At 40.1% G+C, this 65537-nt stretch overlaps 2 protein-coding genes across 4 annotated transcripts; both read right to left on the bottom strand.

Moving 5' to 3' along the window:
• Positions 1 to 4977: 4977 nt before the first annotated feature.
• On the bottom strand, positions 4978 to 34869 carry WDR36 (WD repeat domain 36). The gene is made up of 23 exons (XM_061378087.1): positions 34684 to 34869; positions 33682 to 33709; positions 32341 to 32441; positions 31745 to 31862; positions 30754 to 30886; positions 29049 to 29103; positions 28086 to 28218; positions 27082 to 27257; positions 26382 to 26502; positions 23885 to 23950; positions 22796 to 22879; positions 21640 to 21794; positions 20869 to 20983; positions 19511 to 19676; positions 19118 to 19226; positions 18269 to 18348; positions 14323 to 14430; positions 13050 to 13147; positions 11728 to 11870; positions 10967 to 11083; positions 10659 to 10740; positions 7707 to 7894; positions 4978 to 5892 (listed from the first exon to the last, which is right to left on the bottom strand). The coding sequence occupies exons 1-23, from the start codon at positions 34828 to 34830 to the stop codon at positions 5743 to 5745; spliced, it is 2673 nt and encodes an 890-aa protein (XP_061234071.1). The 5' UTR covers positions 34831 to 34869; the 3' UTR covers positions 4978 to 5742.
• A 178-nt stretch (positions 34870 to 35047) lies between these two features.
• On the bottom strand, positions 35048 to 36497 carry LOC133225566 (uncharacterized). 3 transcript variants are annotated; one of them, XM_061378071.1, is made up of 4 exons: positions 36275 to 36497; positions 35951 to 36029; positions 35525 to 35665; positions 35048 to 35414 (listed from the first exon to the last, which is right to left on the bottom strand). In XM_061378071.1, the coding sequence occupies exons 1-4, from the start codon at positions 36436 to 36438 to the stop codon at positions 35319 to 35321; spliced, it is 480 nt and encodes a 159-aa protein (XP_061234055.1). In that variant the 5' UTR covers positions 36439 to 36497; the 3' UTR covers positions 35048 to 35318. The 3 variants fall into 3 exon arrangements, with proteins under 3 accessions (XP_061234055.1, XP_061234054.1, XP_061234056.1); XM_061378070.1 differs by having other exon boundaries at positions 35961 to 36497; XM_061378072.1 differs by lacking the exon at positions 35048 to 35414 and having other exon boundaries at positions 35421 to 35665.
• Between the last annotated feature and the right edge of the window lie 29040 nt (positions 36498 to 65537).

The raw sequence follows: 65537 nt of genomic DNA, 5'->3' as shown, positions 1-65537 counted from the left end.
TCATGACCTTTGCAAAAGTCTCTCTTATTTAAAGCTTTGACTCCAATCCCTTTGCAAAATAACATACTATTAAGGACAACAGAAAATTCATTTATGACTTATGATAAAAAATATTTTTTCCCATTATTACAGAAGACTGTCTGGTAGCATATAAACCTGTTTCTTGTCAGTGGCTAGAGATTCATTGTAGATATCTCTAATCAACAAGAATCTGTCATTTTAATTGACAGTTCACTTATGGCTGTCAGTTATTAAAAGCAGAGAGCTAACACATGTTAGTAGCTATCCAGAGCACAGCATCTTTTTTTAGGACTGTAACCAGTATTCAAAACAGTATTTAAATTGCAAGAAAAACAAACATAGACTAGCATACAAAGCTGTACCTCAGAGTGCTGCTGTAACCAGCCTCTTGCTGATGAAGCACGCTAAAATGGTAAGAATATTCTAACCACCAGGTTTTGAGTTTGGCTCCTTCTCCAGCAGCAGCATTCAGCTTAACATTAACAGTCCACTCTTAGCTGCCAGCCCATAGCTCTTGCCAGATTAATTCAAATGAGGTTAGATTCATCTTATCTGAACCATTTCACCTGATGTCATAGTCACTTCATTATGTTTCTGTTCAGGCTGACCAGGCACATCAAAGAAGTCACTAGTCCATATTTAAATTGCGTATCAACCTCTAGGGCCAACTTCTGCCATTCCCAGAGTTTCATCTGTTTCGCCATCCAGAGACTTAAATGGAGTTGGGGTGGTAACGGTTCAAAATTAAGGTTATTGGTAATACCTGTAATGATCTGGGTCTCCAGGATTTCCTACTCCAACATGTCAAGATGATAAATAAGCTAAGGAATGAGTATCTGAGCTGTGCTGTGGTTCTGCTTGAAATAAGCTAGTAAATTTGTCAAAGCCTCTCCTTTCAGCATGAAAGGAAACAGCATGGGCCAGTACAGCACCTCTTCAGTCGTGTCAAAATAGTCTGTTTCATACATACATACACACATACATACTTATACATGCTATAATCAGCATCTTCACAAACCTTAGGAACATTCAGTCAATCTCACTAATGGGCTTCTGTTAAGGAAAGATCAGTACATTTTCTACATAATTTTATCAAGGAAATGCTTTGAAGATTATCTTTGTATTTGCCCACTACATCCTTTGTTTCTGCTGCCCTTTAAGATCTTGATGCCAGCAATCATAATACAGAGACATGAATCCCAGCTTACACAGAAAACAAGCTATTGCTTTCTGAGAGGCTGAATTCCAGCTTCGGCTCCTGCGTTTAGGAGGAAATCATTCCATAAGGCAGGCCAGGAGACATCTTGCAACTTGAATATTATCGTGCATACAAGTTCAACATTAGCCACCTGGGGTCACCTCTGGACTCAGTTGCCCTGTCTAAGCAGAACTTCCCACAGGAACTGTCAAGCACAAAGGCAAGATCTTGCAGTCATCTTGCTGTAAAGAGGGCTTCTACAGTTTGTCCACAATGCTTCCACTGCTAGGCAGGGAAAAAGAGGAACATGTGGATGCTGGTTTCGACCTACTATCAGCTTTCAATCAGATCCTTACCTGCACGATCACTGTACACAACTGTGTCTGTACAGAACTGTACACAACACTGTCTCCTGTTCCTTTTGTGTAAAAAGAGGCTGTGTTCCTCTCTTCCAAGCGTTTTTTCAGTCATAACTCCTGCTCTGGTATTGAGATATCTGCTCTGATGTTTTCATTAATTATTGTGAGAGGTATTGCAAAGGGAACAGCATCACTAGAGAGGATATCCTCTTCTGGGTCAAGTACCACTGTAGTGGGGTTCATCCTCTTCCTGAGGACTGACAATCTTTCTCACTTGTGACTGCACAGATCCTTTGTAACACCTCAGGCATTGTCCTTGCTAAGGAGTAAGACTTAATTGCAGCAAGTCCCCAGCTCTACATCCCCGTCTGTTTCTTTTACAATTTTGAGATTTCTACTGGCTCCAATCCTAAGCAGCAGAGTCTTGCTCCAAGAATAGACACTACCTTTTCCCTTAGACAACTGCACTTCGTGTCTCTTTCTCAACTGGTTATATGCTTTTACAGTCACTCTTAACAGCATTTCTTGGACCTCTCACCATTCCCAGACTACATGTACCCTAGGAAAAGGGTCTTTGCTCAAGCAAAAATAGTGTTACCAAATAGTTATAAAATAGTAAGGCTGTAGAAGCTGATATAAAAAGAAGAATGATCTATGGCTGCAGCAGAGGACATAATATATAATTCTCATGATAACTGAGAATAAAACCTTCTGGGATAAAAGGCAAGAACTTTTGTAACTGTCAAATATGTTGTGGCACTCACCAATTTTGAAATATTCTTTCTTATCAGATATTCACCTGAAATATTTTCAACTCATTTGGCAGTCTAATTCTTCTACATCGCATTGCAAATCTCTCAAATGCCAGTAGTATTCAACATTGCTGCATCTAATCTATTGAGATCTATTGAGATTTGCTGCATCTAATCTATTGAGATTGCTGCATCTAATCTATTGAGCTATGAGATATTTCTCCAGGTCTGGAATGCATAACACAGTCAAATAAAACAGTGGAAATACTGAGACCAGGGAGGGAGGAAGGAAGGAAGGAAGGGACCCCCCTCTACAAATATTACAAGGTTTGCAAACAAATGTTGTGCATAGAGATTAAAACATCTGTGCCTAGAGCAGGTTCTTGTATGTCAGTGAAAAAAACTTAAGTGTGACTCAGTAAAATGAAGTATCTTCTCTGCAAGTAGAAACCATTTCACAACTGCTCTGTGGCAGCAAAGCATGAAGAACTAGAGCACAATTATTTTTTCTCACATTGAAGAAGTAGGAGGGGTATGCAGCATTAGAAGATAGCACATCTGGAGTATACAAACAGAAAATAAATTATTTCCCTTAGTATTTAATTAAATTGTAGGTTGCATTACTACAGGATGCTGTGAAGGGATAAATGAGTTCTAAAGGAGATTAGATAAAACTCACAGAGAGCAAACAGGTCTGTCAGAGAATATTAAACGCAACTGTTAGAATACAGCTGGGTCACGAAGTATCTATACAGCCATCTCCTTGAAAGCTGGCCTGATGTGCTCAAAAGGATCCTTTCATACCTGACCTGTTAGACAGACCCTTTGCACGAGACAGGACACTAGTCTTGAGAGAACTTTGCTTTGATCCAAGAGGAAAGTTCTCTATCTACTCTTCCTTCTACTAAGGCAGGTCTGCAACTACTGACTTGCTCATATTTTTATTTCTAATGCCTTGGTTCAAAAAATGACTCTTAAAGATCTTCTAAATTAGTTACACTGAGACCTGTAAGCTCAGGGCTTTATTGTATATTACATTGCAATTTGAGGGATTTGGCACTGCTTCAGATCCATTTAAGAAACTGGGAGTAATGGGTTCTTGAGAATTGTATCACCAGAAGCTAATAATTCTATGGTACAAAGGATTTTCTTAAATCTCAGTGGTAAACTTCACAAAGAACTCTCAGGTTTACATCAGTCTGTGAACTTCTATAATACTTATTTGATCTCTTCAAGCTTTAGTATGAGTCATGGTCTTTATCCGTAACAGCCAGAACAACACAGAGAAGCTGTAAAAGCTGACTTCCCATCATCTCTGCCCTCTTCTGATAACCCTGACAACATCTCTTGGAAATTCAAGCAGCCAAAAAGATGATGACCTCATGATACATGTGGAATTGTTACTTGTTTCAGGAAGTATCCTGTACTGGACACTGCCTATACATGACTGAGAAATATGGCCTGCTGGGGGCTGAATGTACAAGGCAGACAGACAGAAATGAAAAAAGAATGAAAGAAAAAAAAAGAAATTTACATTCCCTTATAAAAGTCCCTCTCCAGATTTCTTGTACCCCCTCCCTTTATGTACTGGAAGCTGCTCTAAGGTCTCCCAGGAACCTTCTCCAGGCTCACTCCAGGGGGTGTTTGCTGAAAAGAAGCTCAACATGAGCCAGCAGTGTGCACCCGCAGCCCAGAAAGCCAAACTTCAAAAGGAGCATGACTAGCAGGTTGAGGGAAGAAATTTTCCCTCTCTACTCTTCTCTCGTGAGATTCCACTTGGAGTACTGTGTGTAGTTTTGGTGTCCCCATCACAAGAGGATCGTGGACCTGCTTGAGTGAGTCCAGTGCAGGTTGTGAAGATGATTTGAGGGTTGGAGCACCTCTGCTATAAAGACAGACTGAGGGAGCTGGGCTTGTTCAGTCTGGAGAACAGAAGGCTGTGGGAGATCTCAGAACTCCTTATAATACATAACGGGGGCTACAAGAAATATGGAAAGGGACATTTTACAAGGGCCTGCAGTGACAGGAAAAGGGGGAATGGCTTTAAACTGAAAGAGGGGAGATTCAAGATTAGACATTAGGAAAGTTCTTTATTGTGAGAGTGGTGCGACACTGGCACAGGTTGCCCAAAGAAGCTGTTGCTGCCCCATCCCTGGCTGTATTCAAGGCCAGGTTGGACAGGGCTTGGAGCAATCTGGTCCAGTGGAAGGTGTTCCTGACAAGTTGGAACTGGACAAGCTTTAAGGTTCCTTCCAACCCAAACCATTCTATAAATCTCTGTTTGCAGATAATTAGTTCCAGGATACATGACTAATGTTATGTAATGTGATGACATTATAATAACAATCACCTATGTAGAACAACAAAACCGCATTGTAGTTTCAGTCTGCCATATGCAGTGAATACATCTTTCAGCTTTTCTCATCAAAACTGCATACATTTGTACTGGTTACCCTGTTAGTCTGTGTCTGGAGCATGTAAAATACTGAAGCCTTGCTCAGGAGATTCTTCTGCCATGAGGCAGAATTCTCAAACAGCAAAGTTTCAGACAGTCACATTCCTGAGTTCCCAAACTCTGCCCAAACTTTATTATTTAAAACCTAAATATCAATTCATAAAAAGAACATGTGATTTATGTAAAAATTCACCCAGCTCAAAGCTTTTATTCTGATCACCTTGAGAAAAGGATCCAAATTTTCCTAAGAAACTTAGCCTCCAAAATTAGAGCAAGAAACTTGGTTATAAAAAAATGGGGGTTTGTTTGTTTGTTTAGCTTAGGATTTGGTGTTTTTTCAAGTTACATCATTTGTAATACGGCTAAAAATCTTTGCTTTCAGAAATAGGTGCCTGAGGTAAAACAGTGAATACAACTTGCCAAAGCAAGAAGAAAACTAGTTTTTACAAGTGTTATAGGGAAAACACTCTGATTGCACAGAAATGCATTTTTTACGTTAATTTGCTTTAATCTGATGTTAATAAAATGTTAATAACCCAGACTCTTTATTTTTGTCTTGACAGTAATAATTTACCAAGCACAATACAGGTTTTGGTTTCTTGCACAGAAATTACATTCCTACTTTTATTTTTTTTGCAAGCCACTTCTCCAGTGCGATTTACGTTTTGGTCATGGAAGTACACAGTAACTAGCTACATTACCTATAGCTCTCCAGCTCTTTTGTTCATTGACAGTACAGACCGATACAACATGAATATTTAATCTGCACATACTAATTTTTGCTCTGAGTAAAAAAATAATATTCAGTTATGCACATTCTAAAATATTCTGCCATACACAGATGTATAAAATACAGCATCAGAAGTCATAGTATAATTCCTGAAATCCAGTATTTTTTGTAATAAATTGTACTATTATTCCAAGGGGAATTTTATGCAGACAAAACCCTTACGCATTTTATAACAAAACACTTTTCATATATGTTAACACACACAGACTCTGATTGAAGAGAGTCCGCAAATGAATCCAAGTTTCCTCAAGTTGCATTGACAACCTGGATACTTCTTCCAAAAGGTTTGGCTCTGATGAGAGAATCTTAAGATGCAACTGAAAACAAAGACAAACAATTAGTGAAAAATATACAGGTAACAAAAAATTTGGAAGATCAGTTTCCTCATTCAGTTTCAATACTTTGTTTTCATCAATGTCCCAAGTAAGGGAAGGACTCTTTACCTTCAATTAATTCCTTCTATTTAATGCTGACCGTCTTTTGCTAATCCTTTACAAGCCACTTTACTCCAATACTCTATGTATTAGATGGGATAAGCAGCAAAATGTCTTTAATAAGTTACTGCTTTAATAGATCTGCTGCTGCATCTATCCCAATCAATAACATATTCTCTTTCCAACCCACATCATAAATTCCTGTTTAGGCTAGAAAGTCTAAATAGGTGCCCTGAGGTTGATCTGGTTTTTATGTCATATAATTTTATCTATTATTGTAATCATATAAATTTAATTATTTTAATTATTTTTATTAAATGTTACTTAATATTTAATTCTTATGTGTTGTGTAAAGCAAGAAGAATGATGCCACCATGCTCTATACTGCTCCAGGGAGATGATATCTCCCTAGGAAATAAACAGGAACCCTGGTGTAGCACAAAGAAAAGAAACCTCTCAGTCTTGTAGGGAGGCAGTGTTATTACCACTTAATGGACAGAACACTTACTTTCCTGGCTACAATTTAAATCTAGAAGTCTTGCTAAGCTCAGAGCTGTTTCACTTGGAACCCGCAGCAAAAGACAATGGTGTTCATGTGTCACAGCATGAGTTTATATTATTTGACTGTATTTCAGATCCCAAGTACGTTTCTGAGGCAAATTACCTAGCTGTCCACCAATCTACCCTGCAAGACATAAACAGATTTTGTACTAAACTAAAGAAAAAAATGGATTCTAGCATCCAATATTGCAACTATTATAGCTAGTCCAAGGGACAAGACTCACAAAAACCAAACTAATAATAAACAGGATAAAAAGCCATTGTGAATGAGTATCAACACTTCAACGTGAAATGTACTCCTATTCAGCTGCAGTACTTGTTCTTGTGGAAGCTGCCACACATGTTCTATTTAACCCCTCAAAAAGGAAAAGAGCGAGTTGTATTTGTCCAGCATTACATTATCTTTAAAACCAATCCCTGCTTAATAGTGCTATTAAGAAATACTCAGTTTAATAACAGTATTACATGTACCTGAATGTTTATAACAATGTTTTCCTAGTAAACTGTAATTAATTGCTTTCCCCCAGTTTCCTAAACCAGGGTATCCTGATAAGGTAAGCATTTATGCATCAGAAGAGCTTCAATCTTTTGCAGAACCGCTTTCCCTCTAAGAGTAACTGCTACTGCATTTTACTGCAATAACTTTCTAACTTCCATGCTCTTTGGAATAATTTCACTACTTCTGTGGTGCTTAAGCAATAACAGAGGACAGCTCACTGACATGGAAAGTAAGCCAGGTATGTGGTATCTAGTGATAAGTCCAACAAAATGCCTATTTACTACCCTTAATGTTACAACATTAACGTCTTCTTACTTAAGGCATGGCCTACAGTTACTTATCAATTAACACCTATTAAGAAGTTAGGTATGCTTCAAACAATAAAAACAATTCTAAGTAACAAATACTAGAGCAAAATCTGTCTGGTTCATTTCACATCTGTGGGTTTTTTTCAGGTTTTTCTGGACTGTGACCAGATAAGTTGTCAAATTATCCAATACAGTCATTTAGCAGTTTTAAAACTACCCCCAAAAAAAACCATGTAAGATAATGCTTTGAAGCAGGCAATTTATATTCTTTACTGGACAGCCATCACTTTAAACAGGACTAACATAAAATTTTGTAAGAAAATTGTTACCTTTAAAAATAGTGCAAGGTATGCTTGAGAAAGTTCAAAGTTGTACTTCTTGTTTAGCATCATCCCAATCATTCTCAAAAAGCTTAGCATCACCTCCATTGAGCCACCACCTTCCGGGGCCAAACACCTTAGTTCTATCTCTATATTAGATGGTCCCAAGCTTTTCAGTAAGTTAAGTGGAGCTGTATCTGTGTTAAAACATTGAGGAACACATCACCAGTAACATCTACAGGAAAGAATCTTACGAATGCTACAAATCCTTCATCTGGACAGGTTTATTGCAAAATTCTTAAGCAGTGACTGAAAGTTTCAAGTTTCTACTGTTGCCTTTTTTGTTTTCCACAAAATGCCATCCAGCCTTCAATTTAATGTCCAAACACATACTACAGAGAAGCACATCTCTAACAAAACAGTTTAATTGTATTTGTAAGTTTACCTTGAAAAATATAAGTAACACCTTTGTATTTATATAACTTCCCTTCCTCCCCCATTTCCATCTTCTAAGCTGTAAAAAAATTCTCATTAACCACATAACTTGCCATTTTACCTCTCTTGTCAAAAAAGAGATGGGACTTCAGGTTGTTGCTGAAAATATATCCTAAAAGAGACAGGGTGGGGTGGGGTCAATCTTTTCCCTCATAGAAATGTATGCAATTTAGAAATTCTTTCCTCTTCAAAATGTTCTTCCTCAGGATTTCTACAATCCTACCAGATCTTTGAGAATTCCATTCATTTTCTTTTAAAATGCAGAGATAAAAATATAAATGCTTGTAAACACAGCTGTTGGTAAATACATTTTTTTAAAATGTCTTCTAATTAATATTTCTTCTCCTAAGAAGTTGTTAGTAAGAGCAACTTTTTATACTCTTACATCATGGTAACTAATAATATTAGGCATTGGCTAATATTCCTTAGGTGGTATAAATATGTTTGTCCTTGATTCCTATGCAAATCATTATCTATTTTTAAATGTAATTGTGGTATTAACAATATTAAACAGATCTATTAATTCATAGTTGTGCTGTGACACTGAAAAACTAAACATAGAACATTCTGTCAAGTTGGGACACATACAATACAGAAAAGGTGCCCAGCTTAATCTGTGTTCCACAGTCCTGATCTGAGGTATAAAACCCTGTCTCCATCCCCCTGGTAAACCAGGATAGCTTCTAGTATATCACTGCTTACTTCCACAGCCTAGTCACCATTAGAAGAGATGCTTGTAAACTAGCAAGCACAGAGCCATGTTACACACCATGTTACACACCAGCAGCTTCTTCAGCCAGGATCAACAAAGCCCAGATCTGGATTACAGCATGGAACTTGGAGCACACTCTCCTTACAGCAGAGATGGCCTGAGGCAGGTGCACTGCACCACTACTGCAACGCACTTGCTCCCTGGAACAGCCAGCCTCTAGGTGCTTGGTTAGGTTTTTAATTATTCACCTGATGTTTCACTTTTCTCTGTGCAGCTCTGAAGCACCTTAAAAGAATACTACCAGTTGAGGTACTAAAACCACACTGTAACACCACACCTTATTTGTGATAATGACATCCTGCATATAGAAATGCTTTAAGTACAGCTGAGTAATCTGGTTATCTCGGAAGAGTTTAAGGGGTCTAAAAATTCCCAGCAGAACTGCCTCGTGCACAAGCTGCCTGTCCTGGATTCAGCAGTAACAGTTATTTTCCTCCTTCTTAGTAGCTGGTACAGTGCTGTGTTTCCAATTTATTGTGAGAACGATGCTGATAACACACCAGTGGTTTAGTTCTTGCTGAAGAGCATTTACGCTGATCAAGAACTTTTCAGTCTCTCATGCTCTACCAGTGATGGGAGGCACAATAAGCCAAGAGACAGCAGAGACAGGACACCTGACCCAAACTAGTCAAAGAAATATTCCATACCACAGCATGTCATGCCCAATATAGGAACTAGGGGGAGTCACCCAGAAGGGGAGATTGCTGGTTGGGTCAGGCTGTGTATTGGTCAGTTTGTGGTGAACAATTGTATAGTGCATCACTGGTGTTTATTGGTGTTTTTCCTTTCCCTTTTTAGTTTTGCATTCTCTCCCCCTGTTACTCCCCTTATTACTATTATTGGTGGTAGTATGAGTGGTTTTGTATTATACCTTATTTACTGGACCCTTCTTATCTCAACCTGTGGGATTTACATGCTTTGGATTCTCCTCCCCATCCCTCTGGGAGCTGGGGGAAAAAGAGGGGAGTGAGTGAGCGTGTGGCTACACGGCTCTGAGTTACTGCCTGGGCTTAAACCATGATACTACTGGTGATTGCCCATTTAAGTTTCCAAGCCAGCTATATCAGCAATCATTTCCAAAAAAACTGAATTTCACCAATTCTGCAGCAGCACTAATTGAAACAGGGAAAACAGCATGTAAATTCCATAGTCAATTTACATGACAATTTCAAAGTTAACTGAATGTTAAAAAGAAATCCAAGAGCTATTTTAGTATTAATTATTTCTTAAGATTTGAATTATAAAGTAATCAACTAAAGCTCTAAGTTTTCACAATGCTTAGTGAAGTAGCTGATGGAAACAGAACTTGGTAGGCAAACTATGTTTTTCATGTCCCAGTTACTGTCTCTCATCAGATCACTCCCTTCCTTTCTTACTCTACAAATAATACATAGCACTTTTTCTGGGCAAGATCATCACAAAGCAAATCTAACAATCTTAGAAACACTATCTTCTTTCTCTATATGGGTTTCAGCCAGAACTGGGCTCCATTCTGCAGCAAGCTAGACTACCAATGAATCTTTGAGACACATTGGCTATCTACGTATTAACCTTATACACAACAGGTCACACTCTTTGTCTTTGCTACTATACTATATTTTTCCTCACACGTTACAATTCTGGCATTAGAAAGCAAATGTGTATCAAAATATTATTAGCATCTACATTTTTAGTGAAGTATCTTGTTAACTTACATTCATTAGTTCTCAGGGCTTCTTCAAGATGAATGAAAAAATCAGATTTCTGTGCCAGTACTCCAAGGCTTACTACCTTTGACTAGAACATGAAAGTACAAAAGTGTATGTGAACATGCAAAACATACGTTTACGATTATTTTCCCCCAACAGAACAAAACACCTTAAGAAAGAAAGCATTATGTAAATGTGTTAAAACTGATACTTTAAAGTCTTCAGCAAGATCTCACTTAGCATCATAAGCGTTGTTTTTTTTTTTTTAAATACACTAGATAAGCACTATTATATTAATAGATTTTTGGTTTTACCTGTGTATCATTTTCTTCCCTTGGAGTAACGTAATGGGGTATAAGACCAGAAACCGTTGGGATGAAGAAAGGAGCTGACTTGGGAACTTTTGGTGGCTCTCTTGGTTTATTTTTTTTCTGTTAAGCAGATACTTGAATTAAAATCATCATCACATTAAGAACATGTAGAATATTTTTTTAATGAAGAGTTTTATTTTTAAAATACCATGAAAAATGTAAGGACTAACTGAAAAATAAGTATATAGGTAAAATACTTTACCACTAAATAAGAAGCTACCATTTAGGAAAAAAAAAAAAAAAGCCCCTCTCCCAAATCCCAGAAATTGTGAAAAGCACTATATAGTCTTCTACTGCAAAATCTTGAAAAACACCTGAAAAGTAGTATCAAATTTTGTGACTAGGTAAATGCAGCTCATAGAACACAGGCAAATATATCTGGCTATATACTACTATTTTTTGCATATTCCCTCTTTTCCCGGTTATGTGAACGCCCAACAGTTATTTAGAGGCATAACCTAGCACAGCTGTACAGGCGCTTCTATTGACATGGAAATACCTGCTTTCACACAGCTATCTGGAATGTTGCAGAAACAGTAATGGCAAAAATTACGAATTCTGCCTTCTCAAGTTTTCTTGAGCATCCAAGAGAATGGTTAACTGTCTGTTTTGTATTACAGGAGAAACAGCCCTTTATTTACCTCTGTCCTCAAAAATACAACCCAAATACTACAGATCTGCACTGGCATGCCTAATATAATTACCTTGATAATATCAAGACTAAGGAGATTTTTCCACCTTGATTCTGGTAATGAGGAAAGGGTCACCAGCTGCAATCCCAGTTGCTCAGGTGAGGCATATTCGATCATTTCATCACATGTTTCTTCATCTCCTGCCACATCCACATCTGTCAAGAACAGATATCTTTTATGAACATACATACTTCATATTTACTTTTAAAAATCAAAACGTGACTATTTGTTCTGCAGTTTTTTAAAAACACATGCATAACGGCTGTATGTATGGGTGCTAGCATAACAAACAGCTGAGAAGGTATAGAAACAATATTAACCCTATGAAATATTAAATTTAAATTGGAAACAAGTATAGCTAAAATGCAGAATTGAATAAATACTTTGAAGACTAACAAGATTTGTTTGCTTTGGCTGAAATCATGTAAAAACAATTTACAGAAGTGGATTATTTTTAAAATTTTGTATAGTTTTTTAAAATACATACAAAACAATTTAAGTTCTAAGTCAAAAATCTGTAAAATCTTTGCATTTAAATACACACAATATTCACAACCTGTACATAGATATGACTGAAGCAGCACATAAAAATGAAGATCTCAACACTGAAGTACAACAAACACTAAAAGATGTGCAGTGTGTCATTAGGTTTTCTCTAGACTTCCTACGTGCTCTTGACCAAACACTTCTTCTTTCCCTTCCTTTTTGCAAAATATTACATGGGTGAAACCACGAATGTGGCAGAAAAGCCTAACACAGCAAAGAAATGCAAACCGTTAAAAGCTCCTGAGCACATCAACAGGAACTTTACATTTGCTGAAGGCAGAAAATGAATTAAACCATTAAACCAGAATCAGTTTATAGGATTAAAACATTCTAAATTTTGGAATGAAACAACAAAGGCAATATGGAGCAGTTAAGCTACCACAGCTTACAGGCAGACAAAAAAGCTGGAATTAAGTGAACAAACAACAATCCCCTTTACACTCCCAAACAGTAATGTTAATTTCAAACTGGCCTTTATGATGTCAAAATGAAAGGTATTTACACAAGTCAGATTCAAAAAAGCCACAAACAGCACAGACGTTTTTAACATCTATAAAATCTCCTTGAAGAGACGGAGATCATCACAATGTAATCTTTTTTATGTCTGAACACAGAAATATTACTAGATTTTAGTAAACAATTTAGCATATGAGTTAAATATGCCAAAAATGGCAGAAGGACCAACAGGCACACTTCAAAGAAACAGTCTTCACTGGGGAAGCAAACCATCTTCTATCTGAAATATAGTACCAAATTGAAAATTAAATACTCTTTCATGTGAAGGTTACCTTCAATGGGGCAGGTAGTCGGGCGTGCCACCATAGAAGGTACATAATCTGCCGAAAGGGGCCGTAAAGAGACAAGTGAATACAGAGAACGGTTTGACCTGAAAAGTAAGACAGGCATTTTAAAAACAATCTTCAAGTGAATGGGAACAAATATTTTAGACATAATTTTTACTGCATTATGGCAATTCACGAGGTCCTATTCAAGATTAGTTTTCCTCATCTACCAGATAAACAATAAATGAAACACAGTAATATATATCATCTGAAAGTCTGAAACACGTAAGTTATGCTGAAGCACTATTGTGAAGAACATTTAATAAATGTGGAATTACGGACTATTACTACTTCAATTATTGCCAGATGCTGCATTTACTTGAAGCTGCAAAACTAACAATCTAAAAAGCTTTGTAGTTAATGTGTACAATACAATATACAAATGCTGCTTTCACAGAATTTCAAAATAGTACTCTTAGCAAATTTTCTTGAGGTTTGGAACACACACACAGTCATTCTGGCAAATTATTTTTTCAGTCAATACGAACAAGGGCTAGATAAAAAGAACAAAGCACTTAAGCACTGTAAGGTCTAACAATTGAACACCCCTGAGACAAAACCACAGGCAACAAATGTAACTTGAAATACCTATCTATCAAAAGCAAAAAATAAGAAAAAAATATCACCTAAAAGATATGTTATACTTCAGTTCTGGGCCTAATGAGTCATTTGCTTTGAAGACAGGTCAGGAGAAAACTGAACTGGAACACAATTTACATCTGAGGTGATTTATCATTAAATATAAATAATTTCAACTTACAAGTCCTACTCAGAAGTCTCAGAGAACACTGTATACCAGGACAAGAAGAAAAGCCCCTCAGAAAGTAACACTATATGAGCACCAATAGAATGAAAAAATAAAACCAAACCAGTAGAGTCAAAGAAAAACTTTAGGAATGGCATAACAAGAATTCTTTAGAATAATAAAGAAACATTTAGGAAAAGACAATTTAATTATCAGAGTATCTTTATGAATAATATATGTTATTCATTAATAATAATAATAATAAATAAAATAAATAAATATCTTTATAACTGCAAGAGACTTCAAGAGTTACGAATCACAACACCACAGAATACCAGTCTTAATTAGAAAGAGAAAAGACAAAAGCCTGGAGATGGTACTTTGTAGAACAATTCCCTATTTGTGATACAGGTGATCAAAAGAATTCTTCCGCATCTGAAATTCTATGTAGAAATAGATATATTACATACTCACCACAAATAAATTCCAAGGTCATCCACATGTGCTGAAGCTAGAAAATCTCCCGTAGGAGACATAGTAAGGCTCACAGCTGCGGAGTCTACCAAAAAACAATCTATGAGGCTGAAGAGAAAACACAACAAAGAAATTCTCAGCAAGATGCGCTGGTTTATCTATGCATATCTGAATTACAGCACAAATTTTGAGTGAATGCAAGCAGGATATTGGAAGTATGTATACAAATTAGCACATTATAAGTACTGGAATACAACAGCACTGAAATACTAAGCTTAGCAAACGAATGGCACTGTGCAACAAAACCACTCACCTCGTAAGATCCTCTAAATTGGCTAAAGCTGGTACACTTATGCTACGTCCTTAGACACCCACATTCTGTGGAGAATATGATGAACCATGTGTCCACATTCAACTCCCTATGCCTAATCTTAACATTTATAGGCCATAAATGCCACACTTCAAATCAGCCTAATGATGCTCTGACTTCACCTTTCAATACTTTGCCTTGAATTGTCAATTCCTTCTCTCAAGATCCTTGATACACACTTTGTTAACACTAGGACTTAATCCTTCTAAAGTAAAGAACGCTCTGAGATTATTGTCTCTTTGGCCTAATATACCATTCCTTTCATTATTGCAGAAAGCTGAAAAAAAAACAACCCACCAAATAAAACCCCCAAACCAAAACAAAAAAAACCCATAAAAAACAAACAAAAAAACCCCTCAACACCCCCCCAACCAACAAAAAAACCCCACCAAACCACAAAAAAAACCACCCCACACACAAAAATAAAGTTAAAATATCGAGTACTATGTGACTATTTTAACAATAAACTATTTCAGAGTTCTTGCTGATGCCGTAAGTCTTGAATGATGCACACCCTAGTAGATTTCCACTCAAGCCTGGGTTTATGGCACTGTTTTTCCTTTGTTGAGGCATACATAAATTTCAGTTACTTCAAATTGTAAGAAGCAACTGAGTTTGACAACTAGTTAATTGAGAAACAAAAACAACAAATGGAGAGCTTCAATACTTTGTTTTACTTTACAGACCAAAATCAAAAGCAAAGTGGGAAGTAACGAAAGCAGCTAGTTCTACCACCCAGGTCTGTTCACTAACCACAGAAAAAATATATGTAACAAAGCAGTTTAAAATGTAAAAATCTTGTGGGCATGTGTTTTCTTAGGTATTTGAGCGCTCCTGTGATGATCTGACAAACCATATTAAAAATAAAAGCCTTTTCTTTTTTCCCCTGAAAGGGATATTTTATTCTGAGTGCATGCTATTAAGACACACATTACACATAAAAACTAACCAGGTAAAAGTCACATTACTTATCACTTTCAATATAAAATATACAAACATTAAAACTGTAAATGCCAGAATATGCATCAGTTACACTGATAGCTTTCGCATGCAGCATACAACGGCTAAAAAAATTTACTATACATACTTAACTGTAGTTTCAAATCCATCCTCTTACCACAATCTTTACCAGTAACTGAGAAATACCATTCAATAAAACAACTGTAAGGAACAACTGCAAAACTAAGTTACACTAAATTTTTCTGCCTACTGAATTTAAATGATGATTAAAATTACAGATGGGGGGAGAGGAAAAGTCAATCCACTACAGGAAAAAGACATGCTTATAAATTTTTTACACAGAGTACAGTAATTGCTACATAAATGCCTAATGGCTGAAAGTATTTACCTTTACACTTCCTGTTTAACTGCAAAAGTGAGACAATGGGAAGCATAAAGTTGCTGAGCTCATTATATCAACATGTTTCTTATACTATTCTGTCTCTCAAGTACTCCATCCAAACTATAGTCAGCTTGTAGCCTTGATTTCTTAATTTGTCTATTCAAGCTGCAGTGCAGAAAGAAAAATCTGTATAATGTCAGTTCCTCCTTGTAACTTTCTCTGCACAAATTATTTGTTTCCTAATTCTCAAAAACCCCTACATAAAAAACATGCACAAGGAATACTTAAAATAAGGACAGTTAAACACCACTCCCAAATAAAAACAGATGATCAATAAGTAAATGGTATGGTGTCCATCAGAGTCAGTTGGTATTTTTCACAATGTAGGACTTAAGTCATGTAAAAACATGTTTTCCAGCCTTTTGTAAGGTCAATATCATAGCTGAGCCTTTAGAATGCACAGTTTATAATCTGGTTCTTGTATTTATAAGCAAATATACCAAAGTAGAAGTAAATCAAGCATCTGGCTTTTTATTAAAAGTGGCTCTTCCTTTTCAATATACTGTGCTGGAAAAAACCTTTCCTTTACATTTGGGAAGAACAATTTAACATAATTCCTTTCAAAAGTAAAGTTTGTCATGTATCTGCCTAGATCTTGGCTTGACCATAATTTCTTGCAGTTCTGAGGGAGAAATTATTTACTTATGTGTTACGTCATTTACTTATGTGTTACATGCAAATAAGAACTACTGTTAAAGAAACATATGAATGGATTCTTACTGCAAAATGTTGTGTTATCAAAGAAATGAGAGAAAAAGTAACATCTCTGAAGTTTGATAATTAATGTTTCAATTTTTGTAGTTAATTTTGGAAAGGAAAGATGGTCAGAAAGAGGAAGTCGTAACAGAGTGATCATTTCCTTCCTATTTGTAGTAGAAAGAAGACAGCTACTGTCCATCTTGCCCCATTTTAGACTAGTATCATTCATCATGTGAGAATAAGTCACTTCTGTAGATTCAACACATTTTTAATAGTAAAATGAGAACTTAAAGTATACAAAATTATTTACTAAAATTAATCAACAACTGTAATCGATCCAAATGAAACCATTCAGTTCCAGATATGACCAGAACTGCACACTGCGTAGCACTACTTTAAATTAAAGATCTATTTGTTGTGCTGCTAAAGGAATGCACTGGCAGAACTCAGTTACTCTTTGACCTGTTTTTTTCTAGGCTTCTGAACTTCTTGTATCTACTTGAGTACTTGGCCAAATTTCTTTGTGGGAGAATACTGCTCACAGTGATCATAAAAGTATTTTTGGCAGTTGCAAACATGCACAAATGAAAAAAACATAACTGAAGTAAAGCCTTACCGTGTGGCTAAAATTAATGTAATTGAGAACAGGCTTTAACTGCAGTACTGCATCCAAATTTGGGGCCTGCAGCAGAAGACAGACATGAAGTTCTAACAGGTCCAGGAAAATGGTAAGATAATTGGAACATGTTTCCTACGAGGAAAGGCTGAGAAAGTTGGCATTGTCTACCCTGGAGAGCAAAAGGCTCCAGGAAGACCTTCTTGTGGCCTTTCAATACTTAATGGGGGCTTATAGGAAAGTCTGAGGGAGACTTTTTAATAGGCCTTTCCTGAGAGGACAAGAGGCAATGGTTTTGAACTGAGAGGTAGGTTTAGATTGAATATAAGGAAGAAAAGTAACAATGATGGTGGTGAGACACAATAGAACAGCTCACCCGGAGAAGTTGTGAATGGCCCATCACTGTAGTATTCAAGTTCAGGCTGCATGTGGTTTTGAGCAACCTGATATAATGAACCTGTCTACAGAAGAGTGGGGCAGGACTAGATCTTTGAAGGCTGCTTCTAACTGAAACCATTCTATGATTCTACAAATAGTTCAGTATATCACGAAGCAATCCACCTTAAACAATGTGTTGCCATTTAAATTACAGCACTACTTACAAGGGAAAAATTCACACTACAAGGGAACTCCAGGTTTAGATCTTCAGGACACTTTTATTCTGTACACTGAGAAAAAGGCACATATCGCTAGCATCAGACAGAACTAATATACTGGGTACTGAGTTGTTACACCATGTACAGCTTTGAGTATCACATAGTTTAGCTTGGTGACCATCAAGTCAGAAGGCTTTTTGCCTCTTAGCAAACTGAAAGGTGATAATAATACATTTCTATTATATGTTTTCAAACTGACTCACCATCCAGAGGGAAGATCCCAAGTTTTAATGGAACAGTCCATTGATGAAGTTATTAGCCAACGACCATCAGGACTGAAAGTCTAAAATAAAACAGACAGTTAAGTGGCAAAAGTGGCAAGTCAGACCCTACAAGAGGTACTGTTTTGCACAGTTCAAGATTAGACTGCTCCCTAACACCAGGACGACACCATCTGGCCATAAAAGAAAACTGACACCACCTTCCTGAAAGCAAGAAAAAGACACAAATGGAATCTATTTTGGAACAGTTTTTAAATATATGACACAGAATACACCTGGCTGTTAATAAAAGCACTTTGGTCCATGCTTTTATGTTAATGACAAAATCCACTAAGCATAAAACCAAAGAAATCAAGTAAGTAGGTTACTTACTAGCACTCAGAATTAAATCAGAAGCTAAAAGTATTTCAGTGAACACTTATTTTACAAGATGCAAAATGAGGAATTATCAGTGTGTTGCGTAATCTTAGATCTGTTTACACCTTTTACTTACCTGGCTCATTGCTTCTATACTTTTAGTTAAGAGCCTTGCACAATTTCGCTACGCAGTGTGGTTTTCATTATTCCTAATGCTTTTTTTTGTTAAAACCAAAATCAGCCTGTTGCAAAGTTACAGTAAAATCTGAAAACACACTAAAAATACATGGCCATTTGAACCATATACATTTTGACTGGAAAACTAACGTGGCCAAAACTGCTGTAGAGCTAAATACAAGTTTATTATTCACAGCTGAACATAATACTCAGTGACTTAACATATGCAGAGAAACCCGCCATCTGTACAATTAATTAGGTATCTGTATATGTTGCAGAAAATGAGTTAACAATTACCATGTCATTAATCCTTCCATGGTGTCCTGAGAACGTCCTGACAATCCTCCTGGTTTCTATATCCAAAACACTAATACTGAAGTCATCAAAGGCCATTCCCAGAATACCACTGCCAAGAATCATTAGCACATATGATAGTGAATACTCACAGACAAAAATTAAAAGCAACATCTTAACATCACTCAAAAAATCTTTTACCCTAGGATAGTATCAGATAAATAGAATTACATTCCTTCTATTTAATAAAATGTTTTGTACTTGTTTTGTCAACAGGTAGTCAGTTGTATTTCGAAGCATAAGAATTTTAAACTTCATTAGAGTATTTGGTTGCAATCCTAGACTTACATATTTACAGCAAAACAATATACACATGAAACAGCTTCAGTTTCTTACCTATCCCTGTGAAGCAGAATTCCACTTGGAACACATGGAAGATCAGCGGAGTAAACTAGATCTTTAGTTTTGAATTTCCAAAATTTGATTAATCCTTCACTACCAGCTGTGATTGTCAGCTGGTTTAATCCATCCACTGCTACACCCCTAATGGCTCCCTCATGTGCTGCAATCAAGTGAAAAGAAAGTCAGAGTTAAGAATTTTAAACACAGCATAGAAATCACCAGAATGCCAAACACAGTTATATCTGTCTTGGCCTAACTACACTAAATGAGCAGTAAGCAGGTGATAAGCAATTCTAAGGCCACCTGACAAGACCGAGTATTAGAACTTTATCAGTAGAGAACACAAATCGCTTTAAAGTAAGCACATAGAATTCAATACACAAGTTGTAAGTAACTGAAATTAAGTATTAGCTTTTATTTCTGCCTTGAGTTTGGGGGACTTTTTGTGAATGTGAGATTTGAGGGACTTTTGGAATCAGTTACCAAATCCCTCCAAAGGGGCCTGACCACTCCAGATAACATTTATAGCTTTAGTTCTGGCACAAAGTATTTTCAAACTGCAGTATAATGACAAGGTATAGCTCCTCTGGTTTTGGATCAATTTTATTTCTTCATCTATGCCTAGTGCTACTGGCCAGTAACTAAACTTCAAAAATCCATCCTGCTATCAAGCAACAATCACCACTTTGTGTTTGCTATGCTAGAGGTCTTTTAGAAACTCAGTAAACCTTAAGGGTTCATCAAGACTTTTTCCTTGTTTCTATAATAGAACAATTCAGATCATGATGGCCCTAATATAAACTGCAAACCTACAAAACAACAGCATACATAAGGATACATGATACGAAATATGCATATATGCAACCATTAAAATTAAAGTCTGAACACTGTTACTTACATTAAGTCCCAAGTCTGCAGCCAGGTAATTGAAAATAATAGCTTATGTAAAGAACTGGACTTGCTTAGAATTTCAGTTTCACATGCATGTATTCTTTCACTTTCAAGAAGGGAGCACAAAACAGATAGGAAAATCTCAAGAGATAAAACCTTCTAACAAGAAGCCAAGTACTGGAAATGTGATTATTTCAAAAAGAGCTGAGGCCAGAGGATCTCATTAGATTGCTAACAATTTCGGTAACTGACAACTTTGTGTTAATTAGCTAATATTAGAGCTGCTAAAACTAGCACAGATCCTGTCCTTCAGAGTAGGTTTCATATTACTTCTGATTACAGTGCAAGATAGGACAGTGTACGGTAATTAGAGACACTGAAAATATTCTCACATTCACCTCAAAAGCTCAGATCTTAGACAACAGAACACCAGGCTGTTGCTGTAGTGTGGCAATTCTTACCTCTTTTTTCACCGTAATGCCCTCTGTGAATGCCAGACTGCATGTTATACACATCAACCTGTCCAGTTGACAGCCCAATTACAGCAAAGTTTCCACATGAGGTAATGTCAACTGCCTTTTGAGGGGAAAAAAGAAAAGAACACCCATGAAAGCAATTCTTTAAATGTGTATCTAATTAGTAAAGTTGTAAGAAGATAGGTAACATATCAGGAATACAAGAGTAGTTAAGTTTTTAGCAGACTTTAAGGAAAACTGCACAGAACAAAACAGATTACCTCTCAAAACAATTGAGAGAGGGGCTCTTAAAATCAACAGGTTGTCAACAAGTAACATACATGGCACTGTATGCTTATGCAGGATAATGAAATACTGCCTTAGTGACATCCATCAGAGGTCGTATCTAATAATATCAAACAGTATCTTCAACAATCTGCATCACAGAGCACATTTATCGTAACTGGCAGATACTCAACTCTATATGACTATGACAGATTAAAGGCAGACACCAACCACCTATATTAATTTGAAAATAAAATTGCAATTAATCTGCATGTTTAAAGAGAAAAATGCATATGCAGCATTTTTATTAAGACCATATGCATTACAAAACAGGTAGTAGGACACAATGAAGTGGCAGAAAGCACTTCGCATATCATCAACTAAAACATATCTAGGTTATGCTTTTTCATTCTAAATATTACTTTTGTACAAATAGCTAACAAAATAGCATATATTGTAATGCTGAAGAAACATTATCCTAAATAAACTTACTGTTGCATATATATCAATAGGTTTATGTTTGCTAAATTCTTCTGGCTTCAGTTTATGAGCTCCCATGGAAGTTTTCTGATAGTTCCAAGTTGTACACGTTATATACCCTTGATGGCAGGCAACAATACCATCCCAGTCACTCTGATGTGCCACTTCTGCAACATAACATATATTCCTTTTAGAAACACTCATTATAAAGTCAAATAAGCTCTTTTGATGTTTTTCATTGCCTTTAGGCAAAATAGTTCATATTCACTGTTCCTCTTGGACAGTCAAAAGACTACCATTCAGAAAAACCACTAGGCAAGCCATTGTGCATTTGCTAGTGAAATGCTAAAAAAACCACAAACATTTTTACCTTGAAGCAGTAGAAGTAGAATTTAAGGTAGTTCAACTACCTTAATGAGGTAGATTGGATACTAATTTTAGAAGTGCATATTTACAAATATACACACACCCACTATTTGCAAAGTACATACAAACAGTCTATATCACTAAAGTCTCCAAATACAAATACTGCATGTAGTCAAACAGCTATGCAAAATTGTAAATCAAACCTTTTAACGTATGAAAAAATCAACCATCCTCCAAGACAAAATAATAGCTACACTTAGGACAAAACAGACTTCAAACCTGAAAAGGAGGTCATTAATTTAAAGAATTCTGATGAAGCAAAAATAATTGCAATTCTAATTCAGAAAGCTAGGCTCATAATTGCATACTTAATTACAAATGATCAGAGTAATTTGTCTTTAAAAAGCCAGAAATTTGACTTTGAAAAAAGACTCACATAAAGAAGCTCAAGAATCAAAATCAACCACTCTAAGATACCTTCAATTGACAAAAATCTTCAACCCCCATAACTGCTGCTTCTCCAGCTTGGCATAATATGTACACCAAAAGGTTCTGGCTCACATGCTGGAGATTTGCAAGCCAAGAGCCAGTCAGACATCTGGAATAAAATGCCCTTTTCTAAAATAACAGAAAAATTTACCAAGTAAAATGTCATTTTAAACTGTCACTCAACAGCTCATGAGATCCCACAGAATCTCAATCTCATCTTGATAAAGCACAGGCTTTCAAAACAGTTTCTTGAGGGTTAAAAGACAAAATGAAGCCATGTTCAGCTCTGTAATGTATTTCACAGAGTACTTACCTGAAGCAAAGACTGTAATTGGTGGAAGTGCCATCGTATCAAGCTTAAGACCTTTCTTTTTTGATTTCTTTTTGTTAATTGAACCTTAAAAAAATAGTAATAAAAGTTATGTGTTTCAATCTCATGGCTAGATCTGAGAATAATGGTTTAAAAAGGACTTTTTAACAAATATGAAGTTCCTATCAAACTTAGATAAATTTGGCTTACATTAATTCAGTATTGCTGTTACCTAGGGTTTGAAGAGTTAAGAATATTAGTAAGATTTCCTGTCAAAATTTATGTGAATCTGAGCAAATGTCTAGCCAATTATATTAATGTATGTATTACTCAATCAATTTGTTCCAGAATCTTGTGCTGACATCTTCAGGCAGATGTTCCCCCTCACAGCTAAAACTGCAGTCATGAAGATGTGACTACATAAAGCAATATGTAACACCCACCCCTTTCAATAACTAAATATCATGGTTTAAGGAAAGTCAGAAATTTCAGATTTATGGTCAAAGGATATATATATACACACACAATCTATTAATATACATCTGTCTACTCAAATCTAAACATAAATACAGAGATATCAATATATAGATATTTGAAAATAAAAATCTTAAGTCTTTGAGTCTTATTTTCGGAACTGCACAAGAAATTATGTCCCTTAAACATAGCATTGTGTGGAAGATGTGTTTTTTAAATTAAACTCTACATTAAGTCAAAGAAACTAAAGTCAAGAAATACAAATGAACTAATAATTTAGTCAATTGAGTAGGAGGGAAATGGGGTAAAAAGTTGTAACCGCACATGCTGAAATGTCAGCTACTGCTTTACATATTTTTATTACAAAATTCATGCCCAATGTTTCCCACAGTGAAAGAATATACACTGTCAAGCTACAGAAATTACTTTTAACTATAAACAAATCTGAGAGTACACTTTATATACATCAGGAAGGACTTAGTTTGCAGAACAACTGAGGTGAACAGTCTTCATACAATAGCAAGTGAAAATAAGGCCTACCTAATGTTTTACCTCCTGTTTACGTAAGTATTTTTCAGGGCTTCTTTCACCTATATGCACTTTCACTGAAATACTTACCACGTCCTAAGCTTTTATTGAACTTTTCATGCACAGTTGAAAAAGACTGCAATGTTCCATCTTGACCTGTCAAGATATAAGTAGATAGCAGTGATGGGCAAAAATCAACCTTCTGTTTACTTATAAGGCAACTGAGCAAGTGAAGTAGAATATCTGCACTCAGGAACCTCAAACACCACAATAAAGTATTTACTAAAACTCCTGCTCCGAGTTAAAATATAAACATATTATAAATAGTGGAAGTAATGCGGTATATTTTTTTATGGTCTATATCCCATTCATACTATTTTGTCCTACACACAATCAAAATGACACCTCTTTCATGGACATCATCTCCATGTACAATTTCTCTGACCCCTCTTTCTCCACCACAGTATCTAGCTGTTTGCAGTTATGATCAAAACCTTTAAATATCTCCACAGTACTTCTGAAGCTTTCCCATGACCCCATACACTTCTTCACCGACTACAATATCCCATCCTTTATGTTTTGTCAAACAAACATATGCTGTGGCTGGTTAAGAACTCCAACTAGGTTAGCGAGTAAGCTAACCATAGCAAAAATGGTCAAAGCTGTGCTGCCCATCCTTCCTGTAAACCAGGACACTAATGGGACTTCTCTCCTCTACCCAGAGAACAATGCTCACAGAACTAATAGGATTTTAGTTTAATTTAATGAAGGGACAGAAAGCTCAAATTCGAAACTGGAAAACAGATGTACTTTGTGGAGGAGATGTGGACAAGGCAGAACCAGAAACTAAAAGAAAATAAAACTGCACAACGCATGTAAAATTAAAGCGGAGATGATTTTTTTTTATCAGAAAAATCACAAACCATTTTTTACCACACCAAACAAATAAGGAAACAAAAAATTAATAAAAGTGAACTTAATATAACTTGGAATCATAGAATTCTAGAATAGTTAGGGTTGGAAAGGACCTTAAGATCATCAAGTTCCAACCCCCCTGCCATGGGCAGGGACACCTCACTCTAAACCATATCACCCAAGGCCTCGTCCAGCGTTGCCTTGAACACTGCCAGGGATGAAGCATTCACAACCTCCCTGGGCAACCTATTCCAGTGCCTCACCACCCTAACAGGAAAGAATTTCCTCTTTATATCCAATCTAAACTTCCCCTGTTTAAGTTTTAACCCATTACCCCTTGTCTTATTACTACAGTCCCTAATGAAGAGTCCATCCCCAGCATCCCTACAGGCCCCCTAAACTTGAAAGACAATTTAACAATTATACTATTCAATCATCCTTTCCTGTGATACAGAAGTAAGGCAGAACGTATATATTGGGAACTGGAAGAAATGTTAAGCTCAATGAAGGCCAGTGACATTAGTGAATCTCACAAAGTTAATTTGTGGAGATGCCTGTTTTAAGGAAACAAGGGGCACTTGGAAGGCAACTCACAATATTGCTAGCTCATTTCGTTGTAAAATTTCACCACTAGTTCAGAAAAGAATGTAGACAGATAGTCTCCTTGCACTGCAAACACATCACATCTCAAAACTCAAGACCCTGTTCACTTTAGTGGCTGCCTCTGCTCTCTCCATTTTTCAGTAAATGAAGCACTGAGGGGCTAAAACAAATATAAGGATTTGCTAAGCAATTCTTTACTGTTTCTATGGTTTATTTGGTGTGAGCTGAATTACTGTCAAGTAAGCAGTTAACTGAATCCAAATTAATAGCTGGAGGACCAGGGAGTAATTTTAGCACAAGTAGCTTTAGTACTGTGTATTGTTGTGTTGTATTATGTGTAACATTCATCAAAATGTTATGTTTTCAAAGTTACCCATGCACACGATTTCATTACTTTAGAGTAATTAGAGATTAGATGAACAATCTCCATTAGTCCATTACAGAAGTGGTTCTGGGCCACAAAACCATCTGATCTAGTACTTAATTTCCAAAGTCATCTATTTATAGATTTTTAAATATGCTAGTTTCTAAGGAAGGGTAGTCACACATTTTTACACTTTCAGGTTAAAGTCTTGGTAACAAGCAACATTCAGAGTATGTAGACACAACTGAGCTGCAAGAGATTACAAAGACACTGCAACCCAAAAAGCTTGCTTAAATTAGTGGGAAAGGTGGAGTGTCTCCTCTAAGTTACTAACTGCTATGCTGCTTGTTTTTTTTACCTGTCACAACAGAATTTCCCTTGCTCTTACAGGTTTTAATTTTGACCAGCTGATAGCTCCTTAGGAGATGATGAAACAACTTTGATTCATCAAGCATATACAAATGGACCACAAGAGCAGCTTGTAACCTTTTCTGCTTTTAACTAGTCTTCAACCTACCCACTGATAATCCTCTAGGGAAACTGTGAAACAGTCTGATACAGTAATAACTGATACCATCTACACTGACCACTTACTAAGTTTCATAAATACACATATGTAGCACAACATATAGGCTATTGTATTAGTAAAACAAAGACAATTAGCTTTGCATGCAGGAGATCAGACTGAAGATTGAGAATTCATACCTGCACTAAGAATTTGCTCTCCGTTTTGCCCATGGTATCTGATTTTTGTTGGTGGTGCACTATGCCCCATCCGGCTTCTCAAGACACGTCCTGTACCACCAGGGCCATCAAAAATCCACACCTGTCTCCCAGAAAAAGAGCAGAAAAACAAAGCTGATAAAAATTGTCCTGTCGGTAATTACTACTCGTGGCTGTGGAATAGGCTTAGCTGTGAGCTGGTGCAGCAAACTTCGCACACCGGCTTTCATCCTTGATCCTAAGACACTCTGGAGGTTTCCTACCACAGCAGCTGAATGTTTCCCACTGTTCATTCTGTCCCTCCACCAAAGGCTAATGGCACCAGTGGACATGCAGCACAAGGGACTTATCAACAGCAACTGCTCATGACCCAGAACATTTTAAAAAGAAACAACAAACAGATCAGGACTTAAGATAGTGTGCCAGGATGCAAAGCATGGTTCTGGAAAAGGATCCAGAGCTTTGTTCTTCAAGGCTATCACAAAGCAGTAAATGAAGTAATGACATCATGGTAGCAAATATTTAAACTGCCCTATTACAGATCAACTGACAGCCAGCACCTTCAGGATCTTGAGTTTTGCTGTAAGTTTTTGACAACTGCTTGAATCCAAACTGAACATTTACACTTTGGAGGACTGCCGGAAAAACATAACAGCAGATAGGAGCAGCTGTTGTAACTTACCTGTATAGCATTATCAGCACCATTAGTAATAAGCAGTGGCTCTCCAGGGACAAACGACATACCAGCTATTGCTGAGGAATGGGCATCTTGCATCTGACACATTAGCTTCTTCTCTTCTAGATCCCACAAAGCAATGTGTCCAACTGGGCTACCAGCTGCCATTACTGGGTGTCCATCTGCTCAACAATAACAAAGTTCAAAAGGTTTGCTTACTGACATTCAGCTCATCTTTGCAGACTTCTCACATCTTAAAACTGATGCAAGGAAAAACTACAGTCACAAGGAAAAAAAATAAATCTCAAGCCGATTCTAAAAGTATGTTTTAAGTGAACTATTCCAGTATTTCAAGCAGAAAAGAAACAAAAGTTCACAGATAATAAAAACAGGATTATTTTTTCTTTTAACCATTTAACAACAAATACATCTAAATCTAGCAGATGATGCTAGAGGTTTTGCTTGGAAGCACAAGAGGTATTGTACCTGTACCATTTTCAAAAGTTACTGTATACCCAAGATGCTTCCCGAAGCTTATTAGCCTACATGCATCAGGATGTGAGTGCTACTGTGTCATGACTTTGGAAATTATCAGTCCCTGTTTTAAATCCTCTTGAGCTTTTCAATTAACAGCAAAAATAAATTTCAGAAACGTACTTAAAGACTAAAATGAGTACAAAAGTTCAAAACAATCCAGTAACACTTACACTACATTTCCTAAATATAAAGACAGGAAGAGAGAGATTAGAAAAGATCTAATTAAAGTACTGTACGCCATACTTCCTGTGCACTGAGTCAGTACACAAGAAAATACTATAAAAACAGCCAGTATGATGAACATGCATTATCTCCCTTACTTACAGGCAACTTCTCTAGATTATCTGCAGCCTTTGAAAGCTAAAACTCTCAGCCCAAATTTTCCCTCTGAAACACTTGAGAACATAATTTCATACCTTACACTTAGTTTTAGTGATTTTATACAAATTTTCACTAAAAATTCCATAACTTACCTGTACGAAAAGATATTGCTGTGATGGGACCCCAGTCTTGTTGAAATTTCATTAGAGTTTCATCAAACTTAATATTATGTATAATAATATGACCAGATACAAGACCAACTGCAACAACATCCACTGCTGGAGCCTGCAAGGAAAACAGCAAAGCAACTGAAATGAAAAAGAAAAAACTTGTTGCAGTACTACCAATACCAATACATACGAAACAATGTATCCTAAGTCCAGGACAAATAGTAAAAAAACAAATAAATCATCTTGCACAAGAACTTCTATGTATATCACCTTAATACATGACTGAACACGTGACAGACCTAAAAATAAAAACCAGGAGATGCAAGATTTTGTGCTCAAGTCTCCACTGGATGAAACAATTCTGTCTCCAGAAGCTGGAATTCCTTTGAAAAATACCCCACTTTACATTTTCAGTTCTTGTAGACTATTAGCCACCCTGCAAGAACCCCTGGTATTTAGAAGTTTTATATAAGATAACTGCAAACCACTTCCAAAGCTGTGATCAATGCTACCAATCAATTTTAATTCATTTTTATATATACAAATATACATTAAATACAATTATAGCACCTTTCATTGAATCAGCAAAATCTACATTTTATTAACCTCCAAAGCAAACCAAATTTAGCAAAAAACTACTAGTGCAACAGAAGTTATATGATACACATGCATCTCGCAAACGAACCGTTTCTGTGAATTCATTATATCGAGTGAATAGACTACAGATGTTATGAACACAAAACAGCTAAGATACTAAATACAACAAAACTAGAGCTAGAGGAAGGGCAGATAATAAGCCTTCAAGTCTACCCCTCTTCAATGAGTAAAATGCTCATCAAAATTACCTGAGAGAATGTAAGCCATATTTATTGCTATAATTTTAAGCAATGATATTTTGCCTTCTACTCTTGACCAGTTATGTAAGAAAATACCAAAATTACTAACTTGTTCAAGGGCAGTGACTGCAAAGTGCCATCCTGGAAAGGAGTATAAGAGTTTGCTGGAAAACAAACACATAAGAAACATACATCAACTTTTTTTTCCCTACAACAAAATGGCTGCTTTATATGCACTTATACAGGAAAAGTATGTAAGCTTTCTGTCCTTATACATAAGTTACAGAAATGTGATACTAATAAATAAGGTGAAGAATAAAACTTATGGTTAATTTTTATTGGAAAAAGTTAGCGCCATGCATTAATACCACAAAGATGACATAATGACATAACATAAATAGGGAGGAAGACCCTTCTATGCCAGTTGCTTCCCATGCATTTCTGCTCTGAACACACCTCTTCAGAATTATTAACATTATGATATAAAGTCAGGTCCGACTTCTATTAAAAACAAATCCTTCATTTGCAGACTAACTTCCCTAAATGAAGACACTAACTCATATTACAAGCACCTTGTTTCTTTTAGAAATGGTGACAGCCAAAGAATGAAGCAGGACTGTTCACTGACAAGGCAGTCATGCAGTACTTACTAAGGGTGAAATTATGGACACTGTTTAAGAACACACATGATTAAAAAAGTATTCCATTACCACAGTTACAAGTTGTCACTCTTAAAAGACTGCCCGCAGCCACATGTTACCACCTCTTGTTTTCCTTTCTTGCCAGAGACCATAAAATTTCAACCTTGATACTCCTATTTATTTTTTTGCCTAATTTTGCCCACACCTACCTATAACATACTCTGCATAGGAAACAAATAGTCAAATACAGATACTGCTTAACACAGCCACATTGCCAAAAGAGTAGTAAAAGTCCCATAAGTTTTTACACAATTAAAAGAGAAACTAATCCATCTAATGAGGACTTTTCATCACCTAAGATGTACTGCATCTCAGCTGCTGTGACAGGCATTGAAAAGATGTAAGAGCACTACGAATACAAACAAATATTTTACTTTTCTGTATTTTTAATTATTCCTATATAGCATATACAGCATCTCCAAACATTAGAATATGAAACAAACAAACAAAATAGCAGCTGTATCAGTGAGCGATTATAGCTATGAAACTGAAACGCTGAACTATGCAAGCTGAGTTAACACCTATTTGCAGTACATAAATTAGCATGCAGGAAAGTTCTCTGTAGCTGTAACTTTTACAAGTCAGAAAAACATCTGACCATGAAAGGCATGAAATACTGCCATTATGGACGGTGTTCTACTGGGACACGCTCAGAGACAGCTACATGCCTACACATCTCTTATTTGAATACAAGGATCAACTACCTCCACACTACCTGGCAGCATTTCCTTGGACCCACAACAACCAAACAACTAAGCTTGGAAGAAGGGAGGCAGAAGGCCTGAACATGCATTTATTATTATTCTAATTATTTTCAAGGGAAAGCTATGTGATTCCAAAAAATAATAATAATTTAAAAGCAATTTTAAAAAAAAACAACAAACAAAACCAATCCTGAACAATCCCTAGAGTTTTGAAGGAAGAGTAAACACCACACAACTTGAAAGGCATCAGAATTCAGGAAGATGCAGCAGTTGCTGTTCCTGGAGATAGACCAACTGAAAACCTGTGCCAAAGGACTCAGTAAAAGATTCCATGTACTTAAAAAGTATTATTTTTTGCATATGAAAATACTTGGAGCATTAACCGTATCCAGGTTATTAAGAATCTTACTTGGATCTTATATTCCACAGCTGCAAGCTCCCTTGTTCACTCCCAAGGAGAATTTTATTCAAATAGGTGCTGGGATGCAGAACCGCAGAAACTGCAAAAGTGGCCTTATCAAAACCCATTTCAAGATACTGCTCTGCAAAAACGTAAGGAACAATGTTAATGCTGCTACTCCCTACAAAACCGCAAGTTTGTCACCCCTTCACAATTGTCAAGGCAGAACTGATGTTTACTCTGTACAAATGCCACTGGTGCTTCCTGCATTAAAGGATTAGGTTATGCATAACAGGGCAGGATAAACTTCTTTACACTGTAACATCTGTTGGCTTGAAGGTATATTTTTTCCCTATAAGCCTACCTAACATAACAATTTGGCAAAACTGCAATGATCTGTATCTTTCCGAAGGATGACTGCTCCTGCCTGAGCAAAACACCTCAAATGATTAGCATGCCTTTTGTTTGTCATAGCAACTTCAAATCTCTAAAGCCTGTCTGCAGCCACTTTCAAGACCCAGCATCCAGGAAATGACACTGGTCACACCAATGAGAATGATTTCTAAAGAAAAAATTTCAGGGCACTGAGGCACGATTTCCTAAGGCACTTTACAATGGCATTAGAAGATGATGACACAGTTGTAAGATTATTCGTAAGAACTTAGTCTTACCCAGACTGGTAAATATCAAGGATTCCAGAGATGGTGCCAAAGCTACTGTACCACACTCTTTACCAGAAATTGGAACACTGAAATGAAACTTCTGTATAAGCATATCTTTTTACATATATATGGAACCTTACTGGGTCTCTGTAAGTGATAATTAATAATTATTGAAGAGGTAGGACTTCAGACTACCGCTCAAATAGCACTATCGTTTAAGAATATTTTTTCTTTTTGAAGAATAAAATACTTCTGACTACACACATTTAAAAAAAATAAAATTTAACATTACTGTTAACAATCCTACAAAGTACTGACAAAAATAAAGTGTCTCTCACCTTCTGACTGTGTATCCCAGACAATAAGAACATTGTCAACATCCACAGAGATGACATGATCACCAAAGGGCTGCAGAAGGTGTATCCTTGCCTTGTGACCTTTGTATGTATGAACCACCTACAATTTCAAATTAGAAACGTTTCCAATATAAGCTGTTCAGATAGCATGCCATGCTAACCTAACACTTGAGGACAACTTACACAGGTCAGCAACAAGTTTAAATAAAATACATGTATAAACGACACAACTGTAAGTGGAAGACACATAATTTCTCTGATATTTGAAACTGTTAACAAAAATATTTTAAAGTATTTTGATTATTTAGTTTTATTGTAATTAATTCATATGAATTTAGAATTGTTTTCCAGTAACTACGTATTTTTTATGTTTAAGTAGCTACTTTATTATTATTATAATGAATACATAAAGCAAAGGTCAGCCACTGCATTCTATTTTAAGCTTTTTATTCTTCCTTCTACAGTTTTTGTTTGTCTAAAAGATACTAAACATCTATGGAAATAAGTCTTTGTAGAAAACTAACGGTCTTGAACATAACTGTTTTATACTACTATGCAATAAGTAAATGAATAAAAACCTCTTTGTTTCTGGCAAAAGCATGGAGAACATTGTCATAGGAAGCAAATATCAACATGCGGTCTGCTGCCAAACATGTAATGTCTTGTGGCAAAGCATTACCTGTTAATCAAAGAAAAGAAGATTTTAACAAGTTTCAGGTTAATAACAAAAGAGAAGGCCTAATTTTATTTGTTTAGCACGGTGACCCACAAAGAAAGCTCTCCTGTTCTAACATTCAGTTGCATTTCTTAGAGAAAGGCTCATTTCAGATTAATGCACTTTTACCATAAATGACATCACACCAACAAGAACAACATCAGATCAACAGATCAGGTGGTTATTCTGAAAAACATGGCATAAATTACTGAATTATCACTGCAAGAAAAGGCACATACCAGCTCTGTGAAGGCTTATAAAGAAGTTATGCCAACACAGCATTTCTGTGGACTGTCAAGAGTCCTACAGCCTACTTGGACTCTAAGTGTGGCCTCGCCAGCACAAAATGCAGGAGAATAACAACTTTCCCTGATTTGCTGGCCACACACCTAACATAGCCCAGTACATGGCTTGCCTTATTCAGTTACTGCATTGCTGGTCCACATTCAACCCCCTGCCCCTTTTCAGCATAATGCCATGCTGCCAGTCAGTTCCTGGCTTGTCCTGTCCAGGTGCAGGATTCTGCACTTGCTCTTGCTGAATTTGGCTGGTTTGTTGGCTCAGGCCTAGAGTTTTGCAACACCTTCGCAGATGAAGCTGAGCCATTCTGGGTGCCAGCTACTCTCCCTAATTTAGTATTGTCTGCAGATTTTTACTAAGAGTGGACATAATCCTCATATCTCAGGCTATTGATGAAGGTGCTGAACAATATGGGACCTGCTGTTGACACCTAGGGTCCTATGCTCTGTTGCCAACTGGATGTCAATTCATATCCTTTGTATCCAGCAGTCCAACCAATTTTTAACACCCCCCTGAAGATTTCTAGTCCCATTCACACCTGTTCTGTTCCTGTAATTATTTTCCTTCAGTAACACGTCCTTCTAATAACCACAAAAACAACAAAAAAGGGATCTGAAATTCAGCTTTACTCACTGCTCACTCCTTAAGACCTAGGGGTGTTCTTGGAAGAAGATGATAAAGATAGGAGGTTCACAAGGTATATCCCTAAGAGAACTTTAGGTTGCAACTGCAGTCTTATTTCCAAGTGGATATCTGGTATTTCTCAAAGTCCTTTGAACATATTTCTGTGCAAATATTAGTATATAACTACAATTAATTTTCCATTTCTGAGTTGAGAATCAAGTGCTAATTCCAGATGTGTTAAAAAAATAAATACCGGAATGAACAATTAGTGCATACTTACTCACAGCAACAATACCAAGTTTCTTCACCTGCAATGGAAATATTTAAGAGGCAATTTTTAGTGATTGATTGCAATTAATTTGCTATAAACAGGAATTCAGAACTCCAGGAACCAACCTAGAGAAGAAATCCGCATGCCTCACAAGACAGAAAAATCATCCATCTATCAGCATCTACAGGAAAACCCACAGAAAACAAGTCAAAAGGAGTGGGACGATACATTTGCCAAAAGACCATTCAGCAACGCCAAGCTGTGCTTCTTGATATACTATATCCTAATGCACAATAAACTAAGCACATATTTAAACACCTTGCAAAGCTTAGGAAAAACTGTTTTCACACCATCGCTGATTCTAGTTCATTTTTTTTACCACCACATTATGTTATCATCTCTGTTCACGTAAATTTGCTTTAGTTACAGCCATCACTGTTTTAGCTCACAGTCTGTGGACAAGACTGTCGCGAGTGAGTGAATCCTAAGTGCGTACCAGAAAGGCACATGAAAGAAGATAGGCTGCCGGCACCATCCTGTTCACTATAATCACTAAATTCTGTTTTGTCCTGTTTGTAGCTGAAAATGTTTTTACTGTACAGCAAGAAATGAGTTAACACCAGGAGCGTTTATCTTTGAAAGATGCTTATCTGTTACGAGTTTTCATACGACCTAATGGAATCGATTTAGCAGATTGCCCAAAGAACCCCACCCCCTAATTCATAACTATCCAAACTCCAGGCGAGCTTCGGTTTTACCCAGCGACAAGGGAAAAGCCCCAGCATGCGGCGGCCCTCAGCCACGCGAAGGCCGGGCACACCCACCCTAGCCCCTGTAGCCTGCCGCCTCCCTCCCTTCCCACGGGCAGCCCCCCTCGCCGCCGAGAACTGCCACGGGCGGCCTCCTCACGCCGTAAAGGCGAATACACGGAGGAGCAGCCTAGCGCCGGCCACTGTCTTGGCGAGCAGGATGCCGATGAAAGGAACGGGGCAGCGTTGGCCGTATACTCACGTTGTAAGTGTGGACGCTACGCCCAACGGCCGTGGCCAGATAGAACTCTCGGTGCCGGCCGTGGTAGCGCAGGACGTGTGGGACGTGGCCGCTGAACTGGCCGAGCACGCGGAACCCGGCGAACACCCCACACCCCACACTCGCCATGACCACGCCGTCCGCCCACCGGAAGCGTGTAGCCCGGCTTCCTCCCGGCTTCCTCCCCGCTTCCGCCCCGCCCCGCCCCGCTTCCTCCGCACGCACACACGCACCCACGTGCGCACACAACCCGGACTCAGCCCCGCCACCCCCCCTTCTCTTGCACCCCTGCCGCGACGGGGGTTTGTATTGTGGGGTGGGCGCTGCGGCAAGCAGAGGGCTGTTAGCCGCTTTCGCCTCTGCAAACGCTCTCTGCAGCCACGTCTCGGTTTTATTCTCCTTTCTTCCCTTCTTTCTTTTGCCCCGGGCAGCCCCAGTGTACGGGCCCCCGGAGCGCGAACAGCCTCTGTGCTATCCAGGGTGTTTGGTTTATTTCATTCTTTTAGTAAATTATATAACCCGCAGGATAACTTCGTTGCTTGACTGAACGGCGGACAATAAATATTCAGCAAAATTCGGTGAAGGGAAAAAAAAAAAGCCACCCAATACAAAGCCACCTATCCCAAATTCATGTAGCTTCTCCACACAGCCATCAGCTCCCGGGCCTTGCTCTCGTCGCACGAGCCTCGGCTCGCCCTCCGGATTGCGCCGCCCTGCCACCGCACATGCGTTAACGGACCGCCGCCGCGGAGCTGCCTTTGTCATCCCCGGCGCTCCCCGCGGCACGGCGGCCCTGCCGCCCCGGACGCGATCCCGCACCCACCTGTGGCGGCTGGTAGCCGGGGCAGTGCCGCTGCACGACGTAGAGGGTGCTGGGCCACAGTGGCGGCCGGTCGCCGCAGCCCCGCGCCCTCACCAGGGCGCACTCCAGCAGCCGGCCCGCCCGCTCCAAACGCCAGGAGCCCTGCGGGCAAACGGCCGGTCACGTCCCGGACCGCGGAACCGACCCTGCCAGCCCTCACACCCGTCTCCCGCCAGCACTTTCCCGCGACCCCCCCTCGCTGCTCATACCGGCCTCCTTCCCCCCCGCTTTCTCCCACTTTTCTCCCTTTTCCCCCTTTATTTCGCCCCCCTTTTTCGCCTCTTTCGCCCTTCCCCCCTTTTTTTCCCACCGTTTTTCTTCCTCCCTCCCTCCCTCAAACTGCTGTTCTTCTTTCTCTTTCCCCGTAGTCGCCGGGGATCCGTGCACCCGGGCGAACCTCGGACTGCTGCGGACCCGCAGGCGGGGAAGGCGCGTCCTCGCAGGTATGAAAATCGAGTTGTAGCTCCTGGAGGGAAACAACAACAGGGGATGCTTGTTAAAGCCACGGTCGTCGCCGTCGCCTCGGACACCCCGATACAAACATCCCTACCGCCTTCCCCGCTGCCGTGAAGGGTGCGGGCATCGGCGGTGCGGGCAGCCGGTGCCGGGCTGCGGCGGGGTGCTCCGGGCCCGCTGCGGAACTGCTCGCACGGTGCGCCGTCCCGAGAGCCGCTAAGTGTGTGGACCATTAGCTTCTAAGCCGCTCATCACCTTTGCAACCGTGACAACATCTTCAGCGTCGGTGAATCATTACACAAGCGACTTTCAGTCCTACGGGTCTGCAAGGCGCCGGGAAGAGTCGGATAGCGCTCTGGCAGCAGCCGCCCGGGCTCCTGCTCTCCGTCCCTGCCAGTCCCAGCTTCAGCGAAGCACATTTTAGGAAGGTCGCCGGAGGAGAGTAGGAGATAACTTCCCCGTCCTGTTTCACAGGCACCGGTTTACTAAACTAGCCAACTCCCGGCTTGCTAATCGAGATTTTCAGAAAGTAGCTGCCGGCGGTCAAGGGTAAAATCGTGGAGGCAGTGCCGTCCAGAGTTTCCCTCCGATGCCACCAGAGAAACCACCAACCTCTTTTTTAAAGGTCATGTATGGATCCAAAACGTTTAGGAGATCCTCTTGTATCTCGTCGTGGTTACAGAGGCTGAAATTGTAGGTGTATCCCCGTGGTAGGTCGGCGATCTGAAGAAAGATGATCAAGCCACAAAAGACTGTGTAAGAAAAAGCCAAAAGTTAATTATCCTGCACTGCTGCGTGACCCTATAAGGCACGGAGAACAGATCTGGGATGCCGGTGCTTTGGGAGCACTAGAAAAACTGGTTGGTTACCCTTGTGATTATCCATGGTGTCTTTACACGTTGTTTTTCTCCTGCTGGGCTTCAGATCGTTACTGGCTTCATATATGTACCTGAACGCCTACGGAAATGAAGGTTTCCAATTCCATAACTGGGTCTCATTTGGATGTCTCATGCACCTCTTTCCAGAACTTCAGACCTGAAGTTGTGTCACTGGTTCGAAAAGAAAACTGAGGTAATGAATAATAATCAAACGCAGAATCCAAACCCCAAACAAAACAAACCTGATCGCTCCACAGCAGCCAGTCTTGCATAAAACAAGTGTGAATAGCCCTCCCCATAACTTCACTGGGGACACCTTCGGCTACAGTTATTATAGTAACATGCTATTTTCTCTTAAAGGTGAGATAAAACACTTCCGGACACCTGCAGATGGACTGCACAGGGGTGGTTGCTCAGACCCTCTGTACGGAGGTCGCAGGGGCATCTGTAGCGCACTGCTTTGACACACTAGTGCAGGAGTGGATGGAGGTGCTCTTTTCCCTGTGTCGCCTACACTTTTTATTTACCCCCCTCAAACGTGAATGTTTTACCTTAGAAACCACTTTCCCCGGGGAACCACTTCGGTTGCGCAAGTTGCAGGGAGTGCAGACGAGGGACACATGCTGTTCTGTGGGGACAGCCTGGCTGACAGGGCAGCCAGATGACTGGCACTGTCTACCGGGATGCTAGCTTCAGGCTGCCCGGACACTGAGAGGTACCCGGGGAAGAGATCCAGGCTGTCCCTGGCCCTGAGAAATGCCCGGGGCGGGGCTCTAGGCTGATCGGGGCAGTGAGGGATGCCAGAGGCGGGGATCCAGGCTGCTCCGGGCACTGAGGAGGAGGGGGCTGGCGAGAGCAGGAATGGACCTGCTGCTTTCCTCTGCCTGAGGAGCTTCCAGAGCCCTTTTCCCGAGGGCGGGCGGCCGGCACCTACGCCATGGTCCCCACCAGGTACTCCCTGCCCCGAGGGAGTGTTTCACAGGAACTGCCCTTGGGGCTGCCGCGGGGCAGGGGCGCTGGGAGGCGCAGGGCTCACAGTGCAGAGTCTCGCCAAGACTCGACTCGCCGGCTGTCCCGGCTGCTCTGAAGCTCAGCTTCAGAGAAAGTTCATGTTCGTTTTTGGGAAGTGCTTCTCCGGCATAAGTCATGAGGAAATCCCAAGAGGACTGCCGCGGGAGAAAGGACTTTTTGGACCAGCTGAGCTGCGGACGAGCCAAAGCACATCCATCAATACTGCGTGCCTGTCTGCTTGAGAGGGTTCGGCTCCCGCACCTCTTCCAGGCCTCTCTCTTTTCGCTGTCTTTCTTTTCTTTCCGTCCTTAATCTCTCAGCCTAGTCGGGTGCCTGCGGCCCTGCCCGGGGGTCGGAGCGGGATAGCGGGAGACGCGCGTCCCCGTCCCGTCCGGTTCGAGGAGGATGCAGAACTGGAGCAGCGGTCGTTCAGAGAGTGTCACGAGACCTGTGACTCTGTGTATGTGTGTGCGTATACGAATCTTTATTCGAGTCAAACCCGACGTTTTGAAACCAATGCCTTAAAAGATACTGGAGTAATGGAGACGCAGGTGCTCTGAACATTAGCCTAGCTCGGGAAGGAGTGCCTTAGCACTGGAGACAGTCTTACCAGGGTGCTTCCCTTCATCGCTGTCACAGAGTTGCCAAACAAATAACAAAATTCCAGTTTCCTAAAGGACGGCTTGTTCTCATATTCCAGGAGCTGATGGGGTTATCTTGATTTGCAACGCTGTGTGCCTTCATTTTTCTCCGATCTTTTTTTTTTTTTGTTTCGGTCAGAATTTGCTAATAAGCTTCATAAAATTTAGTAAGATAGTAAAAAAAACAATTCTTCTAACTAGCTTTGTGTTTCTTGTTTTACAGCTGCATAACCAAAGATGCACCCTACCATAAAGGAAGTTACATGAGAAAAGTCTTACTGTGCTCCTGAAACCAGCAACATAAACAACAAAATGCCTATTGTTCCTGCTATGAATTCTATGTAATATTGATCTAAGGAAGGACTTCGGGACTAGGAACATGTTAATTTTTACTTACAATTGTTCATTTATCTCTACTGAACGGGACATAGCAAACCTATGAATAGTTAAATAAAGCTGTTTATTTGTCCTTTCTAAACAGGATGTAATAATCTTATGAACAGGTAAAGGGTACAGCTTGGTTTAATGCAAAAAACACTGGATTGAAATTCTTTTCCATCACTTAATGTGTACATGCTTTCATTTCTGAAGTTGTGCCTCTGAAGTTAGCAGTAGAACAAAGTGACAGCAGACATTAGCAATATAATCAGATCAGTGAATGAAAAACACAGTTTTTAAAAGAACCAGAAAGTTACATAGCTGTAGAATATAGTTTGATGCTCAAAACACGCTTGTAAGTTCAAGTGAAAGATTATTAAGAAAAAAAAAATCACTTACTTTCCTATCATGACTGTATGTCATGTCCTATCATGTTGTATGTCAAAAGTTTTGTGAATAAGAAGTGTCTGTCATCCACTTTGATGGTCTCTAATTCCCACACAGCAGTATTCTCAAAAGTGGCAAATTATGGTGAACATGTTTTAAGTTTCATTTTCTGTTTAAACTTCTTCAGAGATACAGCTTCAATTACCTAGATATGTACCGCGGGGGGGGGGGGGGGGGGGGGGGGGAGGGTGGAGTGTGGAGAGACAGAAGCGGGAAGGAAAGGGAGGAGGGAGAAAAGGGGAGAGAGAGAGGAGGACTTTAAGGAATTTAGAAAAATCTGTCCATTCTTATAATTGTAGCAGTTAAAAACTTTTACTTACTCCAGTCATAAGAATGGTGAGATCTCACTTCTGACAGCACCTTTTGACCTGAGCACAAGTTTGAAGGAATTTGAAGTGGTTTGCATTAAGAGAAATAATTCATTATAAGAGGCATTTTTTCTGATGGACCTTTATACTTACAGCACATCTTATGGACCTCTATACTTATAGCACATCTACTTTCTTCTCTAATTCCTGCTGCCTGGTTGTCTTGAAGACCTCACATTTGTGGCTGTGCTTGAGTAGCAAAACGATGGGATTGAGAAATAACTGTTGCTATTTTGCTGCAGGTCGAGATCGTATCTGTGTGCATGGGACTGCTGCCAGCCTGAACTGTGAGAGAGGAAGAGTTAGCTGCCAACCAGGAGTTGCTGACTTTGGTAGGCATTGTTAATCAATATTATTGTATTACTGACATTATATTTCATCAGTTTGACTTATATTTGTTGAGTCAGTTTTTGATTATTACATCTTAGTACATGTAGCTGAAAGGCAAACCTTACACTTTTCTTTTGGTACACATACACAATGTATTCCTTCCTAAAATACCTGACTGCTGCTACATCGTGCCACTGTATGGAGGATGTTTAACATAATTATACTTTGGATATGTAGGATTTGGGAATTTCTTAAATTATGAAATCATGTATTTGGAAAAGAGAGGTGGGGGGAGACCAATGATTACCTAAGGGAGGGTGGGGAGATGGGAAGGTCAGTGGTGGAGGGTGTGCGGGGCATACTGTGCACATCACAGCCCCAGTGCCTAGTGCAGCATGCCCAGGGCAAGGCAGATGCACACAGCCTGGCTGTGACCTGCCCAGCCTTCCCAGCAGCCACATGCCCAGGAGAGCCTCCATCTGCCTGGGCAAACACTACTCAGTTTTACATTTTTGTGGATCAGGCTTTGGCTGAAGGGTTCCCTGCTGACTCTTCCATGGGTGCAGAAGGTATCACACACTTCTGTGGTGCCCAGTACTTTCTAATCTCTGGTGATAGTACCAAGCCAACTAATGAAACATGCCCTGCCTGTAGCAGCTTGCGGGTGTGATTGCCACCATCAAAAAACCTCCAATTAAGCAAAGATGATGATTTTAGAGATTCCCTTCATACACAGAGCATAGTGGTAGCTTAATGACCTTTCTTTTTTTCATACTTTTTTGCTAAAAGTTTTATTTCAGAAAATTACGTGTTTTGGTTTGCTTTTCTTTTTCTTTCTTCTTTTTGCTTTTTTTCTGCCCAGATGCTAAAATATGAGCATTGGAACCACACCATGATTTTTAGCTCATCTAAGGATGTCCGGATACTTTAGTCTGCAATGTTCATACCTTACTAACCTGTTTAACTTTCTTTGAAGTGTAGCATGCATTTCCTGAGTTAATGGTCATTAAACAGTTATCCTGTCTTTTTTCCCCCCTTTCAGAAGTACTTCAGCTTAACTCCGCTATTCTCTCTCAAATTTAATATACATATACTGTAACTTACTGCCTCCATGCTTTGAAATGTAGTGTTCAAGGAGAAATTGAAAACAAGCATATGGAAGTACTTCAGTCAAGTCCATTGTGAGTGCAAAGTCTGAACAATTGAAGATATCACTTCAAACTGATAACAAACTTTCAGTGTGCTGCTGGCCTATAATGAACTTTGCATCAGAATTGAACATCCACTGTCTATAACTACGATTGGATAAGCCTGACCATATGAAAAAAGCTTTTTGAATCACCAAAGCAGGGTTAGGAAACTCAGTTAAGCTTTTTCTCCTAAGTAATTTTTCATTCAAACTTTAGCTGAGTTGGTCAAAGACTTCTGAGCTAGGAAAGATCGGGAAATATCAGTTCCCTATGTTTGAAATATTTCACCAAGTGTCTGGGGTTTTTCTTATCCAGGAATTATTTCATTAGAAACCCAGTTAGATTAATGATGTGGTTTGACAAGGGAGAAACCCTGAGGCTCTTATTCAGCAAGGTGAATTAAAAACTCTGGCTTCTTGAGAAAGTCAGTCTCACTGCTGTTGAAAGCAGTGAAACTGAAAGGACATCGTTGCCCTTGATCAGTCACTGGATCCACAATTTCTGGAGAAGTTGAAGAATGACATATATCCAACTGGAAACATTGGTTGCTAAATAACGTTTCATTTTTCTGATACACAACTGATAGTCTTTAAAAAACAACAATTTTCTGTGCCTTCTCCTGTATTTGCTCTTCCATGCACTTTGTTGCTACTTTAACTTTGCACAATGATGATTTTATAGAATATTTCTGAACATTTTAGTTGCCTCCTGCTCAACAGGAATACAATCAGACAAACACTGCTATGAATTTGACCTTGTAGGTGTAAATAAAGGGTACTGTAAAGAAAATGTTAAATTTATAAGATTTCTTTTTTTACAGTGATTTGTAAAATAAGGAAATTATTTAAATTATTTTAATCACATGTGACTAAATGAGAAGATGAACTCTAAATTAAGCAGTAATAATACTAAGGTATCACATTCACTATGGGGAACATCTTTAACCTTAATATCACAAACAGCCATTCTTATCTGAAGTACAGTGTTGGCAAGCTTGTGTCATTGTGCTGATCTGGTAAAAATTTGGAGGTCTAGCCAGTACTAGGAAGGTTCAAATCAGAACAAGATTAAGCTGTTGTATTTCTGGGGCTGCAGAAATGATCAGAATTAATCCTCTTCATAATCACCTGATCTGTTTTGTACCCAGCTACGATATATTTTACTTTTCATCAAAGGAACATCTAGCTAGATTTCCTCCCCCCTTTTCCCCTCTCAAATTGAGCAGTGTGCCAGAAATCTGCTCCATATAAATAATACTGAATTATATTATTCCAAGAAAGATTTCCAAGTAGAGAAACAAATAGATGTACAGCTGCAGGGAAAGCAAATGGAAATTCCTGCTAACAACAGCTAAGGGGATGTCTCACTTTACTCCTGGTTTAAAGCACCTTCACTCAGAAGTGCAATCCTCAATGCTGCTGCTCAGCTGTTGCACTTCCCAGGGATACTCAATTCCCTTAGGAAGCCTTCTACCTGGAAGTCTTCCTTAATAACATCCCAAATAATGTTAGAGGCTCCTTGCATCTTGTAGCTTTGAATTTGTATCTGGTGCTGCAAATGACAGTCCAGGGAAGCTACAGCGCAACACAGCACCTTACATGACACAGTTTTGGACCACGCTAGTTGTCAGCCTGAGAGTTGGAGGAATATCTGTGCTGAAAACACAGCTGTTTATTTGTCCCTGCCTTCACGGCTTCCTCCATCCTTCCCTTGCCAGCCCAACAGTGGAGGGAGGCCATCCTGAACATGGGAAAGCAGCAGCATTTCCCATCTGCCCTGGGAGCCCTGAGTAGCAAAGTGGGGGGCTGCTGCCTGCCCTCCAGAGGTGGTGGCTTCTTTGCCATTGCTCCTGGGGAAACTGGGCACTGGAAGAGGAGCTTTTCTCTCCTGCCAGAACCCTCCATCGTGCTCCTTCCTTCATTAGCCAGCCTGGTAGCATGCTCAGGCTGGCTGTCTGTCTCAGAAGCCACTGGAGTGTTACATTGGATAAGGTAACCTGTAGTTTGTGTGAGGCTAAAAAGAGTCCAGGTAAAATGTGCATATCCTGTTATCATTACTGAAAAGGTAAACCTCCTGGGTTCAGCAGTAGCAGTCATTTTTCTCCTTCTTAGTAGCTGGTGCAGTGCTGTGTTTTTGACTTTCAGCCTGGGAACAACGCTGATAGCACCGATGTTTTTAGTTGTTGCTAAGTAATGTTTACTCCAATCACGGACTTCTCTGTCTCATGCTCTGCCAGTGAAGAGGGGCACAAGAAGCTGCAAGGAAGCAGAGACAGAACACCTGACCCAAGCTAGCCAAAGAGGTAATCCATACCATGGCACGTCATGCCCAGTATATAAACTGGGGTGAGTTACCCAGAAGGGACCGATTGCTGCTTGCATCCGGCTGGGTGTCGATCAGCAGGTGGTGAGAAATCGCACTGTGCATTACTATTTGTTGTTGGGTTTTGTTCTTTTTTTTTCTTTTTTTTTTTTTTTGGTTATTTCAATAATAATAGTATTACTATATTATTCATTATTTTCATTACTAAACTTTTCTCATCTCAACCCATCGGGTTTTTTTTCCTGTTTCTCCTCACTGTCCCACTAGGGAGGGAGAAGGAGGAGTGAGCCAGCATCTATATGGTACTTAGTTGCTGGCTGGGCTTAAACCAGGACAAGGATGCTGTGGCTTTCATACCTACTGCCAAGTGGGAAGCACCAGTTCAGACTTGCAGCTGGTGTTGGTTGGGTGCAGTCATGCTTGGCTGGAGCAAAATGTTTCCCACATGAGTTCTGTGTGATCAGAAACTGTGTGTGTGGTATAGGCATCAAAACAGATCTTGAACCCAAGATGAGTTTAATTTAGCAGGGAGCGTAAATGCTGTGCTTACGTAAAGAAGAGCTCAGGTCTGTGCACAGTCTTGACAGCTGCAGTGTGGAGGTTCCAGGCATTCAAAGCAGGATAAATAGAATAGACAGGAAAGTGGGATAGACTGACAAGTAAGACTTTGAATTTAGATGTGTGCTTAAGTGGTGCTGCTAGGGAGAAAGTTCTTTCCTTCAGAGTGACAGAAACTTCACCCCTTAGAACCCACAGGAAGCATGACAAGAGTCCCATGGCAGCGTTGGGCTGACTGACTGCACACAGCCTGATGGGTGGCCGTGTAGCAAGAACACCTGTGTGACATACTGCTGAGTACACCCATGTGCATCCTCTGCTGTCATGGGGTGAGGGGGGGGGGGGGGCATCTGCTCAAAATGAAGCAGGGAAGAGGGAGGTTGTAAGTTGAGGAAATGGAAATCATGGGGACTTTTTCTGTCTCCTTGCCCATGGCAGAGGAGATGTGGGATGTGGAATTACTGGGAATTACCCATGGACAGTAATGTCCTGACCCACAGGAAATTAAAAGCCAAATATTTGTTTGACTGCAGCTGCCCTGTGCCACCTCATAGGCAACTAGGACTATGGGGGTCAGTCTCTGCTGCAGATAGGAGCAAGGTCTGCCAAGTTAACAGAGGGGCATTGTTCTTACAGACTAAATAAGTGAGTTCCAAAAGGTTGCTGCTGGGAAATGACTGCTTACTAATGCAAGTGTATGTCTGTTTAATGTCTCAACAAAAATGAGGAGCTAGAGACAGATCATTTTGGCATTTTAAAGTTATAACTATTTGTATGTTGGCAACCAATATATTAATTACACACTTAAGGATTGTTCCAAAAAGAACATAAATCCCTCTGGCATTGACATTTGTGTAAACCAGCCATTTTGGTGGCTTGAGAGTTGAAAGATAGCCTTTTTTTTTTTCTGGTTTTGTGTTACATGGCATTAAAGAAATTAAAGCATTTGCTTTCAACTCCTGCATTGTTTTAAGAGGGCTGCACTCTAATGGGAAGAAATGGAGAAGCAGCAAAGCCATGGTTTGTAGAGCTGGAAGGGGCTCTGGTGTCTGAGATTCCGTATCAGGCAGGTACTTCACATGTTATGTGTTAGCCTTCAGTGTGTGCTGCACAGGCATTTACACAAGAATAGCTCAGTCAGAAACTGATTGGTAGCAGGTCTTCTGCTTTTTCAGTTCAAAATACTTGTCCCCTATTAAAACAAACACAAAACCAAAACCAACAAAAAAAAAAGTAAATAAAAAGTAAAAAGAAAAAAAAAAATAGAAACTGAAAATCACCCTGATACTGTTATATGTTACATGCAAACATAGTCTTAAAATAGCTGTGAAAAAACAGGCAGAAATAGTCATGAAAATAGTCTTTGGAAAAATTAATGCAAAGTTTAGCATCATGTTGTGTAGAGTGAAATAGTGGAAATAGATAAATTAATAAATAGAAGTACAGCATATAGATTTAATAACTTCAAAACTTCAAAGCAAGAGATAATAGAAACATTAACAAATCATTGTCCAGAAAGTAACATATTTCAATGCAAAAAAAAAAAAAATAGACTGAAGAGTATAACTTTAAAGTACTTTTTTTCGAGTAAAATATGTTGTTATATGTAACTACAAGAATAAAAGATTAGGAAGCAATGGGGAATTTAGATGTGGCAACCTTTTCAGATAAACACATATTTTAAAAAGTTAAGGTTTTTTTTGAGGGATGAGGCATCTTTTTCTATGAATATTTTCTAATTTCTCAATTTACAAGTTATTGTCTTTCTGCTGGAGCTGCCAGTATATAACTCCTATTTAGATGAAAACATTCAGATGTTAATTGCCAAGAAATGTTTAAAACAGATATTTCGCATACTGAAATAAGATATTTCCCATTTACATTACAATAGCTGCCTGAATGGTAAGATTTGTTTCTTTTAGGAGAAGAAATAGGTGGCATGAATTAATTCCTTCTTCCGTCCAGTCCTACTTAGTTCCAAGGACTGTATGCACAATCTCATTTACTTGGAGGTTGCGGAAATGTGAGAAAAGAATGAAAGAAGTGCTTGTGTTCTTATCTTGCGATAGGGGTCAAAGCAGGAGCCTGAACCTGCTAGCTCTCGAGCTGTCTCAGAACTTTCTTCTTTTTCTCTTGAACCTCAGAGAAAGACGCTCAAGCAGATCTCTGTCTGATTTTGCACTAAGAACAAGCTCTATGGCAGAAATGACTATATGTTCGTTATAATAATACAGAATAATTTAGGCTGGAAAAGACTTTAAAGATCACTGAGTCCAACTGTAAGCCCAGCATTGCCAAGTCCAACAAAACCATCTTCCCAAGTGAAACATCTACGCATTTTTTAAATATCTCCAGGGATGGTGACTCCACCACTGCCCTGGGCAGCCTTTTCTAGTGCTTGACAAACCTTTCAGTGAAGAAATTCTTCCTAATATCCAGTCTAAACCTCCCTTTCCACAGCTGGAGGCGTTTTCCTCTTGTTCCATTGCTTGCTTCTTGGGAGTTGACCAACACACACCTCACTATAACCTCCTTTCGGGTAGCTGTAGGGAGCCTTACAAGGTCTCTCCTCAGCCTCCTTTTCTCCAGACTAAACAGCTACAGTTTCCTCAGCCCTTTCTCGTCAGACTTGAGCTCCAGGCCCTTCACCAGCTCCATTGCCCTTATTCATGAGGTGCTGGACTTGCTCCAGCACCTCAGTTTCTCTCTTCTAGTGAGGGCCCCCAGAGCTGAATGCAGAATTCGAGGTGCAGCCTCACCATTGCCGGTGCAGGGGGATGATCACTGCCCTCGCCCTCCTGGCCATGCTATTGCTGATACAGCCCAGGATGCCACTGGCCTTCTTGGCTGCCTGGGCACAAGCTGGCTTATGTTCAGCTCTGTTGTTTTCCCAGGTCCTTGTCTGCCAAGCAGCTTTCCAGACACTCTTTCCCCAGCCTGTAGTGTTGCATGGGTTTCAAGTGCAGCTCTGAGCCTTGTTGAAACTCATAGAACTGACCTCAGCCAATCAATACAGTCAGTCCAGATCACAATACAGAGCCTTCCTACCCTCCTGCAGATCAACACTTCTGCCCAATTTGTTGTTGTCTGCAAAGTTTGTGGGTGCACTTGATCCATTCATCAAGATCATTGGTGAAGGTATTAAACAGGACTGGCTCCAATACTGGGCCCTGGGGAACACCGCTTGTGACGGGGTGCCAACTGGATTTGTCTTTATTCATTCTCTGGTCTCTGCCATCCAGACAGATTTTTAGCCAGCAAAGAGTGTGCCTGTTCAAGCCATGAGCAGCCAGTTTCTCCAAGAGAATGCTGTAGGAAATGGTGTCACAAGCTTTACTAAAGTCCACGTAGGCATCATCTGCAGCCTTTCCTTTGTTCATTAAGCCAGTCATCTCATCATAGAAGATTGGGCTAATTAATCAGGATTTGCCTTTCATAAACCCATACTGATTGATCATCTGGTTGTCCTGTACATGCTGTGTGATGGCACTCAAGATGATCTGCTATGTAAGCCTCCCCAGAACTGAGGTCAGCCTGACAGGCCTCTAGTTCTGGTTCTCCAGATCCTCCTTCTTGCCTTTCTTGTAGATGGGCATCACAGTTGCTATTTCAGTCAACTAGGACCTCCCTGGTTAGCCAGGACTGCTGATAAATGATGAAGTGTCTGGCTGAGCACTTGCACCAGCTCACTCAGTACCCTTGGGTGGATCCTATCTGGCCCCATAGACTTGTGTGTGTCTTATTATGGGGGATTCATTCTGCTCCGTCTTCCACCTCAGGGGGCTTGATAACTGAAGAAAAAATTGTCTTAGCAATTAAACACTGAGGCAAAGGAGGCATTACGTACCTCAGCCTTTTCCTCGTCCTTTGTCACTATGTTTCCTTCTGCACCCCCAAAAAAGGATAGAGATTTTCTTCTCTTCCACTTGTTAATATATTTATAGAAATAGTTTTTATAGTCTTTTACAATCTGGCAGTAGCCAGATTAAATTCCAGTCAGGCTTTGCCCTTCAGATTTTTTTCCATTGTAACATTGTAACATCCTTGTAGTTCTCCTGAGTTTCTTGTTCCTTCTTTCAAAGGTCACAAACTCTCCTGTTTCTTCTGAGTTTCAGTCAAAGCTGTCTGGTTAGCCAGTCCAGTCTTCCCTTCTGGCTCATCTTTGAACAGGATGACCTGTTTTGCGCTATAATATCACAGCTCCTGCTCTGTTTTCAGTGGTTAAAAAACTCCACTGTCCCCTAGAAAGGACTCCAGTGTAGATTATACCTGTCTGACAGAAAGAGTATTTGTTGTGGTTTTGGTAAATTCTTTGTTAAGTTTGATGAAAGTTGGCAAAACCACTTTAAGTATATGCAAGTAATGTTTATGCAGCAAAACACCAATTATCACAGTAAATGAAAAATACACTATTTTGATGTGTAATTGACCACATAAATGTTTCAGATAAACTGGATAGGATGAAAAAATGTTTTCCCCACTTAGATATTAGAATTAAATAGAGTTAATTGAAAGTATAATTTCTCAGCCTTCCTTTAGCTTTAAACATTGAAGAAAAAGTGGGCCTGAGCAATGACTGGTCTGAATGTAGCTGTAAGAGAAAGAAAGCACACATTAAATTGTTAGACGTTCTCCCATTCCCATGTTAGGACAGACATTCAAATATATCATGACAAATACTGGAAAAAAAGATTTAATAAAAAAGTTTTAAAAGTCTAGATATTGCCTTCCATCAGTTTCCAGACATGGATGCTTTTATCAGAAATAAGATTATGAATATCACAACTCTTAGATCTGGACAAAACAGCTCATCTGTGAGGCTGTGAAGTCCATGACACAATGCTGCTTCATGGGGTTTTTCAAAGTAGTAGAGATGAAAAGTTTGAACTTTCTAGATCTAATGTTTAAATTCTACATCCTAGGTGTTAACAATTTCTGAAGGAGACTTATACTTTCTTACTTGCAAGGATCAAATCTAATGGGGAATTACTCCAGTGAAAAGGACTTAATTACATTCTGATAACTCTGGATAAGGTTCTTATGAGATTTTACTTTATAGTTGCACAGAAAGGGAAAGAAAATGTTGATGACACTGTATGTATAGAAATCACAAGATATCTTACACCCCAGACACAAAATCACCCACACAATTGTGTTCAACCTCACTTGCTAACATCACACAACAGATAAATCAGCCATTTGGAAGGAGCATTAGGTCTTCAAAAGTTTCTTGGGAAGGCATTACGAAAGAAAGCATGCCATTCTCAATCTGTTATTTGTTAGGAGCAGGAGCAAAACTAGCCCCTAATGAGTTCAGATTATGAAATAACTCTGATTACAGATCTTCCAAAGTCAGTTGCACAGAAATTGCAAAAGAAACCACCCTGTTTGAACTCTAAATTTAGTTAGAAATGGAAACCAAAGGGGTTCTAAAATAATTGAGATTATAAAATAGCTTAGGTTACCTGTACCAAAGATGTATTAGGAAGGCATCCATTCATTTCTTAAATAAGTTGTTTTCAACATATGCATATGATTAATTGAAAATTTTATTCATGATATTATTTTAATCTTTATCCTCAACTCTATGTGAATTTGCCATACCTTTACAGTTTAAAAAAAATGTATCCCATACACAGACTAAAGCTTCATGAGTATATTGTACACTGTCTTCTTGTCACCAGTAAGATTCAAATCAGTGGCAAATGCCCTGTTCCAATCTTAATGACAGCTGTTGCATTTTAGAAAGTGTCAGAATAAGGTTAACTTCTTAGCCAGTGGAAATCAACAGAAGTACAGAATCAGCTAGGTTGGAAAAGAGGAAAACAAGCCTCTTTCATTTGGTAAAGTACTTTTGGTAAATCTGGTTATATCACAGTATCAGAATGAAAATGAAGAGATTTGCTGTTCAACAGAACTATTTTCTGCATCCTAATTAAAAAAGAAAGTTATTTGTTCTTTAACCACAGATAAACTTCAGTATAGCCATTTTAGCCCACAAACAGAAATGTCATAGAAGCTCCAGCCACATGCTCTCAGTTTTTTTTTTTTAATTCTACCCTAATTTCCCAATTTTTTGATGTAGTGGTGGATGCGTACAAAGAGGAGAGAAGACTGCTTACTCCATGTAGTATCCAAGGTCATTACTGACTACGCGCTAAGAAAGAATGAACAAGAAAAAGGAAACAACAGACTGAATAGAACAGATCTTCCAATAATCATACACCTCCACAAGTCAATACCACCTCAACCGCGGGGAACCCTGTTTTCCAGTGGAGGATGAACATGTCTGTGGGAAACAGGGAAAAACCTTGGACAGGCCTAGAGCTAAAGTGACATTTAACACAGCATTAACACGAGCTATCTGCAAGTCTGAGATTAAGCCAACATGATCTTCAGCATCCAGTTAAAGAAAAACAACAAACAAACAATCCAGAAAGGTATTAGGTAGAGGGCTTATGATAGCCTCCCTCTGTAGATATTTGTCCTATCAGAAGAGTGATATTCAGGGGTATCCCTTGAGACTGCTGTCTCATTCTGAGAAAACCTTTTCCCCCATTGCTGAGTCCTGAATAGAGAATAAAATATTAACCTAGAAAGAAGACAATTAGCTTCTGTCAATGAAGATTTTAATGTAGCAGCTGGTATAGAAGCTGTCTTGAGAGGAAAAATAAATGGTGAGTGAGGACAGCAGTGTGGTTATCTTAACTCTCTTGGTGGTACTACTTAGAGCAAGAACTCTGAGTTGGTCTCTGTGCAGCCCATAATTAAGGGCATGTGTAAAGGAATAAGATTATTTGAAAAAAATTAAATCTTAGTGAGTGAGGTTCCAAATGCACAGGCCTGAAACAGACCCAGGAGAACAGGAAATCACAAGGGGTAGTAGGTTCAAACTTAAACAAGTTCAGGTTAGATATAAGGAAGAAGTTCTTTATTGTGAGGGTGGTGAGTCACTAGAATAGGTTAGCCTAGGAAGTTGTGAATGCTTCATCCCTGGCAGTGTTGGTTGGAGTGTTGGCCAGGTTGGGTGGAGTCTTGGGTGACATGTTTCAGTGTGTAGTGTCCCTGACAATGGCAGGGGGTTGGAACTAAGTGATCTTACAGTCATTTCCAATCCTGACTATTCTATGATTCTATCATTCTAGAACACTGCAAGTAGTCTATTATCCCATCTCAAGTAATTAATACTTTGGAAAAAAATACTAGAAACAGGGCATGTAGAAAATGGATGCTGCCTAGGCTTACTAACCCAGTTTCTGACAGTCAGTGGTTCAAGGACTTCCTTAGCTAGAGGCTTCTTTCAGGCAGTGGTATTCAATAGCCCTCAGTGGACCTACCCTGCATGAATTGCTTTCAGTTCTGCCTGATTTCATTCCTGTGTTTGGTTTCCATGCCTACTAAGATGACTTGTGCCACAGCTTGACTGTGTTTTGTAAAAAAACACTTGCATTGTCCATTTTAAATCTGATATCTGACAGTTCATGTCCATTTTGTTATAAGAAACAGTGCATATAAATTCCCTAGTCAACCCTTTTCTCGTCCCTTGGGAATTTTATGGATCACCCTCTGCAGTTGCCTTTACTGGTGGAAGAGCTGTTAAATCTCCTGTAACAGAAACCCCATCCTCTGCCGGCTTTTTTCGCTTTTGTCTTTTTTCAGATGAGGGAACAAGAAATGGATTGGTAGTCATGATGTAGTTTGTGTATCTATACAATCGCAGAATCATATTTTTATTTTGTTTTAATTTATTTTCCTCTATTACCATATATTACTGTAGCGACAATATTGGAGCCAGCAATACTGAGGGAAAGCTTTAGATTAAAACCAGGTGGTGTATTGAAAGGTGATAACCTCAGAAACTTTTTCTTCTTAATGGGTCCCAGTGTTTTATCTGCATTTTTGAGTGTTTCTGCGTATTGAGCTAATGGGCCTAATATCTACAATCTGAACAATTATGCCTAATCTAGAAAACACAGGTAGGGCAGTTTCTTCACATATACATTATGTTTCATTTACCACTATTGAGTGTCACCTGCTATTGTAGTACTCTGTCATTCAGTACTGTGCATTAGTCAAGCTAGTTGTCCGAAGTTGTTCTGAAAAATGTCAATTATGCCATTTGCAAAAGCTGTCATCTCGTCATTCAACTTTTTCTTCTAGGTCATATATGACAGGGTCAACATGAATTTCTGAGGGATCTTACTGAAAATGTAAATAATAAATTGTAAAACATACAATTTATTCTTAGCATTTATTTCTCAACATTTAACTGGTTGTTAATCAACCTTACATCCCCATGACAACTTAGTTTCTTTAAGCGACCTTCGGAGGAGAGCTTGTCAAAAGCTTTTTTGTAAATCTAACTCTGCTGAAGTCTGATGCCTCTTAAAAAAGCCACACTGTTTCTTCCCAAGTATAATATTTATCTCTGTTATCTGCAGATTGTCTTTTTTATTATTATAACTGCAAGTTTACCTGGCACTGTAATTAGACTTACTAGTATTTGGCTTTCTGGTCCACTCCTGAAGCCTCATTTGAGAATCTAGTGCCATGCTTGCCATCTGCCAGTCCTTCTGTGCCAGAGCTTTTTTGACCAGAGGCTGCACATCATCTCAGCTATTTCATGTCTTAGCCTTTTCAAACTTTTGGATGAAAACCAGCTGGACCTGACACTCTGTTGTTACTCAGTTTTCAGTCAAAGCATTTTTTTTGAGAAAACTAAGATTTTATTTTGATCCAACTCTTTTGTTTTTTCTTCTGCCAAAAATGGCTCTAGTGTATGAATCTGCATTAGACAACAATGCAATATGTAACTGAATACTAGAGTATTCCTTTGCCTCTTTTTGTCTGTTAACTCCCCAGCTTCCCGAGCATGCTTCCATTTTCCAGAATAAATTAAAATATGTTTGTTACTTTGTTTTTATGACTTTAAGTGTTGCTCTGCTCTTTGTGTGCTCTGTAGTGTTTTTGAGTCTGATTTCTCACAAGTCCATGGGACCAGATGAGATTTAACTGTGGGTCCTGAGGAAACTGGTGAATCACAGAATCATAGAATAGTTAGGGTTAGAAAGGACCTTAAGATCATCTAGTTCCAACCCACCTGCCATAAGCAGAGACACATCAGACTGAACCATGGCACCCAAGGCTCTGTCCAACTTGGCCTTGAACACCACCAGGGATGGATCATTCACAGCTTCCCTGGGCAACCCGTTCCAGTGCCTCACCACCCTAACAGTAAAGAATTTCTTCCTTATATCCAATCTAGACTTCCCTTGTTTAAGTTTGAACCTGTTACCCCTTGTCTTATCACTACAGTCCCTAATGAAGACTCCTTCATGAAGAGTCTATCACCAGCATCCTTATAGGCCCCCTACAGATACTGGAAGGCTGCTATGAGGTCTCCACTCAGCCTTCTCTTCTCCAGGCACAACAACCCAGCTTTCTCAGCCTACCTTCATTTGGGAGGTGGTCCAGTTCCCTGATCGTCCTTTTGGCCCTCCTCTGGACTTGTTCCAACAGTTCCATGTCCCTCTCATGTTGAGGACACCAGAACTGCACACAAAACTCCAAGCAAGGTCTCACAAGAGCAGAGCAGAGGGGCAGGATCACCTCCTTCAACCTCCTGGTCACGCTCCTTTTGATGCAGCTGAGCACATGGTTGGCTTTCTGGGCTGCAAGTGCACACTGAAGCCAGCTCATGTTCAGTTTCTCCTCAGCCAACACCCCCAAGTCCTTCTCCGCAGGGCTGCTCTGAATCTCTTCTCTGCCCAACCTGTAGCTGTGCCTGGGATTGCTCCGACCCAGGTGTAGGACCTTGCACTTGGCATGGTTAAACTTCATAAGGTTGGCATCAGCCCACCTCACGAGCATGTCAAGGTCCCTCTGGATGGCATTCCTTCCCTCCAGCATATCAACCTAACCACACAGCTTGGTGTCATCGGCAAACTTGCTGAGGGCGCACTCAATCCCACTGTCCATGTCAGTGTCGAAGATGTTAAACAAGACCAGTCCCATCACTGATCCCTGAGGGACACCACTCATAACTGGTCTCCAGCTGGACATTGTGCCATTGACCACAACTCTTTGCGTGCTGCCATCCAGATGGTTCTTTATGACCGAGTGGTCCGTCTATCAAACTGATGTTTCACCAATATAGAGACAAGGATGTCATGCGGGACAGTGTCGAACACTACACAAGTCCACATAGATGACTGCTGTACTGCTGTCCATCAGTTCCCTAGCCCCATCATAGAAAGCCACAAAATTGGTCAGGCAGGATTTCCCCTTAGTGAAGCCGTGCTGGCTGTCACCAAGCACCTTGTTGTTTCTCATGTGCCTTAGCATGCCTTCCAGGAGAATCTGCTCCAAAATTTTGCCAGGCACAGAGGTGAGACTGACTGGTGTGTAGTTCCCTGGGTCATCCATTTTCCCATTCTTGAAAATGGGGGTTATATTTCCCTTTTCCCAGTCATTGGGAACTTCACCTGACTGCCATGATTTTTCAAATATGAAATGATTTAGTTGCCAAGCCATTATCCATCATATCGGAAAAGTTTTGTCAGTCTGGTGAAGTTCCTGATGACTAGAAAAGAGGAAATACAACCTCCATTGAAAAAAAAAAAATATTTAAAAAAGAATGCCCAGGGAACTACAGGTGAGTCAGTCTCTTCTCTGTTCCCAGTAAGATCATGGAACAGAGCCTGCTCAAAAGTATGTTAAGGCACATGAACAATAAGGGTGCCAAGATGGCTTCACTAAGAGCAAACTGTGGTGGCCTTCGATGATGGGGCTATGGTGTTTGTGGACAGGGGAAGAGCGACCAATGTCATCTACTTGGACTTGTGCAAAGCGTTTGACACTGTCCTGCATAACATCCTTGTCTCTAAATTGGAGAAAGCACTGATTTGATGGAGGGACCACTTGGTGGATGAAGAATTGGCTGGATGATAGGAGTTTAAGAGTTGTGGTCAATGACCCAATGTCCAATTGGAGATCAGTGATGAGTGGTGCTCCTGAGAGTTCGGTAGTGGGACTGGTGCTGTTCACATGTACAGTGACATGTACAGTGGAACTGATGCACCCTCAGCAAGTTTGCTAAGGGTGTTTGGTGCAGTTGATATGCTTAGGGAAGGGATGCCATCCAGAGGGACTGTGAAGGCTTAAGTGGTGGGCCAGTGCAAACCTCATGAAGTTCAACAAGTCCAAGTGCAAGCTCTTACAGCTTGGTCATGGCACTGTGTTCAGCTCTGGGGCTTGCAACTTAAGAGGGACATAGACCTGCCTGAACAAGTGCAGAGGAAGGCCATGAAGATGACGATAAGTCTAATGCACCCCCCTACGAAGGCAGGATGAGGTTTGGGCTCGTTCAGCATGGAGAAGAGAAGGATTTTGAGAGACTTTAGAGCAGGTTCAAGTACCTAAAGTACTTACAAGAAATCTGGAGAGGGACTTTTTACAAAAGTATGGAGTGACAGGATAAGGGAGGGTGGCTTTAAACTGAGAGGGAAGATTTAGATTTGATATTGGGAAGATGTTCTGTGTGAGCATGATGAGACCCTGGCACAAGTTGTCCAGAGAAGCTGTGGCTGCCCCATCCCTGGCAGTGTTCAAGGCCAGGTTGGACAGGGCTTGGAGCAACCTTATCTAGTGGAAGGTGTCCGTGCTCATGGCAAGGTGACTGAAACCAGACGAGCTTTAAGGTCCCTTTCAACCCAAGCAGTTCTATAATACTATGATTCTTAGGAGTTCACTGGTGACTCAGCCTCTCATTTCGACTTGATCCCTGCATTAAAAAACTCCTTATCTTCCAACTGATCACCATCCTTAAGCTGTTGAAACCAGTTGCTTGTGTGTGTGTGTGCGCATGTTTACAGTCCTTCTTTATCTGCCATACACATTTACTTGGCTTAGTAAATAATGTTTATCCCTGATGCTTCCAAGTGTTTTATACTTTGACCTGTTATTTCTAATTCCCCTCTAAGAAGTTTCATTATTTTCACATAGGTCAATGCACCCACATCCAGTCAATTTAAATAAAGTATTAATACAGCAGAACTTTTTTCCCCTTACTTGAGCATCTTGTGGTAAGTTCTATGGGAGTCTAGAGTCTAACATATTGTGTCAGGTTGCTTGGATTTTCTATAGCCAGTCCAGGTGTGCTTCTCTTCTCTGACAAGTTAATTCAAGAGTAACAATTTACAATGTCTAAAATTTCAGTCCTTGAGTCATAATCCATAGTGATATTTCCATTGTTCATACAGTGGCAGAGGAACAACTAAGTATTCCATTGCTAGAATATTTTCTCAATTGTATGAAACTTAATTAGAAGTAAATAATTCAGTAAGTGGCCTTTTATAACTTTCTTTGACTTTCTGAATTATCTACCAACTCATCTGTTAGTACTCTTCTCAGTGAATCAGTGTCTAGTTTTAGAAGAGGAGAATATGGAGAAAACTGGGATCTCACAAACTCTGAATAAGGAGTAGAGTCATTATGAAACCATAAATATGGGTCTCACACTGCCCAAAGCCAGCAGACTGTGCCATACGCTTGGAGCAGCAGCTTTCTGTTATATGTCACACTGGTAATAATAAATCCCAATGGATCAAAATCCCTTGACTGAACATGAAGGGAATAACATTAGGACTGTCATACTGCCTACCTGATCCAAAGTAGAGGAGGGAGTAACTGCAACATGTTAAGAAAGCTGGTAAAATAAAAAAATGAAAAGACACATGTAAAGTGGACAAAGGCAGACAAATTTTTATGCTGCTTAAACCAGTAAATATTCTTGATATGAATAATAATCTTGCCTTAAATCTCCATCTGTTGAAGAATTAAGTGACATCCTAAAAAGTTGGGGGTTTTTTAATTATTATTTCATTGTTTTGCAGCTGCTTACATTAAAATAAAATGGGAAGTAAACCATGACTACATTGGACATGACTGCTTATACTTAAGCAGATGTGATTGTATTGCTGCTTACAATGGTATTTGATCTGTCTCACCACTTGGAGGTGAGACGCAGAAAACCAAATTGCGCAATGCTGTGTGGCTCAATGCAGACCTCTTGCAGAATCCTAGAAACAATACTGCTATGTGACTTTCTGGGATGCTTGCTAAGATAGATATGGACAATGCCAGACTGACACACCTGTGGGTTTTTTTGAGCATATAGACATAGTATAGAAATACTCCACCAACCAGAGATACTGAGAATGCCCTTATCGTCTTCAAGCCTTGGGTGGTTTACCTGCATTTATGTTAAATGACCATTTTATCACTTAATGTACAAATCATCAGTCTGCTTAATTGTTGGCTTTCCTTTGCTAAAAGCTGAATGATGGAGAGACATTCATAACATTGCAGTAAAAATCTAGCACAAACTATGCACACATAGCAATCCATGGTCTGTAAAAGAAGGAATGGGCATAGTGTTAGTATTTCCTACCACACCCTTGTGAGAGTGCATTTACTGGACAGCAAAAGCCACTTTTGCACCCAGAACTTTACATTATTCTCATTCTCATTCTCCACTTTGCATGCACTCATTCTCAGGACCTTGTGGCATTTGAAGGCTAATCTGAAGTAGTGGTTATAGTAGGAACTACTTTTAAAATGAAAAAAATGAGTCAATGCTTAGCAGAAGTGTAGAAGCAATAGCAGTTATGTGAATAAATCTGCTGTTGGAGTTTGAAGCCTGTTTGAAAGTCTTGCTTTATGGGTTTTTCTTCTGAACGCCCTACCTGCAAATGGATAATCTTGATCATTTACTAATATTTCCTAGACAGTTGTTCAAAGTTGTCTTGATTAATAGACCATAATTAACATAGGTACTTGAGAAGCAGACACTGGTCAAGAAAGGAGAAAATGAGATAACCCAATTTCCAAGTCAACCATCAACATTGTGTTTACGTGGTATACGGTTTCTACGGAAGCTCAAGTGCAAAGCTATACAAAACATCATAATAGATAATGCAAATTTCGTGTCACATACAGTAACAAAAGAAAATTTAATGTACATCATGCAGTCTGGAAAAGAAAAAGTTAGGTAGAAATTTTCTGGAAACGAACAGAAAGAAGCAACATATCTGGTCTATGAGCTTTCCTCCTCTGTGGAAGCCTGAAAAAAATCATTCATATTATCTTAAAATTACTAGTCAGAACTACAAACACAAATTTATAGTTTAAAATTTATGTTACTGATTTCACAGCATAGTATCTGAAAGTGATTACTTAATGAAATACAGAAGCTAACAAAAGTGACTGCCTTTTGTTCTAGACATAGCACAGCAATCAAAGTCTGCTTAATTAGTATTGTAAGAGAGAGAATCAACTTTATGGAACTTTTGCAGAAAGTCTGTGGAAATAAGGTAGAAGAAGCTGGAATTTTTTTTTTACTTCAGGTAGAAACAAGTTAATTACCTAAGAGATTCAATGAGTGCCTTAAAGTTGTATTGATAAAAAACCCAAACCAAACCCAAACCAAATGAAAAAAAAGAGCACACAAACACGTATTCCAAGAATGTTATAGTGAGCTCATCGAGAAATTAATTCAGAGGAAGTTCTGTGAAAACTTATCCCAACTGAACTGGGATCAATTTTTTGATCTGTGATCTGTCTAACCACTCTGGGAGGGTACAAGGAAGTGGGAATTAGTGTCTTCAGGATAGTTTAAGAAATGTTCATGAAACAAAACATTTGGGCAACTGTGACATAGAGTCATCACAATGAATTCAGGAAGCAGCAGAGAAGGAGCAAGTAAGATAATGTTTACGAAGAAAGGCTATGAGACAGTCAAATTAAAATAATGAAAAGGCTGTTATCAATCACATGTTGGGCATGTGAAAGCTTTTAATTCCTTTAATCATACTTATGACTCATGTAATAATCAAAGCTCAGTACAATTGTTGAATGTCATGTTGATGTCATCAAATTAACAGAAAGTAAAGGAAATGCTGATTAGCACCCTGGTGCAGCACAGCTAGCAATAACACCGGCATCATGGGCTCCTGGAAAATGTAATGAAAAATTGATTTCTCTCTCAGTAAGTCAACTCTCAGAATAAATTTTAAAAGTATCACATTAATTTGAATTCAATTCTTCTATGCTAAATATATAATAATCCTAGGAGCATTACAAGTTTCGAAGTATGTAAACATTAGGAGGCAAAAATCCTGATACTTTACAGCAAGAAACGGAATAACGGCATGACACCTTTGATCCAAGGAGCTCAGACTTCTAAGTTTTGACAACTGAAACTCATACCAATGCTGTGAAGAGCCTAGGCAGGGCTTACCAAACATCTCCAGCACATCCTATCCTCTGTTTTGGTTTGTTGTAGTATCAGTTCTGGGAGCACTTATCATACTGGGAAACAAGTGCATTGTGAGAAGCAAAGAAGAGCAAAATACTCCTAGGCTCAATTTCTGGACTCATATAGTAGCTTTTTTCAACCAGGTTTTTACAGCTTTCCATGAATTATGTAGGCTCATGGAATTTTTCATGCGTTCTGCTAAACAATTTCTAATGCAGTCCTATATCTAAGAGAAAAATTTCTCCAAATTTCACAAGGAGTATATGTTTGTTTGGCAGCAACACATAGAAGATGAGGTGCCAAGAACATCCTTGTAGTCTAACTATACTTGAAAGTCTGCTGTCCCTGGATATGGTATCTCTCTTCTAAAATGCAGAGTAGTCAATATACATCTCTTCAGAAAAAAAAAACAACAAAAAATGAATGCCATCGCTCCCTCAAATCTAGAATCTACAAGAAATGTCTTGGTATTAAACAGAGCAGGTCGAGGCAGTTTGCGCGGGCAGGCGAGCGGGCAGGTGAGCAGGCTAACTGCCTCATCAAGAGGGCTCGCCTGGAGCGCAGGAGGAGGAAAGAGTGCTGTTTGCGTGGAGAGATGTAGACAGATTGATCGATCAGATAGATCATGGTTGTAACGCGATCAAAAGCTGTAGTGAGCAATAATGTGGGTATCCAGACTGAGCCTTTCTGCAGACATGCGGCCGTGCAGGTCTCTGGCTGCAGCGAATGCCTGGGCCTGGCACTTGTATTGGAGGGAGCCAGTGACACCGCTTGTGTTCGCTGTGAGCAAATAAGTGATCTGCTCAGGCAGGTGGTTGAACTGAGGGAGGAGGTAGACAGGTTGAGAGCCATCAGAGAATGCGAAAGGGAAATAGATTGGGGGAGCCACACCCTAAGGCAAGGGCAGAGGGAAGTGGTTGAGCAAGTGATGGATCCCCTTCCCTCCTACCATCAGACAGAAGGAGAGAACTTAAGGGACAAGGAGGTACGGAGGGTGGTCCCTCCTCGGAGAGGTAAGCGAAAACCCTCGCAATCCCTTCCTCCCTCCCTCCCAGTTGCCCTTGAATAACAGGTATGAGGTGTTGGAACTACAGGGCCAGGTAAATGGAGATGGAGAGGTAAATCTATCTAGTGGGTCACCTAGGGCTTGCCACTCACCCCCATGCCTTAGAACTTCACCAACCAAGAAGAAAAGAAGAGTAATTGTGGTGGGTGACTCCCTTCTGAGGGGAACAGAAGGGCCTATTTGTAGACCGGATCCATCCCATAGGGAAGTCTGCTGCCTACCTGGGGCTCAGATTAGAGATGTTAAAAAGAAACTCTCTGATCTGGTGCAGCCCTCTGACTACTATCCGCTGCTGGTTTTTCAGCTTGGTGGTGATGAAATTATTACAAGGAGGGCGAGGGCAATGAAGAGAGACTTCAGAGCCCTGGGACGGCTGGTTAAAGGGTCTGGAGCGCAAGTGGTGTTTGCTTCTATACCTGTTACAAGCAAGGGTGAAGAGATAAATAGGAAAAGTCTGCAGATGAATGTATGGCTACGTGACTGGTGCCAAAGGCAGGGGTTTGGGTTTTTCAACCACGGGTTGCTGTATGAGACACCTGGTTTGCTGGTGGCAGGTGGGATACACCGGTCCCAGAGAGGGAAAAGAGTTTTGGGGCATGAGTTAGCAGGGCTTATTGACAGGGCTTTAAACTAGATATGAAGGGGGGAGGGGATTTATCTGGGCCTGTTAGGGACAAGCCCATGAGAAACATGCTAGGGCTTAAAGGATGGCAGTCTAGGGAGGACTATTGTTCTAGTATTAATGAAGACCAGAAGGCTTCCTGCCTCCCGAGGGAGCCATCAGCATGCTCTTCTCGCTCCCTGAAATGCCTGTACACCAATGCACGCAGCATGGGGAATAAACAGGAGGAGTTAGAAGTCTGTGTGCAGTCTAAAGGCTATGATCTAGTGGCAATTACAGAGACATGGTGGGACAGCTCACATGACTGGAATGTGGTCATGGACGGCTATGTCCTTTTTAGGAAAGATAGGTCAGCAAAGCGAGGTGTTGGAGTTGCTCTTTATGTGAGAGAGCAACTAGACTGTATTGAGTTCTGTCTGGGGCCAGATGAGGAGCAAGTGGAATGTCTGTGGGTACGAATTAAGGGACAGACTGGTACGGGTGATACAGTTGTGGGGGTCTATTATAGATCTCCTGATCAGGATGAAGGAGTTGATGAGGCTTTCTACAGGCAACTGGAAGTAGCCTCGCGACTACATGCCTTAGTCCTCACGGGGGATTTTAACTACCCCGATATTTGCTGGAAGACTCACACAGCCAATCATTCACAGTCTAGGAGGTTCCTCCAGTGCATTGATGATAACTTCTTAATGCAAATGGTGGACAAACCAACTAGGAGAGGAGCACTGCTAGATTTAGTACTCACCAACAAGGAGGGTTTGGTTGAAAGGGTGGTGATCAATGGCAGCCTTGGCTGCAGTGACCATGAGATGGTGGAGTTTAGGATCCTGTGTGGGAGGAATAGAATACCTAGCAAGGCCACAGTTCTAGATTTCCGAAGGGCCAACTTTGGCCTGTTCAATCAACTGCTAAGAGAAGTCTCATGGGAAAGGGTACTAGGCGGTAAAGGGGCTCAAAATAGTTGGTCAGCATTCAAGGACCACTTCTTCCAAGCTCAGGATCTGAGCGTCCCAATGGTCAGGAAATCAAGTAAGGGACCTAGGAGACCAGCGTGGTTAAACAAGGAGCTGCTGGGCAAACTCAAGTGGAAAAGGAGAATCTATGGATTATGGAAAGAGGGGCTGGCCACTTGGGAGGAATATAGGACAGTTGTTAGAGGATGTAGGGAGGCAATTAGGACAGCTAAGGCCTCCTTGGAACTTAATCTTGCTAGTTGGGTTAAGGACAATAGAAAGGGCTTCTTCAAATACATAGCAAATAAAACTAACACAAGAGGCAATATAGGCCCACTGCTGAATGAGGTGGGTGCCCTGGAGACAGAGGATATAAAGAAGGTAAAAGTGCTGAATGCCTTCTTTGCCTCTGTCTTTACTCCTGCAGACTCTCCCCGGGGGCCCCAGATTTACTCCTGCAGACTCTCCCCGGGGGCCCCAGATTCCTATTGCCCCAGAAGGAGTCAGGACAAAGGAGGAATTTGCTTTGGTAGATGAGGCTTGGGTTAGGGATCAGCTATGCAATCTGGACATCTATAAATCGATGGGTCCGGATGGAATGCACCCACGGGTGCTGAGGGAGCTGGCGGGGGTCATTGCTAGGCCACTCTCCATCATCTTTGGTAAGTCGTGGGAAACAGGAGAGGTGCCTGAGGATTGGAGGATGGCAAATGTCACACCAGTCTATAAGAAGGGCAAGAAGGAGGACCCGGGTAATTATAGACCGGTCAGCCTTACCTCCGTCCCTGGAAAGGTGAGGGAACAACTTATTCTTGACTCCATTTCTAGGCATATCGAAGATGAGGGGGTTATTAAGAACAGCCAACATGGTTTTATGAGGGGAAGTCATGTTTGACCAACCTTATAGCCTTCTATGAGGAAGTGACTAGGTGGAGGGATGATGGTAGAGCAGTAGATGTGGGTTTTCTTGATTTCAGTAAGGCATTTGATACTGTCTCCCACAGCATTCTCATAGATAAGCTAAGGAAGTGTGGGTTTGACGATCAGGTAGTAAGGTGGATCAAGAACTGGTTGGAAGCAAGAAGGCAGAGAGTTGTGGTCAATGGTGCAGAATCTAGCTGGAGGTCTGTGACTAGTGGAGTGCCTCAGGGGTAGGTGCTGGGACCAGTGCTGTTTAATATTTTCATCAAGGACCTGGATGAGGGAACCAAGTGTGCTCTCAGCAAGTTCGCTGATGACACTAAACTGGGAGGAATGGCTGACACACCAGAAGGCTGTGCTGCCATTCAGCGAGACCTGGACAGGCTGGAGAGTTGGGCGGGGAGAAATTTGATGAAATTCAACAAGGGCAAGTGTAGAGTCTTGCATCTGGGGAAGAACAACCCCATGTACCAATACAGGTTGGGGACTGACCTGCTGGAAAGTAGAGAAGGGGAAAGGGACCTGGGGGTCCTGGTGGATAGGAGGATGAACATGAGCCAGCAATGTGCCCTTGTGGCCAAGAAGGCAAATGGCATCCTGGGGTGCATTAGAAAGGGTGTGGTTAGTAGGTCAAGAGAGGTTCTCCTCCCCCTCTATTCTGCCTTGGTTAGGCCGCATCTGGAATATTGCATCCAGTTCTGGGCCCCTCAGTTCAAGAAGGACAGGGAACTGCTTGAAAGAGTCCAGCGCAGAGCCACAAAGATGATTAAGGGAGTGGAACACCTCCCTTATGAGGAGAGGCTGAAGGAGCTGGGTCTCTTCAGCTTGGAGAAGAGGAGACTGAGGGGTGACCTCATCAGTGTTTACAAATATGTAACGGGTGGGTGTCAGGATGATGGAGCTAGGCTTTTTTCAGTGATATCCAGTGATAGGACAAGGGGCAATGGGTGTAAACTGGAGCATAGAAGGTTCCACATTAACATCAGGAAGAACTTCTTTACTGTGAGAGTGACAGAGCACTGGAACAGGTTGCCCAGGGGGGTTGTGGAGTCTCCCACATTGGAGATATTCAAGGCCCGCCTGGACAAGTTCCTGTGTGATGTACTCTAGGTTACCCTGCTCTTGCAGGGGGGTTGGACCAGATGATCTCTTGAGGTCCCTTCCAACCCTTGGGGTTCTGTGATTCTGTGATATTATGCTTCCGTACCATCCCTTGCTGACAAATGACACTTGTCATTGTCATTCTCTCAGATAGAAAAGACAAGTGTTACAGCATGACCTGGTCTGATAAAAGAGGAAGGGTCTTACAGACACCTAAACATTACTTTGAGGTCCTCATAAGCATGAAAAATTGATACTCCTATAGTTTTTAGGCTTAAATAAAATATGTGAAGCTAAACTGTCTACCTTTCATCAGGTGTGAAGACATGTGTGAAGACTGCCAGGTCCAAATCCCACACTTTTTTTTATAGGATCATAAAATCATAGAATCATTGAACAGTTACGGTTGGAAAGGACCATAAGATCATCCAGTTCCAGCCCCTTTGCAATGGGTAGGGATGCCTCACACTAGACCATGGCACCCAAGAATCTGCCCAACCTGGCCTTGAACACTGCCCAGGGATGGAGCATTCACAATCATAGAATAGTTTGAATTGGAAGAGACCATGAAAGGTCATTTAGTTCAACCTACCTGCAATAAGCATGGACATCTTCAACTCTATTAGCTTGCTCAGAGCCCTGTTCAGCTTGACCTCGAATGTTTCCATGGATGGAGCATCTACTACCGAGATAGATGGTAGAACTTTTCTTTCAGTGATGAAGGAGCTAAAAGTGTTTTACCCCCTATGTCCTTAGTTCAAATGTTGTAGGTTTTGTAGGGTCATTTTTCACAGTGAATGAAGGCAAACTCAGAATTTGAGCCTTCTTCCATACTGAAAGGCTGGGCAGTAATCCACATCAACTTCATGTCACAGTGATGGCTGTCACAGTGGTTAGCTAGTTTCAAAAATGCTTTTTCAGCCCAGTGGTCAGATGCCTTGTGGTTTTTGCTGAGATAAACAACCATGCTGCTTTCTCAGCTCTGTATTCAGAGATTGTCTTTATGTGTCCTTATATAATGGTGTACATACACATACAAAAACATGCATATGTTCATACTTATATCACATGCACGCAGAGCTCTCTGGGCGTGTTGCAAGGCTTTTGCCTCAGTAACTATTTTAGCTGTGCTGCAGAGAGTTCAGATGTATACTAAAGGAGAGGGAAGACTGAAATAGTGAGGTTTTCTGACAATAGGAGCAGCTAATAAAGTTTCTGTTAGGACATAGAGATGGTATGAATTTAAACTGAAGGCCTATGACCCTGCAGCACTGACTAAAAGTAAAAAAAAACAGATGTAGAAAGTAGAGAAAATCTGAGGTAAAGAGGAGATTGGTTTTTGAGTGTTCTGTTGTTTGTTTTTTTTTTTGAGTGGCTGCTGTTACTTGAAGGTTCAGGACCTCTCTTCAGCAAAGG

Source organism: Neopsephotus bourkii, unplaced genomic scaffold (genome assembly GCF_033783945.1).
Source record: "Neopsephotus bourkii isolate Nb327-2 ecotype Australia unplaced genomic scaffold, CSIRO-AGI_Nbou_v1 NB_1764, whole genome shotgun sequence".
Classification (NCBI taxonomy): domain Eukaryota; kingdom Metazoa; phylum Chordata; class Aves; order Psittaciformes; family Psittacidae; genus Neopsephotus; species Neopsephotus bourkii.
This window is presented reverse-complemented; position numbering and strand designations above follow the sequence as displayed.

What these genes read in the sequence shown, in the direction of transcription:
- LOC133225566 (XM_061378070.1), bottom strand. Translation starts at nt 36,252, where the DNA reads ATGGTCCACACACTTAGCGGCTCTCGGGACGGCGCACCGTGCGAGCAG. An exon ending in CGGGTCCGCAGCAGTCCGAG is followed by an intron (nt 35,666 to 35,960) that starts GTTCGCCCGGGT and finishes GTTTGCCCGCAG; the next exon opens with GGCTCCTGGCGTTTGGAGCG. An exon ending in CCGGCTACCAGCCGCCACAG is followed by an intron (nt 35,415 to 35,524) that starts GTGGGTGCGGGA and finishes GTGCGGTGGCAG; the next exon opens with GGCGGCGCAATCCGGAGGGC.
- WDR36 (XM_061378087.1), bottom strand. Translation starts at nt 34,830, where the DNA reads ATGGCGAGTGTGGGGTGTGGGGTGTTCGCCGGGTTCCGCGTGCTCGGC. An exon ending in GTAGCGTCCACACTTACAAC is followed by an intron (nt 33,710 to 34,683) that starts GTGAGTATACGG and finishes TTTCCATTGCAG; the next exon opens with GTGAAGAAACTTGGTATTGT. An exon ending in CAATAAAAGCTTAGGACGTG is followed by an intron (nt 22,880 to 23,884) that starts GTAAGTATTTCA and finishes TATTTTTTTAAG; the next exon opens with GTTCAATTAACAAAAAGAAA.